Source organism: Salvelinus sp. IW2-2015, linkage group LG10 (assembly GCF_002910315.2).
Source record: "Salvelinus sp. IW2-2015 linkage group LG10, ASM291031v2, whole genome shotgun sequence".
In the NCBI taxonomy this organism is placed as follows: Eukaryota; Metazoa; Chordata; class Actinopteri; order Salmoniformes; family Salmonidae; genus Salvelinus; species Salvelinus sp. IW2-2015.
Genome location: NC_036850.1, coordinates 11,736,148 through 11,794,920, shown reverse-complemented (window position 1 = coordinate 11,794,920; position 58,773 = coordinate 11,736,148). Strand labels below are relative to the sequence as shown.

The 58,773-nt window shown below is 43.2% G+C and overlaps 3 protein-coding genes, 1 long non-coding RNA gene and 1 pseudogene across 7 annotated transcripts; 4 read left to right on the top strand and 1 right to left on the bottom strand.

The window, feature by feature from the left end:
* The first annotated feature begins 2,925 nt into the window (after positions 1–2,925).
* On the top strand, positions 2,926–6,379 carry LOC139028280 (uncharacterized). Its single transcript, XR_011480462.1, has 3 exons — positions 2,926–3,017; positions 3,143–3,501; positions 3,681–6,379. It is a non-coding gene; the product is annotated as an uncharacterized lncRNA (long non-coding RNA).
* A 2,363-nt stretch (positions 6,380–8,742) lies between these two features.
* On the top strand, positions 8,743–15,326 carry LOC111969564 (adhesion G-protein coupled receptor G2-like; annotated as a pseudogene).
* Positions 15,327–16,310: 984 nt separating this feature from the next.
* LOC111969282 (adhesion G protein-coupled receptor G3) lies at positions 16,311–21,404 on the top strand. 3 transcript variants are annotated; one of them, XM_023995314.2, is made up of 12 exons: positions 16,311–16,470; positions 16,980–17,040; positions 17,425–17,515; positions 17,701–17,835; positions 18,104–18,232; positions 18,402–18,456; positions 18,582–18,673; positions 19,243–19,361; positions 19,618–19,898; positions 20,040–20,100; positions 20,205–20,485; positions 20,592–21,404. In XM_023995314.2, exons 1-12 carry the CDS (start codon positions 16,410–16,412, stop codon positions 20,696–20,698), a joined length of 1,473 nt encoding a protein of 490 aa, XP_023851082.1. In that variant the 5' UTR covers positions 16,311–16,409; the 3' UTR covers positions 20,699–21,404. The 3 variants fall into 3 exon arrangements, with proteins under 3 accessions (XP_023851082.1, XP_023851081.1, XP_023851083.1); XM_023995313.2 differs by having other exon boundaries at positions 20,001–20,100; XM_023995315.2 differs by having other exon boundaries at positions 16,340–16,470; positions 16,980–17,117; positions 20,001–20,100.
* A 4,495-nt stretch (positions 21,405–25,899) lies between these two features.
* Positions 25,900–29,141, top strand: LOC111969280 (probable RNA polymerase II nuclear localization protein SLC7A6OS). The gene is made up of 5 exons (XM_023995311.2): positions 25,900–26,160; positions 26,865–27,173; positions 27,385–27,591; positions 28,241–28,373; positions 28,506–29,141. Exons 1-5 carry the CDS (start codon positions 25,969–25,971, stop codon positions 28,613–28,615), a joined length of 951 nt encoding a protein of 316 aa, XP_023851079.1. The 5' UTR covers positions 25,900–25,968; the 3' UTR covers positions 28,616–29,141.
* Positions 29,142–29,829: 688 nt separating this feature from the next.
* Positions 29,830–58,357, bottom strand: LOC111969279 (Y+L amino acid transporter 2). 2 transcript variants are annotated; one of them, XM_070445384.1, is made up of 11 exons: positions 58,287–58,350; positions 38,532–38,601; positions 37,831–38,419; positions 37,073–37,198; positions 36,808–36,952; positions 36,238–36,361; positions 35,719–35,822; positions 31,890–31,986; positions 31,518–31,667; positions 31,180–31,363; positions 29,830–31,006 (listed from the first exon to the last, which is right to left on the bottom strand). In XM_070445384.1, the coding sequence occupies exons 3-11, from the start codon at positions 38,330–38,332 to the stop codon at positions 30,939–30,941; spliced, it is 1,500 nt and encodes a 499-aa protein (XP_070301485.1). In that variant the 5' UTR covers positions 38,333–38,419; positions 38,532–38,601; positions 58,287–58,350; the 3' UTR covers positions 29,830–30,938. The 2 variants fall into 2 exon arrangements, with proteins under 2 accessions (XP_070301485.1, XP_023851077.1); XM_023995309.2 differs by lacking the exon at positions 38,532–38,601 and having other exon boundaries at positions 58,287–58,357.
* Between the last annotated feature and the right edge of the window lie 416 nt (positions 58,358–58,773).

Below are 58,773 nucleotides of genomic sequence, written 5' to 3'. Positions count from 1 at the left end.
CATCAAAGAACTTCAGCTCGGTGGCAGCTCCTCTCTCAGCTGTAACCAAGGGTGGCAACACAAGGTTTCTGTGGGGAAGAGAAGCTGAGACGGCCTTCCAAGGACTCAAGCAGCGCATCCTCTCTGCTCCCATCCTGACACTACCAACGGCGGATGAACCTTTTGTGGTGGAGGTAGACGCATCAGAGTTGGGTTGGAGCTGTCCTGTCTCAGAGGGGGTGAACAAGAGCTTCATCCTTGCGCCTTCTTCTCTCACTGGCTTACCCCGGCCAAGAGGAATTACGATGTGGGGGATCGTGAATCCTAGTGGTTAAGATGCATTGAAGGAATGGAGACACTGGCTCGAGGGGGCTTCTCAACCGTTTCAAGTGCTTACGGACCAACAAGAATCTGGAGTATATCCAGCAGGCGAAGCGGTTGAACTCCAGACAAGCTCGATGGTCTCTTTTCTTCAGCCGATTTCAGTTTATCCTCACCTATAGACCCGGGTCGAAGAATCTCAAACCGGACGCCTTGTCACGAATCTACTCTCCTGCCATTCGAGAAGATACTGACATGACTGTCCTTCCGGCCGCTAAGATCGGGCTCCGATCTCGTGGTAAGTGGAGGATACCGTGAAACAAGCTCAAGCCATCGAACCGGGCCCTGGAGGAGGTCCTGCTAATCGGTTGTTTGTTCCCAAGGCAGCAAGGTCCCAAGTCCTTCTGTGGGGGCACTCCTCTCGCCTCACCTGTCACCCGGGCGTAGGTCGCACCTTGGAGTTCATCCAGCGTAAGTCTGGTGGCCCACCATAAAAGAAGACGTTGCCACTTTCGTCAAGGCCTGTTCCGTGTGCTGCCAGGGCAAATCTTCTCACCTCCGCCCTCAAGGACTCCTTCACCCTCTATCTATTCCCCACCGACCCTGGTCCCATATCTCGTTGGACTTTATTACTGGCCTTCCTCCGTCCCATGGTAATACTACGATCTAGTCATCATCGACAGGTTTTCTAAGGCGGCCAGGTTTGTTCCCTTGACAAAATTACCTTCTGCCAAGGAAACAGCTGAGTTGGTGATAACCATGTGTTCCGAGTCTTTGGATTCGCAAGATATGGTTTCCGACAGAGGTCCCCAGTTCGCCTCAAGGTTTTGGAAGGCCTTCTGCCAACTCATAGGCCACGGCCAGTTTATCTTCAGGGTACCATCCGGAGTCCAATGGCCAAACAGAGGATGAATCAGGAGCTGGAAACCACACTCAGATGCATGGTTTCCAACAACCCGTCCACATGGTCATCATTCATTGTTTGGGCCGAGTACGCGCACAACACCTGTTGCTCCTCCTCCACTGGTATATCCCCGCATGAGTGTCAGTTTGGCTATGCGCCTCTATTGTTCCCGGACCAGGAGGCAGAAGTCAGAATGCCTTCAGCCTCGAGGTTCATCAGACGCTGTCGGCTTACGTGGAAGAAGGCACGTCTTAATCTTCTGCGTTCCTCTCAGCAGTACCAACGACAAGCCAACAGACGTCGCCGTCCCGGTCCTACCCTGTACCCCGGCCAGAGAGTATGGCTCTCAACTAAGAATTTACCACTACGGGTGGAGTCTCGCAAGCTGTCCCAGAGGTTCATCGGTCCCTTTAAGATTGCCAGGAGAGTCAATCCCGTTACTTTTCGCCTGCACTTACCCAGATCCCTTAAGATCAATCCTACATTTCACATTTCTTTATTAAAACCTGTTGTTTTTCTCCCCTTATCCCGGCAGGCAGACCTCCCCTCCGCCCCGTGTCATCGGTGGCCAGTCGGCTTATACCGTCCACCGGATACTGGATTCCCGCCGGGTGCAGCGGTCCTGGCAGTATCTGGTGGACTGGGAAGGCTACGGTCCCGAGGAGCGCTCCTGGTTCCTGCCAAGGACATACTGGACCCTGACCTCATTCGTCAGTTCAGGACCCTCCACCCTGAGAAGGCTGGTAGGAACGTCAGGAGCCGTTCCTAGGAGGGGATTCTGTCAGGTTTTGGCCAAGACTGTTCGGGTTTTGGTCACTAGATGTCCCCATTGCACCTTTTTTGTACCTTTTGTTTTTCTTGCTCTAATTATTGTTTGCACCTGTAGGTCATTCCCTTGTTAGTATTTAAACCCTGTGTGTTCCTCAGTTCCTTGCTCAGTGTTTGTTTGTAAGTTAGCACCCAGCCCCAGCCCAAGCCTTGTTTTATTCAGATATTTCTCTTGTTGGATTTTCCAGAGGTTCTCTGGTTTAGTTCTTGTGTATTATTTGAGTAGTCTTTTGAGGTTTGTTTTTCCCTGCTGTTTTTACCACTTTGTGGAGTTTCTTTGTTATTTTGGAGGATTTCCATTTTTGTGCCTTTTGGCTTTATTTTTGGACATTGTGGATTTAGTTTCTTTGCCTGAAGATTTTGTTCTTTAATTAAACCACCATCTCTAGTACTGCTGTGTCTGCCTCATCTTCTGGGTTCTGACGATTATTAGTGACTGTTTCTCGCACCGGGTCCTGACAATTTTACCTAGGTAACATCAGACAGTGACCATGTGGCCAACACTACTGTCAAGGTCCACCTGCCCAAAGAGCTCCTGAAAGCCAAAGATACCATCATCTTCTGCATGATTACCTCACCAGAAAAATATGGGGTGTGTGTGTGTGTGTGTGTGTGTGTGTGGCATGGTGCGTGCATGCATGCGTGTGTGTGCCTGTGTGGGTTTTTAGTACCATGCTTATTTATTTCAGTTTAGCCGTATTTTGAAACGTTCCTCTAGCCATTGGGGCTTCTTGATGGCCAAGTAGTAGGTCTGGCTGTGAGCATGAAGACAGTTTCAGGTCTGCAGGACAAGATCAACTTCTCCATGCCTCTACAGAGCCCCACATTGGAAAGTCAGGTGAGTGCAATATCAACTCTCAGCTACCTACACCAGTCTATGACTGTGATAGTGGCAAGAATATAAACTTAGATGACTCATTTCTGTTGTTGTTCATAGGCTGACAAACAACCATCTTTTGTCAATGCTTTAATTTTTCAACCAACGGTAAGTGCCAATATGAAATGTTATATTACTCATTATAATACTGTTATGAAACTTTTTATACCCTTAAGGTATCAATTCATGTGATATCACATGGCTGTGTTTCCTCTGTACAAATGAATGTTTAGAGTTCTACCAGGATGACTGCACCACAGAGTGGAAGAGAGACGAGGGCCGTGTGGTGTGCTCATGTGACCACCTCARATTTTGCTGTGCTGATGGTAGACAACTTTACAACGACCACAGTCCTTCCTTCGTTTCCTTATCACAGCATAAGCACTCTTCTTAAAGGGAAGAGAATAAAAACAAAAGTCAGTGAAGTATACCCATCTACTAAGATACACTGTAGCATTAGTTGTATTTTCCTGCGTTTAGGTGTCTCCATCTCTGAAAGCGATCAGGAGATCCTAAGCTACATCACTCTGATTGGCTGCAGTCTGTCTCTGTTCTTCCTGGTGGTCACAATCTTTCTGTGCGCCACTCAAAGGTATGTCACACTCTGGGCGTCATGGTCAGCTCCTCACAGGAACCCCTGGTTTGTCATAAGTRTGACGTCATCAGAAAGTGACACCAAGATGTACATGAAATGGAGGGAGCAGATTAAATTACATTTGTAAAGCAACGGACCTTGTTTTCACCATACTCTTTCTCTATTCCATTGTTCAGCGGTACATGCACAGACATCTCCCTGAAGGTGCATATCAACCTGTCTGTGGCCCTGATCCTCCTCAACCTGCACATCCTGCCCAGCTAGCAGGAAGCAGCATCATCCTCCTCTGGGCCATGTATCTATGTTGCTGTCCTTCTGCATTACTCTCTACTGGCCACCTTCACATGGACAGCAATCYAAGGCTTCCACCTTTACCTGTTGCTGGTCCGTGTCTTCAACATCAATGTCAGGAGATACCTGCTCAAACTGAGCCTGGCAGGATGGGGTGAGATTGCACTTTACAACCTGAAACTGGTTGTATGACTGTAAACAGTAAGCAATAATAACGGTGCCGTACGAGATGGCTGTCGTTTTACGATCCCGTAACCAATTGTGCTATTGTGAATGTTTTTATTTGTAAGTTATTTTGTACATAATGTTTCTGCCACCGTGTCTTATGACCGAAAAGAGCTTCTAGATATCAGGACAGCGATTACTCACCCCGTACTGGAGGAATAGTTTTTCTTCAACGAGTCGGACGGGAAGGATTTACTACAGATGCCCGACAAGGCCCTTATCCCCGTAATTCACAGGAGAAAGAGACGGAGGTATCGTGGATGAAGATCCGGGTGCCTTGTTAGGATCCGTCGCCGAAAGGGTAATCTACCTTTACCTTCGGTCCTAGTAGCAAATGTACAATCAATCCATAATAAAATAGACGAACTACGATCACGTATACCCTACCAATGGGACATTAAAAACTGTAATATCTTATGTTTCACCGAGTCGTGGCTGAACGACGATATGAATAACATACAGCTGGRGGGTTTTAAGCTTCTTCGGCAGGATAGAACAGCAGCCTCTGGTAAGAAAATGAGTGGATGTCTATGTATTTTTTGTAAACAACAGCTGGTGCATGAAATCTAAGGAAGTCTCAAGGTTTTGCTCGCCTGAGGTAGAGTACCTCATGATGAGCTGTAGACCACACTATTTACCAAGAGAGTTTTCATCTGTATTTTTCGTASCTGTCTACATACCACCACTAACRGATGCTGGCGCTAAGACCGCACTCAATGAGCTGTATAKGGCCATAAGCAAACAGGAAAACGCTCATCCAGAGGCGGCGCTCCTAGTGGCCYGGGACTTTAATGCAGGGAAACTCAAATCCGTTTAACCTAATTTCTACCAGCATGTTAAATGTGCAACCAGAGGGGYAAAAATTCTAGACCACKTTTACTCCACACACAGAGACGCATACAAAGCTCTCCCCCGCCCTCCATTTGGAAAATCTGACCATAATTCTATCCTCCTGATTCCTGCTTACAAACAAAAACTAAAGCAGGATGCACCAGTGACTCAGTCAACGTGGAAGTGGTCAGATGAAGCAGATGATGTGGTGTACAGGACTGTTTTGCTAGCACAAACTGGAATATGTTCCTGGATTCTTCTGATGACATTGAGGAGTACACCACATCAGTGAGCTAAAGGGTAGAGCTGCCGCTTTRAAGGAGCGGGACACTAACCCGGAAGCTTATAAGAAATCACTCTATGCCCTCTGGAGTGCCAAGTCTAGGTCCAAAAGGCTTCTTAACAGCTTCTATTCCCAAGCCTTAAAACTCCTGAACAGCTAATCAAAAGGCTACCCAGACCCCTCTTTTACGCTGCTGCTACGCTCTGTTTATTATCTATGCATGGTCACTTTAATTCTACCTACATGTACAGAAACAGACAGAAGCAAGGGGGAAAACGCTGGTAGGCTTGACAAACAAAATAAACTGGCAACAGACAGAGAACTAAGGTACTAGGGATAATGGGGAAGATGGGCGACACCTGGAGGGGGGTGGAGACAAACACAAAGACAGGTGAAACAGATCAGATCATATTACCTCAATTACCTCYACTAACCGGTGCCCCCGCACATTGACTCTGTACTGGTACCCCCTGTATACTGTATAGCCTTACTATTGTTATTTTACTGCTGCTGTTTAATTATTTGTTACTTTTATTTTACATTTTTCTACTTATCTATTTTTTACTGAACACATTTTTCTTCTTAACTTCTTAAAGCATTGTTGGTTAAGGGCTTGTAAGTAAGCATTTCACTGTAAGGARTACAACTGTTMTATTCGACGGATGTGACAAATACAATTTGATTTGATTTGATACAAACAACCAAATAGTACAAACAGCAACAAAAAAGGTTCATACCCTGCTGTTCCATGAACCACTTTTTCACGTTTTGTGTGAACTCACCAACACTTGCAACACATTTTAAACCTTCTGGAAGTTGTTTGTAGTGCTTTTACAGCTTTTACAGAAAATGACAACTTTGTATTGTATTGACATTTGGAATATATTGTGTGGGTTGTGAGAGGTCGACTGAATACTGTAATGAAGTTCTGTCTCGAAGAGTAAAATGTGTCATCTTCTTTTGTACGTTTTTTTCATCTTCCTCTGGTTTTGTGTGTTCAAATGGTAGACTGAGGACAGCCAACCTGGCAYTGACACTCACATTATCAATACCAGATCTGCCTGAGAACAAAAGTCTGTTGTCAACCAATCCAGCACTATTGTTATCAATGTTCATTTCAAACTTTATTGAGATTTTTTATTTWGAGAATACTTGCTCTAAACTGTGGACCTTCGAAAGTGTCTACAAACCACCCACTTGTTTTGTACCAATACAATAGCATGTCATTGTTTAGTTATGGAATGAAGGAAGGTGTTATCAGTACTYTTTTCGTGTGTGGTTTGTTCAACTATAAATCATGTGAGCCGACAGGATCTGATGTAATGCTGTGAGATCCTATCCCTCACTAGTTGATAAAACTGCCACAGAAAATACATATGTTGACGTAAGCTGAACTATAGCCTATTCATTGATGCTCGGCTCGAGCAAGCTGAAGTTCGGACTAGATTTGCATAAAACAAATGCAATGCCACCAGGTTCCTCTAAAGGTAACATAAACGTACATTTTGCAGTCACAAAATGATATATGACCATGAACAATCATGACATAAGCTAACATTAGAAGAGAAGGGATTTTATTGTGTTCTCTCTACCAAGCACACAGTGGTTTGACGGACCATTTTCTCACCCCAAAAGGACATCAAATTGTGAGTGAAATCAACTCCTAGCATGTAAGTAAGTGTATGTGTTTGTGTGTGAGGAATATGATTCAATTATATTTTGTCGTTGTAAAGTTCAGCCATTGAGTAGATTTTTTGTTAACATTTTTTTTAACCTTTATTTAACTTGATAATGTTGTGTCGGTATCTTACCTGAGTGATGGCAAAATGATATGTCTGGTAATAAGCAGACATCACTGTGTTGATAATCAGAAAGCATGGCTAGGTTTTGTTAGTGCTGACGCATTGTTGAAAACAAACAGAATGTGTTAGGCATACGTTGTGGTATTAAGTAGTGTTAGCCTAGGTGTCAAGCTGAAATGTAATTCTCAGGCTGTATAGTGTACTTTACTGAGTGTGATGTTGAATGAGTGGTAAGGGCTATGACAGTATGTTGAAGACAAGGATGACTTTGTAATGTATGTTTTTGTCATTCATATTTTGTACTGTTCTACCCTTAAAACAGCCACAATGTTTCCTCTGCATCTACTCCTACTGATATCTGGAACACTGGCTATGAATTGCTCAAATTCAGGGTACTAACACACTAATGATCTCAAACTGTGTTTCATTTTAATGCACTGTGGGACCAAATCAGTGGAGGCTGCTGAGGGGAGGATGGCTCATAATATGGGTGGAACAGAGCTAATGGAATGGAAACCATGTGTTTGATGTATTTGCTACCATTCCACCTATTCCGCTCCAGTCATTACCACGAGCCCGTCCTCCCCAATTAAGGTGCCACCAACCTCCTGTGGACCAAATATTGTATAAAGTATTGATAGGGAGGACTTAAGTACACTTGATTTGTGTTGATATTGATCACTGACAACGATGAGACAGCCTATAGGAAGGAGGTCAGAGAACTGGCAGTGTAGTGCCAGGACAACAACCTCTCCTCAACGTGAGCAAGACAAAGGAGCTGATTGTGGACTACAGGAAAGGCGGGCCGAACAGGCCTCCATTAACATCAACGGGTTGTAGTGGAGCGGGTCGAGAGTTTCAAGTTCCTTGGTGTCCACATCACCAATGAACTATCATGGTCCAAACACACCAAGACAGTTGTGAAGAGGGCACGACAAAACATTTTCCCCCTCAGGAGACTGAAAAGATTTGGCATGGGTCCCAAGATCCTCAAAAAGTTCTACAGCTGCACCATTGAGAGCATCCTGACCGGTTGCATCCCGCCTGGTATGGCAACTGCTCGGCATCTGACCGTAAGTCACTACAGAAGGTAGTGCGTACGGTCCAGTACATCACTGGGGCCAAGCTTCCTGCCATCCAGGACCTATATAATATGCAGTGTCAGAGGAAAGCTCATAAAATTGTCAGAGATTCCAGTCACCCAAGTCATAGAGTGTTTTCTCTGCTACCGCACGGCAAGCAGTACCGGAGCGCCAAGTCCAGGACCAAAAGGCTAACAGCTTCTTACCCCCAAGCCATAAAACTGCTGAACAATTGATCAAATGGCCACCAGACTTATTACATTGACCCCCCCCCCCCCTTCCGCTCCATTTGTTTTGTACCTGCTGCTATCGCTGTTTATTATCTTTGCATAGTCACTTCACCCCTACCTACATGTACAAATTACCTCTAACCTGTACCCCCACACACTGACTCGGTACCGGTACCCCCTGTATATAGCCTCGTTATTGTTATTTTATTATTTTTTACTTTAGTTTATTTGGTAAATATTTTCTTAACTCTTCTTGAACTGCGCTGTTGGTTAAGGAAGCATTTCACGGTAAGGTCTACACTTGTTGTATTCGGRGCATGTGTCAAATAAAGTTTGATTTGATATTGGTACAATTGGCGTATTATTTTATACTGTTGTAATAATTAGGCAAAAAGTTGTAAATAACCCCGTTCATGGTTGGTGTAACTCCTCATTTGAATTATGGGATATCAACCAAATGATAATAATACATGCTATTTCATTTCCATAGACAATACCTTTTATTTAAACACCACAACTGGGGTGATTTCAATGGCAATAAAGATTCTACAAGAGAAGATCACCATCAACGATAAAGCTGAGGATACTTTGAAATGCTTTTGGGCGTCCAGTGAAAGCTATGTTGATTGCACCTCAATGAATGTGACCTCAATGAACCTAACTGACTGTCGGACGGTGCCGATTTCTTTGGTCAATAACTCAATCAGCAAGTTCATCTTCAACATATGTGAGCAAGTCAACTTATTTTGTTTGTATATTCACAATATAGAAATTCTGGATGAAATGTGAAACTGTAGCTGTGATTCCTCTGTAATGTCATAGGTTTGATATAACCCCTCCTAAACTGTAATGTTAGTACAAGGCTCTTTTTTTGTCCCTCAGCTTCATCCACGTGTGAAGTCACCAATTGTACAGAGACAGCGATCAATGCCCTGGTGAGAGAGATACAAGACCATCCCAGTGAAGGTCCAAAGGAACTTAGAAGGATCTTGAACATACGAAGTATGTGTGCAGACCTGTTTAATAACAATCTGACCATGAGGATGATGTTTATTGGGTAAGTAACCAGCCAACCTATTTCCATTTACTTCTGACAGAGACGTAACTTTGATAACCTGCCCTGTATCTGTGCTGTACTTGCAGCGCTGAACGGGGCCTCATACACAGSATCATGAACATCTCATTCACTGGAGAGTCTGTGTACTACGACCTCAGGGATCTGGCTCTGACTGTGTTCAACCTGGCCAACCTAACCAGTGCTGATGACAAGATGCTGCACATAAAAGTTCCAGAGGTAGGGCTGCTTTTATCTGGGTTTGTGTTTGGGCATCTTGTTTCAGATTGAGGTCAGAGAGGTACCCAACCTATAGAGCATGTGTAAATGCCAAATGTATACACTACCGTACAAAAGTTTGGGGTCACTTAGAAATGTTCTTGTTATTGAAAGAAAAGCAAATATGTTGGCCATTAAAATAACATTAAATTGATCAGAAATAGAGTGTAGACATTGTTAATGTTYTAAATGACTATTGTAGCTGGAAACAGATGATTTTTAATGGAARATCTACATAGGTGTACAGAGGCCCGTTATCAGCAACCARRACTCCTGTGTTCCAATGGCACATTGTGTTAGCTAGTCCAAGTTTATCATTTTAAAAGGCAAATTGACCATTAGAAAARCCTTTTGCAATTATGTTAGAACAGCTAAAAACTGTCATGCTGATTACAGAAGCAWTAAAACTGGCCTAGAAGGCCAGCATCCCYGAGTTGCCTCTTCACTGTTGACGTTGAGACTGGTGTTTTGCGAGTACTATTTAATGAAGCTGCCAGTTGAGGACTTGTGAGGCGTCTGTTTCTCAAACTAGACACTCTAATGTACTTGTCCTCTTGCTCAGTTGTGTACCGGGGCCTCCCACTCCTCTTTCTATTCTGGTTAAAGCCAGTTTGCGCTGTTCTGTGAAGGGACTAGTACACAGCGTTGTACGAMATCTTCAGTTTCTTGGCAGTTTCTCGCATGGAATAYCCTTCATTTCTCAGAACAAGAATAGACTGATGAGTTTCAGAAGAAAGTTAATTGTTTCTGGCCATTTTGAGCCTGTAATCGAACCCACAAATGCTGATGCTCCATTTACTCAACTAGTCTAAAGAAGGCTAGTTTTATTGCTTCATTAATCAGCTAACATAATTGCGAAAAGMGTTTTCTAATGATCAATTATCCTTTTAAAATTATAAACTTGGATTAGCTAGCACAACGTGCCATTGGAACACAGGACTGATGGTTGCTGATAATGCCTATGTAGATATTCCATTAAAAATCATCCGTTTCCAGCTACAATAGTCATTTACAACATTAGCAATGTCTTTACTGTATTTCTGATCAATTTGATGTTAATTTAATGGACAAAAACTGTGCTTTTCTTTCAAAAACAAGGACATTTCTAAGTGACRCCAAACTTTTGAACGGTATTYTATGTCCTGAATAAATATGTTGTCTGTGTATATTTTATGTACATATTGTAATACTCTGACTGCAGAAGGGGACCCTCTAATGAGAATGAGTATAGTATGTCAGCACGGTACTTATTTTCTCGCTGAAATCCTTTAGCATCTCCCTGAGAACAACTCTTACATTTCGGAAATATGGATCCCTATTGATGCACTCCAGAACATCCCAGAGGGGAAGAGGAAAGTGGCKGTGGTCACCTATAAATCACCCAATCAGTTCTTGGTAGGACTTCTCATATAGTGCATCTATTCTATAATTCAATTCAATCATTCTTCCAATTCAATCAATTTAAATAAATTAAACATTTTGTGATTTGATGGACGAGGCTTTCATGAAATCGCAACCCTCATAATCCTCCAAGTCATTATCACCCTCTTCTATCCAGTTTAAAGAGGAACTCGTGAGAACCAGGGTCATGCGGATAGAGGTGGATGGCGGCAGACGACTTGAGAACTTGACCACTCCACTGAAGATGAAGTTCAAATTGCTTGACKCTATAATACCAGTAAATTGTCATCATACGATTTAGGATGTTCCTGTACAAAACAACATTTTTGGTGTTTTTGGCTCTGTACTCCAGAACTATGAGTACAGAGCCAATGWRTATGAGGTTAAAGTTCAGACTGTCAGCTTTAATTTTAGGGTATTTTCATCCATATCGGYTGAACTGTTTAGAAATTACAMCKCTTTTTGTACATAGTCTCTCCATTTTAGGGGACCAAWGGTATTGYGAMTAATTCATTTATATGTGTATTAAWTAAAGTAGTCAAAAGTTMAGTATTTGGTCCCATATTCCTAGCACGCAATGATTACATCAAGCTTGTGAATCTACAAACTTGTTGGATGCATTTCTTGTTTGTTTTGMTTGCGTTTCAGATTACTTTGTGCCCAATAGAAAGGAATGGTAAATAATGTATTGTGTCACTTTGGAGTCACTTTTATTGTAAATAACAATAGAGTATGTTTCTAAACACTTTAACACATTAATGTGGATGCTACKATGATTACGGATAGTCCTGAATCAATCGTGAATAATGATGAGTGAGAAAGTTACAGACGCACAAATATCATTCCCCTCACAAAAATGCTACCCTCCCCTGTTATTTTAATGGTGAAAGTTTAGCATGTCATAGCGGTATGATATTTGTACGTCTGTAACGTTCTCACCTGTCATTATTATTATTTATAGACGGTTCACCCGATATGGATGAAAATACCCTCAAATGAAAGCMGACAGTCTGCACWTTAACCTCATTGTCATCAAATCTGGAGAACAGAGCCAAAACATCAACAAAAATGTGTCACTGTCCCAATACTTTTGTTTCTCACTGTAGTTCACCGTTGATTCTATTATTGCATTACCGTATCAGTGGTTTTTCTCTACAGGTGAATTACAGCCTGTCATGTCAATATTTCAATGAATATGGTGGGTATATTTCTGTTCCAGTAGTAACAGTGTTTGCATACAACTACAGTCCTTTGCATACCACAGTCCTTTGCATACCACAGTCCTTTGAATACCACAGTCCTTTGCATAACATTTTGTTGTTGTCTCATATGACAATATAAGCTGTACACATAGCGACTGCATTTGTGAATGACTAAAAAGGGTATTCTCTTCCAAAAAGGGAACATAAGCCTCCCAGACACTGTCTTTTGGAAAACGGATGGATGTGTTACTAAGATCAACGACAGTGTGGTGGAGTGCATCTGTAACCACGCTACCCCGTTTGCCGTGCTGCTGGTGATTGATTTATATTGAATCCATTGATCTATCTACATCATTCTATCATAAATGTCATCTGGTGTTAGTCGTCATGCCTTATCCATTCTTATCCCCTCCAGATCGCTGACCTATCTATTGGCAGTGTGCACTGGCAGGTCTTGTCTTACATCAGCTATATTGGCTGTGGCTTGTCTGCCTTCTTCACCGCCYTATCCTTCCTCACCTACGTCCTTACCATGTATGTGACCCCCACCTCACCAAAATGTCACGCGCCCACTTTTTCCTTCTTTCTCAATTTTGAATTGGATCACTTCCGTTGTATGTTTCATCCCGTGTCTATTTCAGCATGGCCCGTGTACTTATCCCTGCGTCTGTATAGATGACTGCGCACGTACTAGTCATCTCTCCACCCTGTTATATCAGCTGTCTGATACTGTTGTACCCTTACTTTAGGAACTCCAGGGTGGACAACGCCAACAGCATCCACGTGTCACTAAGCGGGGCTTTGTTTCTGCTCAACACCTCTTTCCTGCTCAACGAGTGGGGGGCCAGCCTGAACATCAGGGGCGTGTGTATCTTCATTGCGGCGGCCATTCATTACAGCCTCCTCAGCTGTTTCACCTGGATGGCCATTGAAGCGGTCCACCTGTATCTCCTCCTGGTCAAGGTGTTCAACACTTACTACCGACACTATATGGCCAAGCTGTCTGCCATTGGCTGGGGTAAGTGAATCAGTTATAAACATGCTCTTTCAGGTGAGAGATAGTGGGACAAGACATTGCGTACATGGAACCGGGGTCAGATATGTGAATACACTCATCCTGTGTGTGCACTGTTCAGGGGTCCCTGGTATCATTGTGGGAGTTTCATTGGCAGTCAAGGATATCAAACCATTATATGGACCTACAAAAATTACTATGGCAGACACTAACCAGACAAATACAATGTGAGTAAATGTTATCTTTCTCTTATCAATACAATTTCATGGGTGGCCCAATGTACAGTATAGCTATGCTCCTAATGTGGAGATCAATAGGTGAACGTTAAGGACAAGGTGATTATGTGTTTGGTAAAGACCAGATGCAGTTTGTCCAATAGAATCTCTGTTTAATCACTGTGTCACTGCATTTAAAACAATTCTGCTGCAGCTGCTGGATCATGGACATCCCCTTCTTCTACGGTATGAACCTGGCCTACTTCACCCTCATCTTTGTCTTTAACTCTGGAATTCTGTTAATGGTGACCACCCGGATCTGCCAGCTYCAGTGCTATGACAGTAAGGGCAAGCCTGGGAAGGCAAGCCTGGCCTGGAAGGACATCTGCACCGTCCTGGGTCTGACCTGCCTGCTGGGCATCACCTGGGGCCTGGCCTTCTTCAGCTARGGCTATGTCAACCTTCCCATCCTCTACCTGTTCAGCATTTTCAACTCCCTCCAAGGTGACCCAGGGAACATCACGAAAGACAGGGACAGAAAGAGATAGTAAAGCTGATGTAGAGGGGGTGAAGGGAAGAGAGTGGAGATCAAATAAGATTATGTACAAAGGGAGAGGAGTGACAGGTAGAGAAAATTGGCCCTGTGACCAGCCCCATGATCTTGAATAGTTTGAAAGCACCTATTATTGAGCACCTGTGTGGGTGGAGTCTGGGTGATGATCTGTCTGTGTTTCTCTCTCTAAGGATTCTTTATATTCCTATGGATCTGTGGCACTGCCAGGAAAGACAGGAGCACATCAGCAGCTCTGAACACCTCTACAGCCAAACCCAAGGAGGAGATGTTCCCTAGCAACAACCCCTACCAGTAAACAATGTCTGTCCACAATGGAGATCACTCATATCTACTTCGATGGCAAGGGGAGTTTTTGCTTTGTGTCTAATGGCATGTGCATTGTCTCTTTCTTTCTCTTTCACAAATATCATTCCCCTTGCCATCTAAGAGGTAGTCACCTCAAACAAGTACTTGGGAGTATGGCTAGACGGTACACTCTCAGCACATATCAAAGCTGCAGATTAAAGTTAAATCTAGACTTGGTTTCCTCTATCGTAATCGCTCTTCTTTCACCCCAGCTACCAAACTAACCCTGATTCAGATGACCATCCTACCCATGCTAGATTAGAGAGACATKATTTATAGATCAGCAGGTGAGGGTGCTCTCTCAAGCGGCTAGATGTTCTTTACCATTCGGCCATCTGATTTGCCACCAATGCTCATTATAGGACACATCACTGCACTCTATACTCCTCTGTAAACTGGTCATCTCTGTATACCCGTTGCAAGACCCACTGGTTGATGCTTATTTATAAAACCCTCTTAGGCCTCACTCCCCCCTATCTGAGATATCTACTGCAGCCCTCATCCTCCACATTCAACAGCCGTTCTGCCAGTCACATTCTGTTAAAGGTCCCCACACACATCCCTGGGTCGCTCGTCTTTTCAGTTCACTGCAGCTGGCGACTGGATCYAGCTGCAACAAACACTCAAACTGGACAGTTTTATCTCAATCTCTTCATTCAAAGACTCAATCATGGACACTCTTACTGACAGTTGTGGCTGCTTTGCGTGATGTATTGTTGTCTCTACCTTCTTGCCCTTTGTGCTGTTGTCTGTGCCCAATAATGTTTGTACCATGTTTTGTGCTGCTACCATGTTGTGTTGCTACCATGCTGTGTTGTCATGTGTTGCCGCCTTGCTATGTTGTTGTCTTAGGTCTCTCTTTATGTAGTGTTGTGTTGCCTCTCTTGRCGTGATGTGTGTTTTGTCCTATATTTATATTTATTCATTTTTTAAAATCCCGTCCCCACAGGAGGCCTTTTGCCTTTTGGTAGGCCGTCATTGTAAATAAGAATTTGTTAACTGACTTGTCTAGTTAAATAAATAAATAAATATATAAAGTTGTGTTGATGTATTTTCTTCTGTATCATTCCAATGTATTTATTGGGAAAGTGCTTTGAGAGAATGACTTCATTTGAAGTGTATGTTGTTTATGATTATCAACCTTCATTAATATGCGATCTCAAGTTGCTGAACTGACTGTTGCATAATTAACCAAAGGATTTAGTTTCCTGTTTCAAATTAGTTCCTATGTTTTACAAGAAGAAAGTCCATGTACCATCAAAGGGAGTTTGTGCGATCTTGATGACATAGTGCAAGAAAARGTAAACTGTTACCTAGGTTTTTCTGAATTTTAGGATAAAGCCCACATAATACACGTTGAGACAAAGCACGCTTATGTGATAGACCTTTTCACACAGCCTCGTCATTATTAGTTTCACAATCTATCTCTTGCTTTTCCACAGTCTAACCAACTATGGAAAATGTGTTGCAATCTGGTKATGTTTTTTACATTTGAAATAATATCACTTCTGCAGAAAGTSTCTCACTGTGAGCAGTAGGTTCTCAAACTCACTCACATTTGACCATTTCCTTATGATTGGGAAACAGAGACATCCTCTTTTCWAGTGATTTTCTGGTGAGTGGCAGAATGAGTCTTAGAGATGTTGTAACGATGAAATCCGTATCAGAGAAATGCCACCATCTAGGATTTGTTTCTGATTCTAACTGAAATTATTTTAATATATTCATTTACCTAACATTAACCACTCAAACACCAACCCCCCCCCCAAAAAAAAAATTACTACAAAGGAAATATGCTTTTAAGCTTTATTGTGTTATTCTTGATGATTTTATGTTGTATGATAACAAATTGAATCAACCACTAATAAAAGTGCTGTATTCATTCCATGCTGTGTTTACAATAGCCTACTTGTATTCCTCCAGTTTTGAAATGACTTCCTGCATGTACAAATATGTCCAACCCCCTCTCTAATTGTTGTGATGATATGAAATCAGGAAGCATCAACACACGAGCAAAGATCAACAAAGAAGACAGACCATTAACCCATCAGCGGTCACAGACTGAAAGAAAGAGTGATGAAGATCAGTGATTTAATTCTCATATMTATATYCATCCCTGCAACCCTGAGTACCAATGGTAAGCTCCTGTTTTGTTTCTATGTGTTGATCAGGTGTTAAAATGGATGGCATGTGTGGATGAGTATAGGTCAAGGTTATGTAAACATGTTTGAAAATTCATGGACATCAGTGAAAATGGGTTGACCAGTTAAATATTAAAGTGCATTACTTATATCTGMGGTGGACAACCCTGGCCTGGAGAGCTGTCATATACAAAAAAGATACCTAATCAAGGTCTGTTAAATATACGTGATTAGTTCAACCAGGTGTGTCTCAACTGGGCTGAAAAAAAGCTTGCACTCACTGCGGCTCTCGAGGACCAGGGTTTGCCACCCCTGATTGACGTGGTCCCCACTGAGGTTTTGTCACCCGCATTGGCTTTAGTGCTAGAGTGCCTACAGTGTTTTTTCATCTGGTTGTTTTGATGTGGTTGTCTTGAAATGAAGCATTGGTACCTTGTATGGATTTMAGTCATTTTCAGAGTGATACATGCACCATAATGGCTAACCTTGTCGATAACGTTTCCAGACCATCTTCCAAACTGTAAAGATGCTCTTGAAGATTGTCTTCGCCAAGTGCCATGGACCAGGTACTCCAATAAAAGTCCTGCACCTATCATCCCCTATTGTAAGGGGATTTTAACATGCCATGGATATTACGAAGAAAGTCAGTACCTGTTTATCATTTTAGCTACACAGTTAAACATCTACCTAGTCCATATGGGAATGTCCATTAGGTTTACATTTTTGTTATTTAGKGCTCTCATCCAGAGCAACTTACACTAGTGAGTGCGTACATATTTGCACTTTTACATACTGGTGGTCCCCTGTGGGAAACAAACCCACAACCCTGGTGTTGCAAGCACCATGCTCTACCAACTGAGCTACACAGGATTTGATATCCATGTATTAGAATGATTAAGTTGAARATAAGAAAGGGTCAAATCGTTTAAGATGATTTGTGTTTTTGGTAGGTGTTATGAGMATAGAATTACAAGATGCATTCAAAAGACCAGACTGCACATCCCAAACTTCTACAGATGGTCTGTCAACTCATCCAATCAGGTGAGATCATGAATTCATTGCTGTTGATCTCACAACCTTCTGGTTCAGTCATATATACCGGGGTGCAGCAACAAAGACTTCAGATACAGCCTAATCTCTTGTTTTTTTTTTACTGTTGCATATCGCAATTTTTGGTATTTCCGATGCACTAACAATTTAAATGTCCGTTAATAATTCCACCATAGGCAGAAGCGGGCACGGATTCTGGACACAGAGTGCACTTCCCTGCACATGCCCTCCAGAGAAGCAAGAGGAACGACTCTACTAGCACTGACTACGTGCACATTACTATGGCTGTACTCAACAGCTCTCTATTCAAGGTTGGTAACTGACTCATAGGCCATTCTTAGTTTAGCTGAAACCAACCAATATTAACGGACAAAATCGTATCACTGCTGCCATATCAGGTATACAATTTATCACTACAGTAAAACAATGAATATATGATTTAGTATCATGAATTCGTTAAATACAGATGTTTCCCTTGAGGAAGGATTTTATGAAAGTAAAAGGCACATTTGACCTCTGAATGACATTTGCTCCTCTGTTTCTGCTTTCTGTTGCACTTTCCTCCAATGTCGCCAACAGCTTGGTCCAGTTCGAGGCAATAGATCAGGGGAGGTCCTAAGACAGTCTGTGCTGGCTGTGAGGGTGGGGGACCACGYTGTGAGTGACCTTGACCAGCCTGTCAGAATCGCCTTCAGAAACACAAATGTGGTGGGTGAATGGACAAACTGTGGAATGGAGGCCAKTCGAACTTTAGACACTAATTGGACGAATAAGACTGTGACTGTGCATCTCTAAAACAAATATTAGTCTAGTCTATACTTCAATGAAGTAACCATACATTTTACACACTGTGTGTTTTACATTYCCTTTGTTTCAGGCTGAGAGAGGGACTTGTGTTTTCTGGAAGGACTCAGAAAAGAATAATGGCGAAGGTGGGGGCTATGGCTTGACTCATCTTTTAGTGGTTGAACCACTGCTGTGGACTACCATGTTATTTTCCTGTGTGTGTGGGTGTTTGTGTGTGTGGTTGTGACATTTGTGGCTTTTCTGTCTGCAGGGGACTGGAGCTCAGAGGGTTGTAATACCACCCTTATTCACGGAGAGTTTGTGTGCAGCTGCAACCATCTCAGCTTCTTTGCAGTGCTTGTGGTAAATACTTGCTACAGTTGTTTAAATAGATGATTACTTTCATTATTTGAATAACTCTATACAAAGCATAGCTGTGTAAGACATGCAAAGACTGATATAGAAGTCTTCAAAACACTCATTTTAAAGGGATACTTCACCCACGTGACAAAATGTCATAATGATTTCCTTACTCTATAAGCAGTCCATCGACAAGGTATAACTGCAATCCATGCTTTGATTGGTTAACCTGGCCATGTTTTCCAAATGCTAATGTTTTAGCATTTTTTGGCACAAATCCAATGCAAGGCAATGATACAGATCTTATCATATTTTGCGCTTCATGTCCAAATCATCTATAAGTAAGTTAATTGTGCTGTGCAATGAATAGTAGATACTTTAGGATAATTTGGAKATGAAGTGCGGAAAATGAAAATAGGTACCAAATAGGTTGACTTGCATTGGTTTTGTACCACCAACGCCAAAACGTTAATTTGGGTGTACTATCACTTTAATAATGACATAATTTTTTGTATGGTCAGTCCTACCTGGRAACATACTCTTGATTCCTTATCCTATTTTCCCACTGACAGAACTCAAAGTTGTCGGTAGACCCTGTGAATGCCGCCAACCTAGGCTACATCTCCTACATTGGTTCATCATTCTCTGTGGTTTTCACAACAGTAAGCCTTGTCATGTACACATGCCTTTGGTAAGTATTCTCTTCCTTGAAAATAAACAGAGTAGTTAAACCATCCACAATGCAGCTACACAGTAGTAGACATTCATAAACGTACGTGTCAAAAATATTAAGCAATAAAATTCAAAGTAGAGGTAAGCAAGAGAACTCACTTTAGCCCTTCTAATATGTCCACAGACAAAGGCCTGATCAKAGAAATAGAGCATAAATGGTACACATTATATAAACATCTCTGTGGGCCTGAGCCTCTTGTTTTCTGTCCCCATAGGAAGGGGAGTTCTGAACATTCAATAGGTATTCATGTGCATCTGACAGGAGCGCTCCTGTTTCTGCACCTCTCCTACCTCTTGAGCGAGTGGTGGGTGTGGCATGAGGCTGATGGGGCTGAGGGACGTGTCTGTCTGGCCTTTGGGTTGATGCTGCACTGGGCTCTCCTGTCCACCTTCACCTGGTTGGCCATTGAAGGCTTCCATCTCTACATGCTGTTAGTCCGCATCTTCAACATCTATGTCAGGAAATACCTGCTCAAACTGAGCCTGTTTGGATGGGGTGAGATCACAAGTTTCACTCATAAGTATTTTTTTTTCTTTGACAGTTGAGTGATATTCTGCACCATACAATGTATAGTCTAAAAGCAGTCTTTGATCCCAGGCATACCCACTGTGACTGTGGTGGCCTGTGGTTTCTCAGGAGTCTACGGAAGACATAGCTTCTACATGAAGGGGGCCAATAATGGCTCATCAACAGACATGTGAGGTTCAATTCACAGTATTTTGTGACAGAAAGTTAATATTTAAATATATATATAGCCATGAAAACAAACAAAGGTTCAAATGGACTCTTGTCTAACTGCAGATGTTGGATAAGCAGTGCTACAGACAGCCCTGGAGTGGTAGTCAGCTACGTCACAGTGAGTGGATACTTGGGCCTGGTCTTCCTCTTCAACACAGCCATGCTAGGTGTGGTGGTGGTGAAGCTTTGGGGGCAGAGAGGGAAGGGTAGGATGTGGAAGGACTGGGCCACGGTCCTGGGTCTCAGCTGTGTGCTGGGAGTACCATGGGGGCTGGCGTTCTGCACCTACGGCCCCCTTTCTCTCCCTGGACTGTACCTCTTCAGTATATTCAACTGCTTCCAAGGTCAGTATCCTATCACACACAACCTCTCTAAGGAAAGATATATGATTGACTGCTTTAAATCTGAGTGATCGCTGAGTGATTTGTTGCTTTTCAATCCCTCCTACAGGTGTCTTCTTGTTCCTGTGGTTTCTTGCCCTTTTACYTAAGGGCCGCCCAGAGCGCTCCTCTGTGAAAGACTCTTCKAGTCAAAAGATGGAGACAAACCTCAACTGATACGTGCAACACATTCCAGCATACCTTTAGTAGTGTTTGCAGACCAAGTCCCATTCTACCCATGCATACACTGAGTTTAAACCAGAGGTGAAAGTCTAATTAATTTCTTCCCGGTACAGACCTCTTATACCGAGAAATAAAATGTATGGGCCTATTCATAGAACTACATATAGAACCCCTATTCATTCAATAGCATCTCTCTGGGCCTAGTCGTAAAGATTTGTCATTTCACTTTTAAAATGTATGACCTTTTATTATGGCATAAACACAACCAGTCATGYTGTTTTCATCTGATTGTCAAACAAGGGCTCCTTTACTAGGKTACCCGCGCACATTCACCCACTCGCAATATATTTCCAGCCTCCAAACAGTGGTGAATGGAAAGAGACAGCTGTTACACAAAACAACAAAAGGTGTAATGGTATTTGGCGTTTGTTATTAGGCCAGAATGTATGCATCCACTGCTGTCTACGTGCATCTCGGTGTCGGCCACTCATCTCTGCCTTGGCATAATTTCAGTGTTTCTTTTCGTCAAACCACATTACATTTTGGAGCATTTGCCACCTGTTTTCATGTCCATTRGCAAAATGCTCCTGACTCTGACATGCGGTAATGATAAAACAGAGTATAATAGGCTACATTTTTTTGTTMACATTTTGATTGAAATTGTGATAGGCTCATATTTTACCGGTACAGCGTACCCCCACCGTTTATTTTGTGGACGCCAGACCGTACCGCTTTACTTTCACCCCTGGTGTAAACATGACATCTATGATATGACACATAAAGTGTGACACATGGAGCAAATAGCCATTAGCACACAGCCTATCTACTCGATAAAATGGTGTTGTGGTGTTAATCAGATAATTGAATAATTTTATGTTTTCTTATTGTTTCATTAAAATAATTTACCAACACTATCTAACCTATGATTCAGCCTTTTCCCCAACGGTTTAATGATACKTAGAATGTCACTTTGAACTTTAATGTAATGTAATTTATTGTAGCAAGAGCGTGGTGAACGGATAGATGTGGTTATGGACAGCGAGGAAGAAGGAGAAGAGGTGAGTGTAGTGGAAAGATGTGTGTTGAGGAAGAATGGCGCCAAGTATAAACCATATTCTGCTGTCTTTGATGGCTCAGACATTGAACCTGACGAGAGTGAGAATGAATTACCTGTGGTGGCAGATGTGTTGAAGACCCCCGAGCCCGTAGTCTCAGGCTGGATAGAAAAGATGTTGGGTACTGTGAAACCGGTGGAGGTTGCTCGAAGTGGACTTGTGAGGATTTTCTGTATTTCTTTWTTTCACCAGGTAGGCAAGTTGAGAACAAGTTCTCATTTACAACTGCGACCTGGCCAAGATAAAGCAAATCAGTGCGACACAAACAACAACACAGAGTTACACATGGAATAAACAAACACACAGTCAATAATACAAGAAAAGGTCTATATACAGTGTGTGCAAATGAGGTAGGATGAGGGAGGTAAGGCAATAAATAYMCCATAGTGGCAAAATAATTACAATATAGCAATTAAACACCGGAGTGATAGATGTGCAAAAGATGAGTGTGCAAGTAGAGATACTGGGGTGCAAAGGAGCAAAATAAATAACAGTATGGGGATGAGGTAGTTGGATGGGCTATTTACAGATGGGCTATGTACAGGTGCAGTGATCTGTGAGCTGCTCTGACAGCTGGTGCTTAAAGCTAGTGAGGGAGATATGAGTCTCCAGCTTSAGTGATTTTTTCAGTTCGTTCCAGTCATTGGCAGCAGAGAACTGGAAGGAGAGGCGGCCGAAGGAGGAATTGGCTTTGGGGATGACCAGTGAAATATACCTGCTGGAGTGCTTGCTACGGGTGGGTGCTGCTATGGTGACCAGTGAGCTGAAATAGGGRGGGGCTTTACCTAACAAAGACTTATAGATGACCTGGAGCCAGTGGGTTTGGCAACGAATATGAAGTGAAGGCCAGCCAACGAGAGCATACAGGTCGCAGTGATGTGCAGTATATGGGGCTTTGGTGACAAAACGGATGGCACTGTGATAGACTGCATCCAATTTGCTGAGTAGAGTGTTGGAGGCTATTTTGTAAATGACATCGCCGAAGTCAAGGATTGGAAGGATAGTCAGTTTTACGAGGGTATGTTTGGCAGCATGAGTGAAGGATGCTTTGTTGCAAAATAGGAAGCTGATTCTAGATTAATTTTGGATTGGAGATGCTTAATGTGAGTCTGGAAGGAGAGTTTACAGTCTAACCAGACACCTGGGTATTTGTAGTTGTCCACATATTCTGCCACGCATATCTTGCCATGCGACTAGGGGCAAGATATGTGACTTGCTTTGCTCTGGAGCAACTGAAATTGTAAATTCATGTGTCTGTGACGCCCGACATTTGGTGCGACACAGACCCGGTGGCGAGCATGGTGAAACCGAGAAGACATTGTCTGTCCTTTTGAGTTTTGAAGCAGAGTCTTTACCTGTTAAAGTCATGTTAGGATATGTCAGTTATCCAGTGAGAGCTTTTGTGCCAAACCCACTAAAGTGTTTCAGATACCAAGTTATGGTCGTGTTGCAGCAGTGTGTAGGAGGGAGATTTTCGAGATATGAGAAGTGTGCAGGAGGGCATGGGACAAAGGAATGTGTAGTATTGTTGGGAAAAAACTGTGTGTCAATTGTGTCGAGTGAAGTGTCCAGTGCGAGAGAGACAGGCTGAGATTGCCAGGGTCAGAGTAGAACAGAAGGTGTCTTATGCTGAGGCAGTGAAGAGAGTAGAGGATGATTGGTCAAGGGTGAGTAGTAGGCCTAGGCCAATACAGATTGATATGAATTTGTGTTTCAGTAAGGTTGGCTTCTAAGCATTTATTACCATGGATATCAACTGTACCACAGAAATGGAACGCAAATCACAGAATATAGATGTTGTGGAGGCAGTTAGAGGACGTCCTCCGGAAGTTGTCATAATTACTGTGTAGGTCTATGGAAGGGGGTGAGAACCATGAACCTAAGTTTTGTATTCAAGTCAGTGTACCCAGAGGAGGACGGAAGATAGCTGTCCACCAGCTACTACACCATGGTGTTACCCTACAGAGTGCTGTTGAGGCTACTGTAGACCCTTCACTGCAAAACAGTGTGTTTTAATCAATTATTTGGTGACGTGAATATATTTAGTATAGTTTTATCAAAATAGGATAACTTTTTAAATGGGGAGGGGTGTTGCGACTGAACACTACAGCAGGCAGTACAGTCACGTGAGTGAGAGGAGACAGAGCAGCATGCGTGCAGATCATGACAACTTTTTACCAGTTGTAGGAAGACTACTTAGATTGTCATTATGGAGACACCCATTTCCAACCCGTTTTCCATTAAACATATTAATACGCTAGAACTGCTGTGCATCAAGAAATAACGGCGACAACAGGAAAACAACTTTAGGCGCTCTAGAGTGCATTAGATAAATTCGCTCGCAGGTGMTTTAAACTGAATTCTAATGTGGACTACTTATAGAAAAAAGGCTTATACGCATGCTCAGTTCTTAGGTCTCGAGAGCTGCACGAGTGGACATTTGAAATGGAAGACATGGAACTCCCTAGCCTGCCTCCGTTATAGGGAAAAGTCCACAATGAAACTGACATTAAATGTGGAGAATGATACATTTGCATCTGGAGGCTACTGTAGCCTACCATGTTATACAATAAATATGTTTAAATTACGATATCACTGGAGTCATTGCAAATCGATTTCTGCCACTTGTGTAGCTTACCTGGAGCTGACAAACATATTTAATCAGTGGTGAAAAAAGTAGGTCACCCAAATGTCATACTTGAGTAAAATTAAAGATAGAAAAATAATAGAAAATGACTAAATTAAAAGTGAAAGTTGCCCAGTAAAATACTTCTTCAGTAAAAGTCTAAACGTATTTGCTTTTACATATACTTAAGTATCAAAACTAAATATAATTGTTAAAATATACTTAAGTATCAAAAGMAAAAGTATAAATAATTTCAAATTCCTTATATTAAGCAAACCAGACAGCACCATTTTCTTGTTTTTTAAATGTACAGATAGCCAGGCGCTATCTCCAACACTCGGACACCAGTCTCAACATCAACAGTGAAGAGGCAACTCCGGGATGCTGGCCTTCTAGGCAGAGTTCCTCTGTCCAGTCTTATTGGCCAGTCTGAGATATGTTTTTTTCTTTGCAACTCTGCCTAGAAGGCCAGCATCCCGGAGTTGCCTCTTCACTGTTGGCGTTGAGACTGGTGTTTTGCGGGTACTATTTAATGAAGCTGCCAGTTGAGGACTTGTGAGGCGTCTGTTTTTCAAACTAGACACTCTAATGTACTTGTCCTCTTGCTCAGTTGTGTATCAGGGCCTCCCACTCCTCTTTCTATTCTGGTTAGTGCCAGTTTGCGCTGTTCTGTGAAGGGACTAGTACACAGCATTGTACGAGATCTTCAGTTTCTTGGCAATTTCTCGCATGGAATAGCGTTCATTTCTCAGAACAAGAAAAGTCTGYCGAGTTTCAGAAGAAAGTTAATTGTTTCTGMCCATTTTGAGCCTGTAAACGAACCCACAAATGCTGATGTTCCAGATACTCAACTAGTCTAAAGAAGGCCAGTTTTATTGCTTCTTTAATCAGAACAAGTTTTCAGCTGTGCTAACATAATTGCAAATGGGTTTTCTAATGATCAATTAGCCTTTTGAAATTATAAACTTGGATTAGCTAACACAATGTGCCATTGGAAAACAGGAGTGATGGTTGCCTTTGTACGCCTATGTAGATATTCCATCKAAAAAATCTGCCGTTTCCAGCTACAATAGTCATTTACAACATTAACAATGTCTACACTGTATTTCTGATTAATTTGATGTTATTTTAATGGACAAAATTTGTGCTTTTCTTTCAAAAACACGGACATTTCTAAGTGACCCCACACTTTTGTACGGAGTGTATGTTTCAGTAGGATTGGATTTTTAGCATTTATAGTAATGGTTATCAACTGTACTGCATGGATGTAAGTCGCAGAAAATGTAGGTTGTGGTGTAGGGTTAGATGGTATGTTGATTTATTTATTTTGTATAGATTTATTTTAAATATAAGGGAATTATACTCCAGTCTAGTAGGTGGCGGTAATGCAACATTTATTGGATGCCAACCGCCGTTCAACCTCATAGAAGAAGATACAATAGTGGAAAAATAAGAACCCTGCCTCCTTTCACAAGTGCGACTATAGCTAGCTAGTTACGGTAGCGCCAGCTGGAGCAGTAGCCATGGATCCAAGCACCACTATTCTCCGGGTGAAAAGAAAGAGAGGAACTGACCCTGCCGATGCTTTGCTGCTTGCCTGTAAACGTATTCGACCAGAGACCACATCCCAGACCGCTGGGGAATCTGTGCCTGAGCCCGATGATACAGCGGTTGAGAATTCAGTCTTCAAACTCGTGGCGACCGTAGCATCACAGGTATGGGCCGCTGTCAAACCACGGTGTTTCGTGGGCGCTGGACACAATCGGCTGGTGCTGCGTAAGACACTCGAGTCTGCTGTTTAGCAAACTAACTATGGTTAGCTTATCAGCTGGTTAACGAACGTTATGTTTATTACTAGTTAGCTATCTACATTAGATTTTCRCTCCAGCTCAAGTCATCCTTACTTAGCAAACTGGATAGCTCGCTTTGTGTTGATTAGCAAGCTAGCTAACGTTAGCTGGCTAACAACACTGATGGCTATCGTTAGCAAACTAGCTAGCTAGCTAACCAGCCAGTCTGCCTGCGTTCTAGATAATGGTGCTGTGAAGTTAACGTTATCTGGTGTACCTGCTTTTGTACACATACAAAAGCAAGACATGCAAGACCATGGGACAATATTAATTTGTATAGCTATGAGGAAATAATCCTTCGCAACACCTGTTTAGGTAGAAAATAACTTTTGTTGGCAGTTGACTTGTGTGGTCATGGTCCTGAAAGTCAGACAGTCATAGCTAGGTAGCTAGTTTCTATGACCTATTTCTTCTACATTGTTTTATTTTCAATCTTAATGTGTTTTTAGCACTCAAACAGTTAGCTAAGTTAATTTWGTGAATCTTTAATGTAATGCACTGCCAGTCTTATTAGTCTCTCAACCCTCTTTGTTAGGATAACTGTTAACCAACATTGTCTCTATCCTCAGGATGCCCCGGTCCAGACACATGTTCGTGAAGCACTGACCCGCCCCCGCATGGCCCACGCCCTGCGCCCCTCTGCAGGCAGCTCCCAGAGGATTGTGGGAGATCTACGGAGCGCTAAGTGGAGCACCAGGCGGGATGAGCGATACAGGATCCTCTCCAGCCATCGAGCAGGGCTGCCTGCAGAACAGCCCCCCTCAACGCAGCCAGAGCCCACAGAGGAGGAGCCAGGCAAAAATGCCTGGAGCCTGGGTGAAGTTCAGGTGTTTGACATTATCCAGGAAGATGGGGACCAGGACAAAGCTTCTAGCAAGGTAAGTGTGAGCTGGYCTCCCTAATGTTTAGCTAGAGCTGGTGAAACGTTCTTAAAACCAGGATATCCTATGTAAACATATCAGTGCCAACAGTTCCCATATGATGAATTCAGTTGATCCAGATTGTAGCCTACGTGCCACTGACACACATGCCTAATATTTGGATGGCTTGAATTTGATGCTTATTGTGTGACTGCACTCTGTTTCCCAGTTGCTGACCCCTGACCCAGAGACTATCCTGTGTAACTCGATGAAGATGATCCGTGAGAAGCTGAGTGTGTCTGGAGAGGGTGTGGGTGTTGAGCATCGTGAACGGGAGGATGACTACGTGTATGACCTTTACTACCAGGAAACAGTCGCAGCAGGCTGGATCCAGGACATCCTGTCCGTCAGGCCCTACTCAGACGAGGGAGAGTTGGTAAAGATCAGAACACAATGCTCAAATGCAATGCARATTCATGATACAAGTATGACCAATCACAGCCATGCAGATAACTTAGCCTAACACTTAGCCTAGACCAATCTCAATTGTACCTGCATAATTGATTTGGTAAACCGCTGTGATTTCCGACTAATCTCGTCCTCCAGCCGACTCTTTCTCTTTCAAACTGTGGTTTCACAGCGCCTCAGAAAGGGACTTGAATGGAGCCTATGGCAGGAATGGGAAGAAGTCCAGCTGGATTTCATTAGCTGATCTGTCACCACCATCTAGCAGAACCCTCAGAACCTCCCCTCTACATTGGGGATTTCAAAGTGCAAGCAGTAAAAGGGATTTTAGGCTAAACAAGGAAGTGAAATGGGAAAGTTTTCAAACTGTGCCCAAACTCAGAATCAATTGGGCTTCCCAAAACTATGGTTGCCGTTATAACTTAAAAAAATTCGAATAGAGATGTAGCAGGCTCTCTCTCACCTCGATTTTAACCCATGCCACTTTCAATTCAAGGCCCACTTTGTTGCACTGTGTTTCCAGGCTCTATATGTGGTAGCAATTGAGCCTGGGATGAGGTTAGTATCTGAATAACATAAAATGGTGCAGGAGGAATAACCTTAATGTCTTGGTTTTCCAGGTGCCTGACTTGGTGGTGAATGAGGAAGAAGTGTATGAGGACGAGGATGATGAGAATGAAGAGGGGAACTGGAGGAATGACTACCCAGATGAAGACGGTGAGGATGGCAGCGACAGAGAGGAGCGCTATGGAGGTAGGCTAGTACTTTTTTCATTGTACAAATTTCACAAAAGCTTCACGCAATGATTATCAAAGCTCCCATATTAAGAATAGTTGTGTTACTAGTTTCTCTCRGGAACCTAATTTTGCCGTTCTCATCCTGAAGGGCACTGGGAAGAGGAGCACTCGTACAGTCGGAGATCCTGGGACCAGTACCAGAGCGAGGTGATGCAAGAGTTGGATGATGACGATGGAGACAAGGATGACTCCGACTGATCTCCAACTTCGAGTATTGGTGGATGTGTTTGAGTGTCCTTTTTTACTGTACAAGTGTTGGTGTGAATTTGTGTGAGATGTCGCACAACCGTGGTATGCTTTGTGTGCTTCTTGTTAAATTTGTATGCTGGTGAGATGGTTTGGACTGCGTGTTTGCCTTTTGTGCATGTTAGTATGTACATGTAAGCGTATGGTAGTGAATCATTGTGTGTTAATGTTTGGGCATACATTCCCTGTCACATGGAGATTGTACTCTTGATGTGTGACTGGGMATACGTTCCCTGTCACATGGAGATTGTACTCTTGATGTGTGACTGGGGATACGTTCCCTGTCACATGGAGATTGTACTCTTGATGTGTGACTGGGGATACGTTCCCTGTCACATGGAGATTGTACTCTTGATGTGTGAGCGATGTTTGAAAGATTAACTCAATCCCTTTTGTAAATATGTAGATGTGTATAAAATAAAGCTTTCAAAATAAATGTGCATTATTGCTGTAATGAATTAAAATATACTGCAAACTGGGTAAGTTTTATTGATAAATTAGAACCATCAAATCTTCCATGGGGCATTTCATGAAGCTAGATTTAGAAGTTAGTTGGCTCAGTCATGATTGCCAGCTGTCATTCCCCAGAAAAAATAAACAAGTTCAGTGGCTTCATTAGGTATTGGCCCAGGAGATCCTTTGCATGGTTGACTTACATGTACAATAAAGTGAACATTTGTTTAATTCACTGCTGCTGCCCCAATAAGCCCATCAAGTGATCCCAAACTGTTGGTAAAGCTGACATGACCTCATGAGTAACCCTCCAAAAACCATGTTGGCATTTGCCTTTGCTGAGATTACATGGCATTTAGTTGGGGCTACTGCACATTTTCCAAAGCAATACAGAGAATGTCTGGGTGGGATTGGTTTTTCAGGTTAATGAATGTTGTATAATTTGATAGAGGTCCAGCCCCATTACAGAAAATGTAATGTATGGACAAATAGTTTACATAATTGAATACTACGTTAACCTTACTGAGGTCAGTCAGCAGTTCACAGAAAAATTTGCATGTGATAAAAATGGAAGTTTTCCAGAGGGCTGGAAAAAACACTGAACTAAAGGACAGTAGAGCTGTGGTGAACCACATAGCAGACGGAGTCATTTGTTCCCCTTTTTGAAAAATCATCCATAACTCAAAAGCTCCACAAAAACACAGACCTTTGCATCACTTTTAAGAAATACATTTTAATATTTATAAAAATCAGTCTGTTTGCATGTCCCTTTGGGGTATGTTGAGTTGCACCCCCTTTGGCCCTCAGAACAGCCTCAAGGTGTCGAAAGCGTTCCACAGGGATGCTGGCCCATGTTGACTCTAATGCTTCTCACAGTTGTGTCAAGTTGGATGGGTGTTGGACCATTCTTGATATACACGGGAAACTGTTGAGCGTGAAAAACCCAGTAGAGTTGCAGTTCTTGACACACTCAAACCGGTGCGCAGGACAGCTGCTACCATACCCCATTCAAGGGCATTTAAATATTTTGTCTTGCCCATTCACCCTCTGAATGGCACARATACACAATCCATGTCTCAAGGCTTAAAAATCCTTCTTTAATCTGTCTCCTCCCCTTCATCTAAACTGATTGAAGTGGATTTAATAAGGGATCATAGATTTCACCTGGATTAACCTAGTCAGTCTATGTCATGGAAAGAGCAGGTGTTCCTAATGTTTTGTACACTCTATATGTTTCTGACAGGCACAGCACCTAAAATTCTAAAAATGAAAGTGTACTCTGAGATCATAAAACAAAATTGTCTAACCTCTCTAGGTCATTCCATCTTACATGGATCTCCAGCCCTTGAGAAGGGAGAGACCTCCACAGGCTCTGATGTGGATCTCTCCCCCTCAGCTCATACACCAGGCAGGGGACAATGCTATGTCAGGAGATGGGGAGAAGTGAAACTATGAGTAGGATAATGACATAAGGAGGAGGGGATGTCCCAGAGTACTGGTCAGATGACCATGGCTTTCCTTGGTATCTGTCCTTGCCCAATACTTAACTTCACATGAACCATCAGGCACCAGTGAAAAGCAACTGGAGTCCCACACTGTCACCTCTCTATACCTGTCTGTGCGTGTAAATGTGTGTATAGTGTCCCAAATTGTAAACTACAGACTAATGTAGTAGTTAGACATTCAGGTAAAATGTTTAAATATTCCCTTGTTTTTGCAAAAGAGGTGAATTTCCATGAGTTGGTCCCATGTGTCTGTTTGTGAATTACAAAGGGTGGTGGGTAACATGGTAAGAACTTTATGTCATGGTTGGGAGTGAGGTTTACTCACTGATGTCCATCTCGGTGAGCACACAGAAACAGGTGAGCTGGGTAAAGCGTGTGAAAGTACCTAGCACAAGAGAAAGAAAGAGTTAAGAGCAATCAGAAACGCACTAAAAGAAAATACTGATTCCACATCTCTCAATGGAATTATTGTAAACTATTATACAAGACAGGAATATAAATCAGTTCTTATTTGAAAACAGGCTGAGGAAAGGGTCTTATTTAGAGAGGGTAACTCACGTAGTAACTTCGTAATGTAGGGTGGGCGTTTGGACTCGGGCAGGTGGATGCCTAGGAAGTAGACTGGCACTCCTGAGAGGGCAATGGCGATGCCAATGAGAGAGTTGATGGTGTCACTGTACAGTGGCACTGCCACGAGGAACACAGTGCAACAACAGAAGATGATGGGGTATAACAGGGTCAACTGCACACAGGAACACAAGGACAGACATGGAAGGAAGAAGAAGAAAATAACATTTATTGTTGCKTTACATGTAATTGCTTATCTTTAGTCTATTAATTGATAAAGTATGAACATATTGGTTCACGGGTGAGACAGTCAAGTTATCTCATCTCACCTTGAGTGGTCTGGGTCTGTCTGGTTCCTTCCAGCGCAGGTAGATCTGCCCGGCGATAGACAGACCCATAAAGAACCAGTAGCTGAAGCTGTAGTAGTTGATCAGCTGGAAGACATCCTCCACAGTCAGGTATACCAAGGCCATGGCACACTGTGGATACACACACACACACACAAAAAAAGACACTGGTCAACAGAGGCAGAATATATGACTCGCCAGCAGGGGGAGACATGGCTCATCAGCATCATCCACACCAGATAGTTAGGAAGCTGCACTGGGCGAGATGATTCTACTTTGTTTGTTTGGCATAGAAGTTGATGAAATTGTTCTAAAGTATGCGATGTAAGTGATGTAAGGAAAGGGGGTGCTTACGTTGAAGATCAGAGCAGGGACAGGAGTATACCTCTCCGCATGAATCATTGATAAGGCATCCGGGAGGTGACCTTCACGAGCACCCACGAAGAACAGCCTGCCAACGACAGAGGTATCACTTAGAGATTGTGTTGAGCGATTAGTGCTTTTTTTGGTCGGTTCAGTTTTGGTTAGATTATTTAATGCACTATGCATTATGTGGGTTGAACAACACAGAATTTAAAAAATCATAAAAGTCCCATGATGGTCGTGCCTGCCCATTACTGTTTATCACTTATTAATCACCAGTTATTCACATGATTTTACTTAAATTATTTCAGTTGTTGTATAAATTACATTTGATGACTTTATTATTTAATTCCAATTCATCACCTCATCTCTATAGAGCTCCTGCCTATGTTGTCTGACAAAATCAKATTTTCTTATATTTAACCTTTATTTAACTAGGTAAGTCAGTTAAGAAATTATTATTTACAATGACGACCTACCCCGGCCAAACCTAGACGACGCTGGGCCAATTGTGCGCTGCCCTATGGGACTCCCAATCACAACCAGATGTGATACAGCCTGGATTCGAACCAGGGACTGTAGTGATGCCTCTTGCACTGAGACGCYGTGCCTTAGGCCGCTGCGCCACTCGGGAGCCCAAACTATTTCAATYGTTCTTCAAAGTAAATAAGGCATACTTTTATGACTGCTTAATACCAACTGTCCATCACTTAGATCATGTATTTTCTGGTAGAGATACCTCACGAAGCAACTGCTCGCTATCCCTCTCAATCGCGCCTCTTCTGTCTCTCTRCGTGGCTAAACCAGACAAATAGCCGTACAATGGATTATGGTCATTGTAGTTAATAATCACGTTTTCTGCGKTAAACTATGTAGAAAATTGGCCTATTGGTAACTACAACTCCCTGCTACATCGCACAGTTCAGGCATGATCTGATTTATGACTAGTGAAACTGCAGCCAACGTGTGCATTGAGACCTAAAAAAAAAAGAACGAAACGGAATTCAAATAATTTAACAGATGTCGGTCAATTACAAAAATAACATACATTTCGGTTAATCGCTCAGCTCTAGCGGCCACTAGAGTATCTGGACAACATAATGGTAAATCTGTGGCATACAGCAATCACTATATATACAAAAGTATGTGAACACCCCTTCAAATTAGTGGAATCGGCAATTTCAGCCACACCCTTTGCTCACAGGTGTTTAAAATCATGCAATCTCCATAGACAAACATTGGCAGTAGAATGGCCTTACTGAAGAGCTCAGTAACTTTCAAATTGGCACAGTTATAGGGTGCCATCTTTCCAACAAGTAAATTAGTCAAATTTCTGCCGTGCTAGAGCTGCCCCGGTCAACTGTAAGTGGTGTTATTGTGAAGTTGAAATGTCTAGGGGCAACAATGGCTCAGCCGCGAAGTGGTATGCCACACAAGCTCACAGAACGGGACCACGAGTGCTGAAGAGTTCCAAACTGCCTCGAAGCAACGTCAGCAAAAATAACTGTTCTTCGGGAGCTTCATGAAATSGATTTCCATGGCCGTGCAGCCGCACACAAGCCTAAGATCACCATGCACAATGCCAAGTGTTGGCTGTATTGGTGTAAAGCTCGCCGCCATTGGACTCTGGAGCAGCGGAAACGCGTTCTCTGGCAGTCCAACGGACGAATCTGYGTTTGGCAGATGCCAGGAGAACACTACTTACCCYAATGCATAGTGCCAACTGTAAAGTTGGTGGAGGAGGAATTAATGGTCTGGGGCTTTCATGGTTTGGGCTAGGCCCCTTAGTTCAGTGAAGGGAAATGACATTCTAGACGATTCTGTGCTTCCAACTTTGTGGCAACAGTTTGGGGAAGGCCCGTTCTTGTTTCAGCATGACAATGCCCCCGTGCACAAAGTGAGGTCCATACAGAAATGGTTTGTCGAGATCGGTGTGGAAGAACTTGACTGGCCTGCACAGAGCCCTGACCTCAACCTCATCCAACACTTTTGGGATGAATTAAAACGCTGACTGCGAGCCAGGGCTAATCGGCCAACATCAGTGCCCAACCTCACTAATGCTCGTGGCTGAATGGGTACGAGTCCCCGCAGCAATGTTCCAACATCTAGTGGAAAGCCTTCCCAGAAGAGTGGGAGGCTGTTTTCGCAGCAAATTTTCTTTTCTTTTTTTATTTCACATTTATTTAACCAGGTAGGCAAGTTGAGAACAAGTTCTCATTTACAATTGCGACCTGGCCAAGATAAAGCAAAGCAGTTAGACACATACAACAACACAGAGTTACACATGGAGTAAAACAAACATACAGTCAATAATACAGTAGAAAAATAAGTCTATATACAATGTGAGCAAATGAGATGAGCTAAGGGAGGTAAAGGCAAAAAAGGCCAAGGTGGCGAAGTAAATACAATATAGCAAGTAAAACACTGGAATGGTAGATTTGCAGTGGAAGAATGTGCAAAGTAGAAGTATAAATAATGGGGTGCAAAGGAGCAAAATAAATAAATACAGTAGGGGAAGAGGGAGTTGTTTGGGCTATTTATAGATGGGCTATGTACAGGTGCAGTGATCTATGAGCTGCTCTGACAGCTGGTGCTTAAAGCTAGTGAGGGAGAAGTGTTTCCAGTTTCAGAGATTTTTGTAGTTCGTTCCAGTCATTGGCAGCAGAGAACTGGAAGGAGAGGCGGCCAAAGGAAGAATTGGTTTTGGGGGTGACCAGAGAGATACACCTGCTGGAGCGCGTGCTACGGGTGGGTGCTACTATGGTGACCAGCAAGCTGAGATAAGGGGGGACTTTACCTAGCAGGGTCTTGTKGATGACCTGGAGCCAGTGGGTTTGGCGACAAGTATGAAACGAGGGCCAGCCAACGAGAGCGTACAGGTCGCYGTGYTGGGTAGTATATGGGGCTTTGGTGACAAAACGGATGGCACTGTGATAGACTGCATCCAATTTATTGAGTAGGGTATTGGAGGCTATTTTGTAAATGACATCGCCGAAGTCGAGGATCGGTAGGATGGTCAGTTTTACGAGGGTATGTTTGGCAGCATGAGTGAAGGATGCTTTGTTGCAAAATAGGAAGCCAATTCTAGATTTAACTTTGGATTGGAGATGTTTGATGTGAGTCTGGAAGGAGAGTTTACAGTCTAACCAGACACCTAGGTATTTGTAGTTGTCCACATATTCTAAGTCAGAACCGTCCAGAGTAGTGATGCTAGTTGGGCGGGCAGGTGCAGGCAGCGATCGGTTGAATAGCATGCATTTAGTTTTACTAGTTTTAATTTAAATGCAGTTGGAGGCCACGGAAGGAGAGTTGTATGGCATTGAAGCTCGTCTGGAGGGTTGTTAACACAGTGTCCAAAGAAGGGCCAGAAGTATACAGAATGGTGTCATCTGCGTAGAGGATCAGAGACTCACCAGCAGCAAGAGCGACATCATTGATGTATACAGAGAAGAGAGTCGGCCCAAGAATTGAACCCTGTGGCTACCCCATAGAGACTGCCAGAGGCCCAGACAACAGGCCCTCCGATTTGACACAAATGGGGGGACCAACTCCATATTAATGCCCATGATTTTGGAATGAGACGTTCGCGAGCATACTTTTGGCAATTTAGTGTACCTCCGTAGCCATTACGAGAAAGTAACTCCAGATGGCTTTTATTATAGAACGTCAATATAAAAACCATTGGAGCTCAACATAACCAGAGATCTAACCAGATGGAACATGGGAATCGAGGCCTTAGACTGTACAGCAAGACTATAAAGTTTAGGGCATTGTATGGGAGTGTGAGTGTGTGTATGTATGTGTGTGTCACAGGGTTTACCTGGATGCGGCGATAATAGATGCGTTTAGCCCTCCGTAACAGGACAGAGCCACAGCGATGGGGATGGTCCAGCTCATCACTCCCAGAGTGTGGTCGGCAAACGTCTACAGAGGAGTTTTTATTTTGTTTTAACACAGAATCTCAAAAACACACTTTTCCAGGGGGCACTTTTACACATTTATAAAGAAAGATCCATATCTAAATGGGAGTCTGTCGGACTCCAATTAAACATCCAGACTCTCACTGGGCCGGGCCAGCCGACACAGTTGCCTGAGGGTGAGCAGACACTTATAGAATCAAAAGACAAACAGGCCTAGGCACAGAAGATCAACTCAATGTATACATAAATAAAAAGCAAGGGCATTAATCGCCTGGTAATAACTTCAACATGTAGCATGTGSGTCGGCGCTGCATGCAATTTACCTCTCAAACTACATTCCCGGAAATCAGAGCAATAATCTGCTCTTCAACAGCTCTATTCCATGATATAAAAGTGAGAGCTCTTAATTCTGAACTCACCACAGCCACGGCATCACTGGCGAGGATGGCACTCATGTCCAGCACGGCGTAGTAAGCCACGTTAGTCATGATATATATGATCGTGACGATGGGCATGGAGATGGCAATGGACAGGGGCAGGTTCCTATGGAAACAGGGTAAGAGTTCAAACATTATCATTCATACAGTATACGTCTCTCTCTCTGCTTGGCATATACTCTTACCGGAGTTTACTTGCTTAAACCTACAGTGCAACATGGTGGTAAGGATACATGTCAATGGCGTTAATGTGTGAATGTACATACAGTAGGTTCTACTTTGGAATAACAGCCAGCTGCCAGCGATCACTATGGCACTCCATTATCTACCACTGCATTCACACATCCTTGTTAGCAAAGCTTCCTCCAATTAGTAACAGAACCCAGTTACCGTTCTAGCACGGGAGCGGAGCAGTTTGTGCTTCAGCCGACCTCTCGGCTAAAGCACAAGCAGATCTGTGGCCAGGCTAGTTAATGACTGACTATAAAGGCGGAAATCAAACCGGTCAATAACGGTATGTTTGGTATGTGTTTGTCAGGGTGTCATGAGTACCTCTCTGGGTCCTTGATCTCCTCGGTAACAAAGTTGAGTGTGTCCCAGCCTGAGTAGGAGAACAGGGCAGAGTACAGGGCCAAGGCAATGTCTCCTGGGTCTGTAGAAGAGCCCTGGAACGACGCCTCAAAGTTCACGGTGTATCCTGAGAGGATAATTACTAATTACAATAATTACTATACAACCTCTCATGCAAATGGGATAAAAATCTGATATGAAAAGGAATCAACAGTAGTGTGTTGGCAGCAGTGTTAGTGTCACTGACCTTGGCATAGTTTCACTATGCCTGTGATGATGATGACAACGAGGGCGAGAACTTTGGCGTAAGTGAAGACATCCTGCACCCTGGTGCCCCACTTCACGTAGGCCGAGTTGATGAACGTCAGCAAACCTAGGCCAACCAAAGACAGTGTTCACACAACATCAGCAGACTAGTACTTAGCAGACGACTGGTAAAGATCAAAGATCAGAGCCAAATTATTTTACTGTGCTGTGAGACTTTCAATCACACAGCCCTCTTTTAATTAGTTACATGTTATGTGTTACAATTCACAGGTCACATGATGAGAGGACTCGAAGCTTCTTAACTCAGAGTAGTTCTGCCTGCTCTGTTCTGTTGGGCTTCTGTCTGTACAGATGCACAGTCCAGTGAGTGCACACACATGCATGAAAACAGATTTGGAATCAGTTAAAATGTACACCCTGTAATGCAGGAACAGTATGTACTATTTCTTGGCCCAAATGTTAGCATACCTGTCTGCTGAAGTAGCGGAGGGTTACTGAAAATGGGTATGATGTAGGAAGGTACTGGAAAACCTAGAGAGCAAGTCCTACTAAGAGTCCTACTCATTTGAGAGCATTTTAGTGACTCAACTTTAATTTAACAGTCTGCTAATATTCTATTTTTACAGTGTCTGCATTTTCAGAGAGTGTCCTTTGACACTTTGTTTTCCACTTGTGAGAGAAGGATAAAGGGAAAAGTGAGGCAGAGAGTGCATAAGCGCGTCATAAGTGTTTACTCACATATGCAGGCGGCTGCGATGAGGCGCGAGGCTGAGTAGGGTGGCTCACACGTGGGGAACAGTGGCTGCACCAGGTAGTTAGCGAACGTTATGGCGATGACCGCCTGACTGGTGGGCTCAATGATGAGCAGTGATGTCCACAGGCGAATAAAGGCAATGAATGGACCAAAGGACTCCAGGATATAGGCATAGCTGGCCCCGGACTTGGTGATGGTGGTGCCCAGCTCTGCGTAACACAGAGCGCCGACCACTGAGAATATTCCACCGACGGCCCAGATGACCAGCGACAGGCCGTAGGAGGCGCTGTAGATGAGCACGCCCTTGGGAGACACGAAGATGCCCGAGCCAATCATGTTGCCCACAATGAGGCTGACTCCGTTGAGCAGGGAGATCTCCTTCTTCATCTGCATGCTCTCTTTAGCCTGCTCGGGGGCCACGGCTGAGGTGGCGTCGGGGTGCGAGGAGCCCCCGTTCAGCTTCCTGGACTCATCCTGGTTCCCCATGCTGGGATTGTCTGTCTGGGGTCCTAGCTGGCTGGCTACTTCTGGGAAAAGGGTCCCCTCTGACTAGGTGCTATCTGCCCTAAGAGACTAGAGACAAGAAAGGAGAAGACAGAGAATTAGAGAATTGAAAGAGAGAAAGAAAACTAGCATGGCTATGCCTCTGAAGCAAATCCCTCTAATCTCCTTCAAGCCCACTCACCTGTGCAGCGGAAACCTCTGCAGCTCTGGGAGGCCCCATCATCGCCCATCATCTCACACCCATGTCTAAACTGTATGAACATTTTAAAGAAATAATTGACAATAACCCTCCTTTTTAATTTCCACATGTAGCAAGCAGTTTTACAATTGCATTGTCTATGACAATGTTTGACAGCCATCGTCGACGGTGACGACATTGTGATGTCACAAACAATGGTGTAGTATATTTGAATTTGACTGCACGGCGACATGCCATAGGCCTAATACATTTCAATACATATGTGGTAGTTAGACTATAACATAATGCAAGAGAACAATGTAGATTGTAGAAAGAGCAGAGAGCACCAACGCAGCCCAAAATGTCAGATAGGCCTATATTATCGGCTGTTTGGAAAAAGGGCCCTACACATAGGCTACTGTGAATACAAATTGCAGTAAACGTTACTTTCACAAGTTAAACTTATAAACAAATATGTATAATATTGTCGAAGCGTTTAGCCTTTTAATGTCCTTAAATTGCACAACCGGCAAATCGGGTAGAAGCTCTCGCAGCAACACTTTCAATAAGCAGAAACAAACAAAATAGGCTAAATGAATGATGAGTCAGTGTATGAATGAATGAATGATGAGTCTGTTTTATATAGCTTACAAATTGTGCATTTATATAAAAGTCAACAATCAGATTAAATAAATTATTATTTAGCCTATAACAATCTTTATAACACATGAATGAACATTGATTTAGGCTAAAAACGAATAGGCCTATTATTCCTTTTGCCTATCGAACTGTAAAAATCATAAATATACAATGAGATAAAAAAACATAGAAATAATTCGTTTTATAACCTTTAAAAACTAATGAACATTGGCTTATGCTAAAAACGAATAAGCCTATTAGGATATGMCTTTTGCCTATCGAACTGAACAAATCCTTTCATATAGGGCTACAAGTTTCAAAATAAATAAAGTAGCCTAAACAAAATAAGTATGAAAATAAACTAAATTAGTGCAAAAAACTGTGCAAATAAGTCTTTCAAGATCTATGTCTCTCGATTAAGATGAACCTGGATTTGAATATAGGCTACATTTAAAATGTAATAAAAAAGTGCAATGAGGAACCATTAGGTTGAGTTGTTTTTTACCATGACTTAGGCCCCATAAAAAGTTTCTGGCAAGGAATACCTACATGTTCACCCAGTGGCGAACTCAGCAGGATGATGGACTTGCAAATACTTTGCTCTGAGTATTTTTCATACAGGAGGAATAAAGGCCTAGTTCAAAACTATATCTGGTGCTTCAGCACCCTCATCACCCCTACTTCCCACGGCTATGCTGATATGAGTATTTTTATGGACAAGAGAAACTAAGCCCTACCAATTTGAAAATCATGCAGCCTAGACTAGATCAAAAATAACTTGGTGTAACACTGTTTAGACCTAGCAATGTGTCCTTCATATATCTACAATCTATAGCAAAAAAATGCCTTAAATGATAACAAATAAAGTACATTCTTTGGGGCGAACCCTGCAATATAGTTTTCATGCATCTAATTAGCCTATTTCTCAGCCGCGGCAGCCCGCCTCGGCCTCCTCACCTAATTGGTTATCAATTTTTTTGGGTGAATCAGGTCAGACTCGGATGGAGAGTGAAGGGGTTCTTCAAGWTGGACAAACAAAAGSCAAGACCAAGTGGTGCACAAAAACACCCCCAAAAAACTTTCTGGGAAAACTAGAAAAAGACAGGAGCAAGGGGAGAACCGGTGGTAGGCTTGACGAACAAAACAAACTGGCAACAGACAAACAGAGAACACAGGTATAAATACACTGGGGATAATGGGGAAGATGGGCGACACCTGGAGGGGGGTGGAGACAAGCACAAAGACAGGTGAAACAGATCAGGGTGTGACAGTCTGAGTGTTGGAGTGTGCCCCTGGCTATCCGTTAATTAAAAAAAACAAGAAAATAGTGGCGGCTGGTTTGCTTAATATAAAGAATTTGAAATTATTTATACTTTTGATACTTAAGTATATTTTAGCAATAACATTTACTTTTGATACTTAAATATATTTAAAACCAAATACTTTAAGACTTRAATGACAGTTCCTCTAGTGAGAGTGCCMKCTCTCCTTCTCCTCCTCTCCCAGGAAACCAAGCTGACGACTGCCAAAGACCCAGTGGCACTCATGAGAGCAGGAGGAGTGTTCTGTGAACACTGATAAGCCTACGAGTGATGAGATGGATTGCCCCAACAGTGTGAAGTCCGAGTTCCAATATGTAATATAAATAGGATACCAGCTAAATACTGTATGTCCAGTGGCTTGCGAAAGTATTCACCCCCTTTGGCATTTTTCCTATTTTGTAGCCTTACAACCTGGAAATAAAAAAGATTTTTGGGGGGTTTGAATCATTTGATTTACACAACATACCTACCACTTTGAAGATGCAAAATATTTTTTATTGTGAAACAAACAAGAAATAAGACAACTTGAGCGTGCATAAATAACTATTCACCCCCCAAAGTCAATACTTTGTAGAGCCACCTTTTGCAGCAATTACAGCTGCAAGTCTCTTGGGGTATGTCTCTATAAGCTTGGCACATCTAGACACTGGGATTTTAGCCCATTCTTCAAGGCAAAACTGCTCCAGCTCCTTCAAGTTGGATGGGTTCCGCTGGTGTACAGCAATCTTTAAGTCATACCATAGATTCCCAATTGGATTGAGGTCTGGTCTTTGACTAGGCCATTCCAAGACATTTAAATGTTTCCCCTTAAACCTCTCGAGTGTTGCTTTAGCAGTATGCTTAGGGTCATTGTCCAGCTGGAAGGTGAACCTCCATTCCAGTCTCAAATCTCTTGAAGAKTGAAACWGGTTTCCCTCAAGAATTTCTTCAATTCTGAKKYGTTTCCCAGTCCCTGCCAATGAAAAACATACCCACAGCATGATGCTGCCAACACCATGCTTCACTGTGGGGATGYTGTTCTCGGGGTGATGAGAGGTGTTGGGTTTGCGCCAGACWTAGCATTTGCCTTRATGGCCAAAAAGCTACATTTTTGTCTCATCTGACCAGAGTACCTTCTTCCATATGTTTGGGGAGTCTCCCACATGCCTTTTGGCGAACACCAAACGTGTTTGCTTATTTTTTTCCTTTAAGCAATAGCTTTTTTCTGGCCACTCTTCCGTAAAGCCCAGCTCTGGAGTATACGGCTTAAAGTGGTCCTATGGACAGATACTCCAATCTCCGCTGTGGAGCTTTGCAGCTCCTTCAGGGTTATCTTTGGTCTCTTTTTTGCCTCTCTGATTAATGCCCTCCTTGCCTGGTCCGTGAGTTTTGGTGGGCGGCCCAACACTAACRGCTAGGCTACCTTATTCAAGACAGTCTCAAAATACTGCCCCTTTAAGACATATAAAAAATCTCTTTACCTGACTCGCTTWTCAAAGAGGGCTAGAAATGCACACATTTTGTGCTCTTYCAGGAAGCAACCACTCCCCCATTGTTGACTAGAAATTAGCTATAACTGGGCTAATAACTCCATAACTAGCAAAGAATATGAACAAATGTGCACAGGTGGCTACAGGATCTCAAAACAAGCGCATCTACTCAGTCCACTTCAAAGTGAATGGCACAGATCCATATATGGATATTTGCATATATGCCTACTGCAGCTCTGATTGGTTATGGCGAGAGTACGGGCRTGAGTCATGCCTTTCAGTGCAATAGATTTCTATTCCTATGCGCWTTCTGCCTACAAGAGAATCTCATGCACAGTTCGTTTTGCATACTAATAAGTCTTGCATAGTTTGTTACATTGAAAGTGGCTAATATTGGTTGATTCGAGCAATTCCCACAGTAGAGCGAATGTTGATAGTGTTAACTAAAGGGGAAAAGTTCAGTGAAGTTCAATCTCATGCTTCTCTGCACAGGCTGATATTTATTCTGTGTGACAGTCTGAGGGGAGCTGTGCAGTTTAGAGGGAACATTGATGACAGTCCCATGCAAATACTCTGGCCTCTATTACCGGAAGAGCAAACTTTGCATGGCACTTTATTTGAGGGTTTTTGTAACGAGTGCACTGAGAGTCGGGAAGTAAGTTCAGGGAGTGAGCGTTTTAATAAATAAACGTAACATAATACAAACCACGAACAACGCACAGACATGAAACYGAAACAATAACGCCTGGGGAAGGAACCAAAGGGAGTGACATGTATAGGGAAGGTAATCAGGGAAGTGATGGAGTCCAGGTGAGTCTGATGCAGTAACCGAAAGGTTGCTAGATCGAATCCCCGKGCTGACAAGGTAAAAATCTGTTGTTCTGCCCCTGAACAAGGCAGTTAACCCACTGTTCCTAGGCTGTTAATTTAAAAAAACAAATTTGTTCTTAACTGACTTGCCTAGTTAAATAAAAAAAGAAGCTTAGTAGCCAATAGGTAGAGGGTAGCATAATTTGTATGATCCTCTGTAATAATGGTACTGGAAAAATGAATTTTATTTTGTAAAGTGGTTTCTTGCATCAAACAAGAACATTTTCAGTCACCTCCTTGTCTGAAGGACAAGTGGATAAACAGGTTAATGTCAAGCCCTGCATGTTTTTTTCAAAGTCTCATGGAATGTAGGCCTACATTGAACACCACACATTGGCTGCTACTGTAGGCTGAATGATAGAACAGCTATTTCCATGTTAAAATGTTATGGGATACATTTTTCTTTGATGTTTTTGATGGTAGGCCACTCTGGTAGGCCTGCATTATGATCAAATAGCAACAGTAGCCTACTTGGCCACTGTTAAAACTGTAACTTCAAGCGGGTACAGCCTCAGTGTTCACAGTAAACACGTGKCGGAAGTTGGAGACAACAATTTGCGCCAAAAAAGTTTGAGGGAACATTGACTGTCATTTCAACTATGATATGCCCTATACATGCAGACTGTGAGAGAAAAGGGTGGTGTTTATTTGAACCTGAAACAAAACAGGGGTTGTGTTTCTGAGCTGCCCTGRCTGGAAGGAGCTCTGCTTTTGTTTCTTCTCATGAAATATGTACAGATTCTCACGCCCATAAGGTGTATACTGTATCAATGACATATCAAACCCTAGTGCTATGTAATGGTAGGATAGTGCGATATATTGTCTTTTGAGGTATACCAGTATGGATTTTTACAATACCGTCGATAAAGGTATTTTGATACAGTGCTAAATTAATGAAAAGTTGGACAAATTGGACTAGTTTACTGTCAGTTTTGTCCTAGTTTGGTTTGGTTGAATATAAAACAATCAGAATGGAATAAGCCCATTTAAACCACTTAGAATTCATTGGTTGTCATCCACTACTCATGAAACATATTTAGAACTTATTTTATTCAGAAGAATAAAAAACAGTCAAATACCGCCATACCGTCAAAAATAAGTTAAATATTGTGAAATGATACACTACATGACCAAGAGTATGCGAACAGTTGGTCCCCCCTTTGCTGCTGTAACAGCCTCCACTCTTCTGGGAAGGCTTTCCACTAGATGTTGTAACATTGCTGCAGGGACTTGCTTCCATTAAGTGCATTAGTGAGCGGGCACTAATGTTGGGCGATTAGGCCTGGCTTGCAGTCGGAGTTCCAATTCATCGCAAAGATGTTCAATGGTGTTGAGGTCAGGGCTCTGTGCAGGCCAATCAAGTTCTTCCACACRGATCTCGACAAACCATTTCTGTATGGACCTAGCTTTGTGCACGGGGGCATTGTCATGCTGAAACAGGAAAGGTCCTTCTCCAAACTGTTGCCWCAAAGTTGGAAGCACAGAATRGTCTAGAATGTCATTGTATGCTGTAGTGTTACGATSTCCCTTCAATGGAACTAATGGGCCTAGCCAGAACCATGAAAAACAGCCCCAGACCATTATTTCTCCTCCACCAAACTTTAATGTTGGCACTATGCATTGGGGCAGGTAACGTTCTCCTGGCATACGCCAAAACCCAGATTCGTCCGTCGGACTGCCAGATGGTGAAGCGTGATTCATCACGCCAGAGAACGCGTTTCCACTGCTCCAGAGTCTAATGGTGGTGAACTTTACACCACTCCAGCCGACGCTTGGCGATCTTAGGCTTGTGTGTGGCTGATCGGCCATGGAAACCCATTTCATGAAGCTCCTGACGAACAGTTCTTGTGCTGATGTTGCTTCCAGAGGCAGTTTGGAATTAGGTAGTGAATGTTGCAACCGYGGAAAGATGATTTTAGTTGACCGGGGCAGCTCTATCAGGGCAGAAATGTGACTTTAATGGATTTCGCCTTTGAGTTGTCTWGCTGAKATTTTCTTACTCTTTCAAATGACTGCTCGACTTGTTGACTGCTCGATCCACACAGCAGACATTGTAGGTCATAGGTTAGGAATGCTGTGTTTTTATTTTTWTTCACCTTTATTTAACCAGGTAGGCTAGTTGAGAACAAGTTCTCATTTGCAACTGCGACTTGGCCAAGATAAAGCAAAGCAGTTCGACACATACAACAACACAGACTTCCGGCGCCGACAGAGAGGGCCGCCTCGCTTCGCGTTCCTAGGAAACTATGCAGTATTTTGTTTTTTTATGTGTTATTTCTTACATTGTTACCCCAGGTAATCTTAGGTTTTATTACATACAGTCGGGAGGAACTATTGGATATAAGAGCAACGTCAACTCACCAACATTACGACCAGGAATACGACTTTCCCGAAGCGGATSCTCTGTTTTGCCCACCATCCAGGATAATGGATCGGATCCCAGCCGGCGACCCAAAACAACGACGCCGTAGAAGGCGCAGATGGAGCGGTCTTCTGGTCAGGCTCCGTAGACGGGCACATCGCGCACCGCTCCCGAGCATACTACTCGCCAATGTCCAGTCTCTTGATAACAAGGTAGACGAAATCCGTGCAAAGGTAGCCTTCCAGAGAGACATCAGAGACTGTAACATTCTTTGTTTCACGGAAACATGGCTCACTCGAGACACGCTATCGGAGTCGGTACAGCCAGCTGGTTTCTTCACGCATCACGCTGACAGAAACAAGCATATTTCTGGTAAGAAGAAGGGCGGGGGTGTATGCCTTATGATTAACGAGACGTGGTGTGATCATAACAACATACAGAAACTCAAGTACTTTTGTTCACCTGACTTAGAATTCCTCACAATCAAATGCCGACTGCATTATCTACCTAGAGAATTCTCTTCGATTATAATCACAGCCACATATATCCCCCCCAATCAGACACATCGATGGCCCTGAACGAACTTAATTTGACTCTATGTAAACTGGAAACCACATATCCTGAGGCTGCATTTATTGCAGCTGGGGATTTTAACAAGGCTAATCTGAAAACAAGGCTCCCTAACTTCTATCAGCATATCAATTGCGCTACCAGGGCTGGCAAACCCTAGATCATTGCTATTCTAACTTCCGCAACGCATATAAGGCCCTCCCCCGCCCTCCTTCCGGGAAAAGCTGACCACGACTCAATTTTGTTGCTTCCAGCTTATAGACAGAAACTAAAACAGGAAGCTCCCACGCTCAGGTCTGTTCAACGCTGATCGGATTCCACGCTTTAAGATTGCTTCGATCACGTGGACTGGGATATGTTCCGCATTGCGGCGAACAAGAACATTGACGAATACGCTGATTTGGTGAGCGGGTTTATTAGTAAGTGCATCGGCGATGTCGTACCCACAGCGTCTATTAAAACATTCCCAAACCAGAAACCGCGGATTGATGGCAGCATTCGCGCAAAACTGAAAGCGRGAACCACTGCTTTTAATCATGGCAAGGTGACCGGAAACATGACCGAATACAAGCAGTGTAGCTATTCCCTCCGCAAGGTAATCAAACAAGCTAAGCGTCAGAATAGAGACAAAGTAGAGTCGCAATTCAACGGCTCAGACACGAGAGGTATGTGGCAGGGTCTACAGTCAATCACGGACTATAAAAGGAAAACCAGCCCCGTCGCGGACCAGGATGCCTTGCTCCCAGACAGACTAAACAACTTCCTTGCTCGCTATGAGGACAATATAGTGCCACTGACACGGCCCGCTACCAAAACCTGCGGGCTCTCCTTCACTGCAGCCGACGTGAGCAAAACATTTAAACGTGTCAACCCTCGCAAGGCTGCAGGCCCAGACGGCATCCCCAGCCGCGTCCTCAGAGCATGCGCAGACCAGCTGGCTGGTGGTTTACGGACATATTCAATCAATCCTATTCCCAGTCAGCTGTCCCCACATGCTTCAAGAGGGCCACCATTGTTTCTGTTCCCAAGAAAGCTAAGGTAACTGAGCTAAACTTCTGTCATCATGAATTGCTTTGAGAGACTAGTCAAGGACCATATCATCTCCACCCTACCTGACACCCCCAGACCCACTCCAATTTGCTTACCGCCCCAATAGGTCCACAGATGGCGCAATCGCAATCACACTGCCCTAACCCATCTGGACAAGAGGAATACCTATGTTAGAATGCTGTTCATCGACTACAGCTCAGCATTTAACACTATAGTACCTCCAAACTCGTTATCAAGCTTGAGACCCTGGTCTCGACCCCGCCCTGTGCAACAAGGTCCTGGAACTCCTGACGGGCGCGCCCCCAGGTGGTGAGGGTAGGTAACAACATCTCCACCCCGCTGATCCTCAACACTGGGGCCCCACAAGGGTGCGTTCTCAGCCCTCTCCTGTACTCCCTGTTCACCCACAAACTGCGTGGCCATGCACGCCTCCAACTCAATCATCAAGTTTGCAGACGACACTACAGTGGTAGGCTTGATTACCAACAATGATGAGACGGCCTACAAGGAGCAGGTGAGGGCCCTCGGAGTGAGTGTCAGGAAAATAACCTCACACTCAACGTCAACAAAACAAAGGAGATGTTCGTGGACTTCAGGAAACAGCAGAGGGTGCACCCCCCCTATCCACATCGATGGGACAGTAGTGGAGAGGGTAGAAAGTTTTAAAGGTCCTTGGCATACACATCACGGACAAACTGAAATGGTCCAACACACAGACAGCGTGGTGAAGAAGGCGCAGCAGCGCCTCTTCAACCTCAGGAGGCTGAAGAAATTCGGCTTGTCACCAAAAACACTCAAACTTTACAGATGCACAATCGAAGCATTCTGTCGGGCTGTATCACCGCCTGGTACGGCAACTGCTCCGCCCATAACCGTAAGGCTCTCCAGAGGGTAGTGAGGTCTGCACAACGCCATCACCGGGGGCAAACTACCTGCCCTCCAGGACACCTACACCACCCGATGTCACAGGAAGGCCTAAAAGATTATCAAGGACAACAACCACCCGAGCCACTGCCTGTTCACCCCGCTATCATCCAGAAGCGAGGTCAGTACAGGTGCATCAAAGCAGGGACGAGAGAGCTGAAAACAGATTCTATCTCAAGGCCATCAGACTGTTTAAACAGCCATCACTAACATTGAGTGCTGCTGCCAATACTGACTCAACTCCAGCCACTTTAATAATGGAGATTGATGTAATTAAATGTATCACTAGCCACTTTAAACAATTCCACTCATAATAATGTTTACATATCATACATTACTTCATCTCATATGTAATACTGTACTCTATACCATCTACTGCATCTTGCCTATGCCGTTCTATACATCACTCATTCATATATTTTTTTGTTGTGAAATTGTTGTGAAATTGTTAGGTTAGATTACTCGTTGGATATTACTGCATTGTCGGAACTAGAAGCACAGCATTTCGCTACACTCGCCATTAACATCTGCTAACCATGTGTATGTGGCAAATAAAATTTGATTTGATTTGAGTTACACAGAGAATAAACAAACATACAATCAATAATACAGTAGAAAAATCTATATACAGCATGTGCAAATGAGGTAGGATAAGAGAGGTAAGGCCATGGTGGCGAAGTAATTAAATATAGCAATTAAACACTGGAATGGTAGGATGTGCAGAAGATGAATGTGCAAGTAGAGATACTGGGGTGCAAAGGAGCAAGATAAATAAATAAATACAGTATGGGGATGAGTAGATTGGATGGGCTATTTACAGATGAGCTATGAACAGGTCGCAGTGTGGGGTAGTATATGGGGCTTTGGTGAACAAAACGGATGGCACTGTGATAGACTGCATCCATTTGTTGAGTAGAGTGTTGGAGGCTATTTTGTAAATGACGTCGCCGAAGTCGAGGATCGGTAGGATGGTCAGTTTTAAAGGTCGACCGATTGATCGGAATGGCCGATTAATTAGGCCGATTTCAGGTTTTCATAACAATCGGAAATCGGTATTTTTGGACACCGATTTGGCCGAATTTTTTATTTGTATTTTTTTTTTACACCTTTATTTAACTAGGCAAGTCAGTTAAGAACACATTCTTATTTTCAATGATGACCTAGGAACGGTGAGGTAACTGCTTGTTCAGGGCAGAACTGTCACGACCCTGCCGAAGGTGGCTCCCCTTCCTGTTCGGGTGGCGCTCGGCGCTCGCGTCACCGACCTACTAGCTGCCACTGATCCTTTCCCCCCTTTTATGTTTATTGGTTTCACCTGTGTGTAGTTTAGGCTGATTGGTTGGGCTTTATTTACCAGCCGGCCCGCCTTGCTGGTTGTGCGGGATTATTTTTCGATGTACATGTTGTACACGGTTGTATGTCACGGTTGTCCGTGTGTTTGGGTTTTGCTGGACTGTTTAAGTCCTTGTGTTTGGGGCATTTGTTTTGGTCGGCGTCTGTTCACTGTTGTGGTGCAATAAAAGTAAACGCTACCCTGAACTCTCTGCTTCCTGCGCCTGACTTCTTCCCCACTACACCCGGGCGTTACAAGAACGACAGATTTTTACCTTGTCAGCTCGGGGATTCGTTTTTTGCAACCTTCCGGTTACTAGTCCAACGCTCTAACCACCTGTCTTACATTGCACTCCACGAGGAGCCTGCATGGCAGGCTGACTACCTGTTACGCGAGGGCAGCAAGAAGCCAAGGTAAGTTGCAAGCTAGCATTAAACTTATCTTATAAACAACAATCAATCTTAACATAATCACTAGTTAACTACACATGGTTGATGATATTACTAGTTTATCTAGCGTGTCCTGCTGTGCATATAATCGATGCGGTGCCTGTTAATTTCTCATTGAATCACAGCCTACTTCGAAAAACGGTTGATGATTTAACAAGCGCATTTGGGAAAAAAGCACTGTCGTCATGCACCAATATACTAACCGTAAACATCAATGACTTTCTTAAAATCAATACACAAGTATATATTTTTAAACCTGCATATTAGTTAATATTGCCTGCTAACATGAATTCTTATAACTAGGGCAATTGTGTCACTTTTCTTGCGTTCCTGCAAGCAGTCAGGGTATATGCAGCAGTTTGGGCGCCGCTGGCTCATTGCGAAATGTGTGAAGTCCATTTATTCCTAACAAAGGTCGTAATTAATTTGCCAGAATTGTACATAATTATGACATAACATTGAAGGTTGTACAAGTTTCCGTATTTCACTGAAAGAATAAACGTTTTGTTTTTTCGAAATGATATTTCCGGATTCGACCTTTTAATGACCAAAGGCTCGTATTTCTGTGTGTTATTATGTTATAATTAAGTCTATGATTTGATAGAGCAGTCTGACTGAGCGATGGTAGGCACCAGCAGGCTCGTAAGCATTCATTCAAACAGCACTTTGTGGTTTTCCAGCAGCTCTTCGCAATGCTTCCAGCATTGCGCTGTTTATGACTTCAAGCCTATCAACTCCCGAGATTAGGCTGGTGTAACCGATGTGAAATGGCTAGCTAGTTAGCGGGGTGCGCGCTATAGCGTTTCAATCGGTGACATCACTCGCTCTGAGACTTGGAGTAGTTGTCCCTTGCTTTGCAAGGGCTTTTGTGGAGCGATGGGTAACGATGCTTCGAGGGTGGCTGTTGTCAATGTGTTCCTAGTTCGAGCCCAGGTAGGGGCGAGGAGAGGGACGGAAGCTTACTGTTACACTGGCAATACTAAAGTGCCTATAAGAACATCCAATAGTAAAAGGTATATGAAATACAAATGGTATAAGAAAAATAGTCCTATAATTCCTATAATAACTACAACCTAAAACTTCTTACCTGGGAATATTGAAGACTCTTTCATATGTTCTCATGCAAGGAACTTAAACATTTAAACCAAATTGAACATGTTTCATTATTTATTTGAGGCTAAATTGATTGTATTGATGTATTATATTAGGTAAAAGAAAAGTGTTCATTCAGTATTTTGTAATTGTCATTATTACAAATACTTTTAAAATTAAATCGACCATTAATCGGTATCGGCTTTTTTTGGCTCCAATAATCGGTATCGGGTTGAAAAATCTAATCGGTCGACCTCTGTTATGTTTGGCAGCATGAGTGAAGGATGCTTTGTTGCGAATAGGAAGCCGATTCTAGATTTAATTTTGGATTGGAGATGTTAATGTGAGTTTGGAGGAGAGTTTACAGCTAACCAGACACCTAGGTATTTGTAGTTGTTCACATATCTAAGTCAGAACCATCCAGAGTAGTGACGCTGGATGGGCGGGCAGTGATCGGTTGAAGAGCATGCATTTAGTTTTACTTGCATTTAAGAGCAGTTGGAGGCACGGAAGGACAGTTGTATGGCATTGAAGCTCATCTGGAGGTTAGTTAACACAGTGTCCAAAGAAGGGCCAGAGGTATACAGAATGGTGTCGTCTGAGTAGAGGTGGATCAATCAATCAATTCAATCAATTTTTATTTTATATAGCCCTTCGTACATCAGCTAATATCTCGAAGTGCTGTACAGACACCCAGCCTAAAACCCCAAACGCTAGTAATGCAGGTGTAGAAGCACGGTGGCTAGGAAAACTCCCTAGAAAGGCCACAACCTAGGAAGAAACCTAGAGAGGAACCAGGCTATGAGGGGTGGCCCAGTCCTCTTCTGGCTGTGCCGGGTGGAGATTATAACAGAACTATCCAAGATGTTCAAAATGTTCATAAGGTGACAAGCATGGTCAAATAATAATCATGAATAATTTTCAGTTGGCTTTTCATAGCGCGATCATCAAGAGTTGAAACACAGGTCTGGGACAGGTAGCGGTTCCATAACCGCAGGCGAGACAGCTGAAACGGAATAGCAGCAAGGCAGGCGGACTGGGGATCAAGCGAGTCACCACGGGCGCGGCAGTCCCGACGCATGGTCCTAGGGCCCAGTCGCTCCGAGAGAAAGAAAGAGAGAAGGAGAAAATTAGAGAGAGCCAAGATTTTCAAAATTTCCATAAATGACAAGCATGGTCAAATACATAATCAGGAATAAATCTCAGTGGCTTTTTCTATAGGCCGATCACTTTAAGAGTTGAAACAGAGGTCTGGGACAGGTAGGGTTCATAACCGCAGGCAGAACAGTTGAAACTGGAATAGCAGCAAGGCCAGGGCGGACTGGGGACAGCAAGGAGTCACCGCGGCCGGTGTCCCGACGTATGGTCCTAGGGCTCAGGTTCTCAGAGAGAAAGAGAGAACGAGAGAATTAGAGAGAGCATACTTAAAATTCACACAGGACATGGATAAGACAGGAGAAGTACTCCAGGTAACCAACTGACCCTAGCCCCCCCGACACAAACTCTGCAGCATAAAATACTGGAGGCTGAGACAGGAGCGGTCAGGAGACACCGTGAGCCCCATCCGAAGAAACCCCACGGACAGGGCCAAATAGGAAGGATATAACCCCACCCACTTTGCCAAAGCACAGCCCCCGCACCACTAGAGAGGGTAATCTCAACGCACAACTTACAATCCTGAGACAAGGCCGAGTATAGCCCCCACAAGGTCTCCACCACAGCACAAACCAAGGGGGGGCGCCAACCAGACAGGAAGATCACGTCAGTAACTCTAAGCCCACTCAAGTGAACGCACCCCTCCTAGGGACGGCATGAAAGAGCACCAGCAAGCCAGTGACTCAGCCCCTGTAAACAGGGTTAGAGGCAGAGAATCCCGAGTGGAGAGAGGGGAACCGGCCTGGCAGAGACAGACGAAGGCGGTTCGTTCGCCAGAGCCTTTCCGTTCACCTTACACTCCTGGGCCAGGCTACACTCAATCATATGACCTACTGAAGAGATAAGTCTTCAGTAAGACTTAAAGGTTGAGACCGAGCTTCGTCTCACATGGGTAGGCAGACGTTCCATAAAAATGAGATCTATAGAGAGAAAGCCCTGCCTCCCGCTGTTTGCTTAGAAATTCTAGGGACAATTAGGAGCTGCCGTCTTGTGACGTAGCGTACGTATTGGTATAGTACGGGCAGGAACCAACTTCGGAAAAGATAGGTAGGGAGCAAAGCCCATGCTACGTTTAATAGGTTAACAGTAAAACTTGAAATCAGCCCTTGCCTTAACAGAGCCAGTGTAGGGAAGCTAAGCACTGGAAGTAATATGATCAAATTTCTTGGTTCTAGTCAGGATTCTAGCAGCCGTATTTAGCACTAACTGAAGTTTATTTAGTGCTTTATCCGGGTAGCCGGAAAAAAAAGGTAGAGATGCAGTAGTCTAACCTAGAAGTAACAAATGCATGGATTAAGTTTTCTGCATCATTTTTGAGCAGAAAATTTCGATTTTAGCAATGTACGTAGATGGAAAAAAGCTGTCCTTGAAACAGTCTTGATATGTTCGTCAAAAGAGAGATCAGGGTCAAGAGTAACGCGAGGTCCTTCAGCAGTTATTTATTTGAGCGACACTTTACAACCATCAAGATGAATTGTCAGATTTAACAGAAGATCTCTTTTGTTTCTTGGGACCTAGAACAAGCATCTCTGTTTTGTCGAGTTTAAAAGTAGAAAAGTTTCAGCCATCCACTTCCTTATGTCTGAAACACAGGCTTCTAGCGAGGGCAATTTTGGGGCTTCACCATGTTTCATTGAAATGTACAGCTGTGTGTGCATCCGCATAGCAGTGAAAGTTAACATTATGTTTTCGAATAACATCCCCAAGAGGTAAAATATATAGTGAAAACAATAGTGGTCTCAAACGGAACCTTGAGGAACACCGAAATGTACAGTTGATTTGTCAGAGGACAGACATTCACAGAGACAAACTGATATCTTTTCCGACAGGTAAGATCTAAACCAGGCCAGAACTTGTCCGTGTAGACCAATTTGGGTTTCCAGTCTCTCCAAAAGAATGTGGTGATCGATGGTGTCAAAGGCAGCACTAAGGTCTAGTAGCACGAGGACAGATTGCAGAGCCTCGGTCTGACGCCACTTAAAAGGTCATTTACCACCTTCACAAGTGCAGTCTCAGTGCTATGATGGGGTCTAAAACCAGACTGAAGCATTTCGTATACATTATTTGTCTTCAGAAAGGCAGTAGTGTGCTGCGCCAACAGCTTTTTCTAAAATCTTTGAGAGGAATGGAAGATTCGATATAGGCCGATAAGTTTTTTATATTTTCCGGGTCAAGGTTTGGCTTTTTCAAGAGAGGCTTTATCACTGCCACTTTTAGTGAGTTTGGTACACATCGGTGGATTAGAGAGCTGTTTATTATGTTCAACATAGGAGGGCCAAGCACAGGAAGCAGCTCCTTCAGCAGTTTAGTAGGAATAGGATCCAGTATGCAGCTTGAAGGTTTTAGAGGCCATGATTATTTTCATCATTGTGTCAAGAATATATATACTAAAACACTTAAGTGTCTCTTCCCGATCCCAGGCCCTCGCAGAGCTGTGCAGATCCAGGACAGCTAAGCCTGGAGGAATACGCAGATTCAAGAGGAGTCCGTAATTTGCTTTCTAATGGTCATGATCTTTCCTCAAAGAAGTTCATGAATTTATATACTGCTGAAGTGAAAGCCATCCTCTCTTGGGGAATGCTGCTTTTTAGTTAGTTTCGCAACAGTATCAAAAAGAAATTTTGGATTGTTCTTATTTTCCTCGATTAAGTTGTGAAAAGTAGGATGAGCGCAGCAGCAGTGAGGGCTCTTCGGTACTGCACGGTACTGTCTTTCCAAGCTATCGGAAGACTTCCAGTTTGGTGTGGCGCCATTTCCGTTCCAATTTCCTGGAAGCTTGCTTCAAAGCTCGGGATTTTTCTGTATACCAGGCTAATTTCTTATGACAAATGTTTTTCGGTTTAGGGGTGCAACTGCATCTAGGGTATTGCGCAAGGTTAATTGAGTTCCTCAGTTAGGTGGTTAACTGATTTTTGTCCTCTGACGTCCTTGGGTAGGCAGAAGGAGTCTGGAAGGCATGAAGGATTTGTTCGTGTGTTTGTGTCTGAGAATTTATAGCACGACTTTTGATGCTCCTTGGTTGGGGTCTGAGCAGATTATTTGTTGCGATTGCAACGTAATAAAATGGTGGTCCGATAGTCCAGGATTATGTGGAAAAACATTAAGATCTACAACATTTATTCCATGGGAAAAACTAGGTCCAGAGTATGACTGTGGCAGTGAGTAGGTCCAGAGACATGTTGGACAAAACCCACTGAGTCGATAATGGCTCCGAAAGACTTTTGGAGTGGGTCTGTGGACTCTCCATGTGAATATTAAAATCACCAAAAATTAGAATATGATCTGCTATGACTACAAGGTCTGATAGGAATCAGGAAACTCAGAGAGGAACGCTGTATATGGCCAGGAGGCCTGTAAACAGTAGCTATAAAAAGTGATTGAGTAGGCTGCATAAGTTTCATGACTAGAAGCTCAAAAGACGAAAACGCCATTCTATTTTTTTTGTAAATTGAAATTTGCTATCGTAAATGTTTAGCAACACCTCGCCTTTGCGGGATGCACGGGGGTATGGTCACTAGTGTAACCAGGAGGTGAGAGGCTCATTTAACACAGTAAATTCATCAGGCTTAAGCCATGTTTCAGTCAGGCCAATCACATCAAGATTATGATCAGTGATTAGTTCATTGACTATGACTGCCTTTGAAGTGAGATCTAACATTAAGTAACCCTATTTTGAGATGTGAGGTATCACGATCTCTTTCAATGATGGCAGGAATGGAGGAGGTCTTTATCCTAATAAGATTGCTAAGGCGAACACCGCCATGTTTAGTTTTGCCCAACCTAGGTCAGGCACAGACACAGTCTCAATGGGTATGGCTGAGCTGACTACACTGACTGTGCTATTGCAGACTCACTAAGCTGGCAGGTTGGCTAACAGCCTGCTGCCGGGCCTGCACCCTATTTCATTGTGGGCTAGAGGAGTTAGAGCCCTGTCTATGTTGGTAGATAAGATGAGAGCACCCCTCCAGCTAGGATGGAGTCCGTCACTCCTCAGCAGGTCAGGCTTGGTTCTGTTGTGGGTGAGTCCCAGAAAGAGGGCCAATTATCTACAAATTTATCTTTTGGAGGGGCAGCAAAACAGTTTTCAACCAGCATTGAGTGCTGAGACTCTGCTCGTAGAAGCTCTGTCACTCCCCTCAACTGGGGAGGGGGCAGAGACAATTACTCGATGCCGACACATCTTCTAGCTGATTTACACGCTGAAGCTATGTTGCACTTTGGTGACCTCTGACTGTTTCATCCTAACATCGTTGGTGCCGACGTGGATAACAATATCTCTATACTCTCTACACTCGCCAGATTTAGCTTTAGCCAGACCATCTTTAGATTACGCTTAACGTCGGTAGCCCTGCCCCCTGGTAAACAGTGTATGATCGCTGGGTGATTCGCTTTAAGTCTAATACTGCGGGTAATGGAATCGCCAATGACTAGGGTTTTCAATTTGTCAGAGTAATGGTGGGAGCCTTCGGCGTCTCAGACCCCGTAACGGGAGGAGTAGAGACAAGAGAAGACTCAGACTCAGACTCCGACTCGCTACATAATGGGGAGAACCGGTTGAAAGTTTCTGTCGGCTGAATAAGCGACACCGGTTGAGCATTCTACAGCGTTTCCCTCAGAAGCCATGAGAAAGTTGTCCGGCTGCGGGGACTGTGCGGGGGATTTATACTACTATCTGTACTTACTGGTGGCACAGACGCTGTTTCTTCCTTTCCTACACATGAAATTACCCTTGCCTAACGATTGCGTCTGAAGCTGGGCTTGTAGCACAGCTATTCTCGCCGTAAGGCGATCGTTCTCCTGTATATTATGAGTACAGCGACTGCAATTAGAAGACATCATGTTTATGTTACTACTTAGCTTCGGCTGTTGAAGGTGTTGACGAACCATGTCCAGATAAGCGTCGGAGTGAAAAAGTTGAATGAGGGAAAAAAGTTGCGATGAAAAAACTAAAAATATAAACGGTAATTAACAAACAAAAAAAACGTAAAGTTGTCAGCTAGCAAAGTAAAGTTGGCAGCAAAACGCACAGCAACAAAAACGCACAGCAACACGTCTGCAGATTCAACAGATTCATCAAAGAACACCAGCAGCAAGAGCGACATCATTGATGTATACAGAGAAGAGTCGGCCCGAGAATTGAACCCTGTGGCACCCATAGAGACTGCAGAGGTCCAGACAACAGGCCTTCCGATTTGACATACTGAACTCTTTACGAAAAGTAGTTGGTGAACCAAGCGAGGCAATCATTTGAGAAACCAAGGCTGTTGAGTCTGCCAATAAGAATGTTGTGATTGACAGAGTCGATGAATACGGCTGCACAGTAATGTCTGTTATCSATGGCGGTTATGTGTAGCGCAAAATTTTACATGGCGTTATTAAGTCATGTACCTACGTTACATAGGTATGCACGGTACCTTTGACATCGGTTTTTAACATTGGCGTTAAACTAGACATTGATGTTGGTATTTTTAGCTAATATCGTCCGATTCCGATATGTTCACCGATATGTCGTGCATCCCTTGATGACAACCAATGATTTCTAAGTGGTTTAAATGGGCTTTCTCCATTCTGATTGTTTTATACTCAACCAAACTAGGACAAAACTGACAGTAAACTAGTCCAATTTGTCCAACTTTTCATTTATTTAGCACTGTATCAAAAATACCTTTATAGACGTTTTTTTTTTTTTTTTAATACCGGTACGTGGATCAATACCAGTATACATTAAAAGACTATATATTGCCCAGCCTTACCACCATACTCACAAGGTCTCTACACAAAGGAAAGTAATGACTTATGACTATGAATCTTTTAAAATACCAGCCTTTCGTTTTCAGTAAAAAGATCATTCTGGGGTGAGGCTTATCAAAATCTCTCAAACTACGTAGACATAAATCATGCACCTGCCCAATGTTCCCTCAAAAAAAATTAGGCCCTGAGCAAATTTCAGGTCTGCTGAGCACAAACCTGAACATTGTGAAAATTCAGTGCAACTTCTGCCGCGCATTTACTGTTAACACTGAGGATGTACCCACTTTAAGTTCGTTTTAACAGTAGACTGCTGTGGCTATTTGTTCATAACGTAGGCCTACCAAACATGCAACCATCAAAAACAATGGAGAAAAATGCATCCCATAACATTTMAACATGGAAATAGCTGTTCTATCATTCAGCCTACAYTAGCAGCAAATTATTACACAGCCCCCATGCATTTTGAGTAAGCACTGTGACAACCAACCCCGTTCTCCCCTACAGGGAAATCGAGGATTTGAATTTTTAGCCGAAATGAGATTGATTGTCGTCTGTTTCTAAAACAATATTGACATTATGTTTACTGTAATGTTCAGTAAAACATACAGTAAAACCCTATGCAAACGCAAGGGACCAGTTATTTTTTTAATCTTCTTTCCAGGAAATAKCAACGTCCATTATCTTACATGGCAGGTAGGCTGTGAATCAGGCATTTACACTAACTAGTGAAATTAGTAGTAACCGCTACATTTGTATCGGCTATTTGTCTTACCTTTTTCTTGTTTTCTGTTTATCCCTCTTGACGACCTGCCAAGATGTGTGGCTGTGGCATCCCCACTGAGCACACKGCAGAGATCAATTATCATAGTCACGTGACAGCGGCAATAAACGATCACATGAATGGATACCGTCTCTCAAATACAGTATATTGGAACACTTGTATGATTCACTATTTATTTTCCTCTAAAATAAGTTTAAAAAATATATATATACTTTGTGTTCACAGTGTATTTCTTTGATTTACAACTGCACTGGACCAAGAAACAAAAATGAAACAGATTTTTCACTTCAACGTAAAATAATTACCTGGAATCAATTATTCAGAAATCAAATGAATTTGGTTGGAGGCAAGTGAAGTGCTTCTCGTTTACTGTGTAATTTCTCACCTGTGGTAATTTGCAGGTYCCTTCGGGGTGAAAATAGCTATTCAACCACTTTTGAAGCGAGAGAACACCCACTGGGCACAGATAACAATTATT

Coding starts and splice junctions, on each gene's coding strand:
- LOC111969280 (XM_023995311.2), top strand. CDS start 25,969: ATGGATCCAAGCACCACTATTCTCCGGGTGAAAAGAAAGAGAGGAACT. Junction 26,161..26,864: donor TGGCGACCGTAGCATCACAG/GTATGGGCCGCT, acceptor CTCTATCCTCAG/GATGCCCCGGTCCAGACACA. Junction 27,592..28,240: donor ACTCAGACGAGGGAGAGTTG/GTAAAGATCAGA, acceptor TTGGTTTTCCAG/GTGCCTGACTTGGTGGTGAA.
- LOC111969279 (XM_023995309.2), bottom strand. CDS start 38,332: ATGGGGAACCAGGATGAGTCCAGGAAGCTGAACGGGGGCTCCTCGCAC. Junction 35,823..36,237: donor CCAGTGATGCCGTGGCTGTG/GTGAGTTCAGAA, acceptor ACTCCTCTGTAG/ACGTTTGCCGACCACACTCT. Junction 31,364..31,517: donor ACAGACCCAGACCACTCAAG/GTGAGATGAGAT, acceptor TCCTGTGTGCAG/TTGACCCTGTTATACCCCAT.